Source organism: Trichosurus vulpecula, chromosome 2 (genome assembly GCF_011100635.1).
Source record: "Trichosurus vulpecula isolate mTriVul1 chromosome 2, mTriVul1.pri, whole genome shotgun sequence".
Classification (NCBI taxonomy): domain Eukaryota; kingdom Metazoa; phylum Chordata; class Mammalia; order Diprotodontia; family Phalangeridae; genus Trichosurus; species Trichosurus vulpecula.
The window spans coordinates 44,029,126-44,101,214 of NC_050574.1; the positions used below are offsets into that span (position 1 = coordinate 44,029,126).

At 36.8% G+C, this 72,089-nt stretch overlaps 1 protein-coding gene across 1 annotated transcript; it reads left to right on the forward strand.

The window, feature by feature from the left end:
- Window positions 1-11,531: 11,531 nt before the first annotated feature.
- On the forward strand, window positions 11,532-41,065 carry LOC118836412 (vomeronasal type-2 receptor 26-like). Its single transcript, XM_036743719.1, has 6 exons — window positions 11,532-11,644; window positions 15,830-16,121; window positions 17,413-18,216; window positions 20,264-20,491; window positions 35,243-35,366; window positions 40,089-41,065. The coding sequence occupies exons 1-6, from the start codon at window positions 11,568-11,570 to the stop codon at window positions 41,063-41,065; spliced, it is 2,502 nt and encodes an 833-aa protein (XP_036599614.1). The 5' UTR covers window positions 11,532-11,567.
- Window positions 41,066-72,089: the final 31,024 nt, after the last annotated feature.

Consider the following 72,089-nt stretch of genomic DNA (forward strand, 5'->3'; position numbering starts at 1 on the left):
TTTATCTCTTGTATTTAATAAATAATTGGTGTATTGGAACCAAGGTTTTTCTCTTTTTCTATTTTCACATCTAGAAACCTACCAGTACAGGAAATCTCTCTTAAAGATTTACCCAAGCCAACATCTAACCAAACAGTAAAAGAATTTCCAAGTTTGGGCTAAGGGGTGCATTCCTGCTCATTGTGTTTGCTCAGACAAGTCTGGGAAAATGTTGATTCTCCCTATTGTCAAGATAGGTGATACAGAAGTTAATGTCTCTTTGACCCAGATTTGGGTGACCTAAGTCATATACCCCAAGGACCTCATTTTAATATAGCCCACTTCCCAGTGTGTTAACCAATCAGGAACACCTATTGTTTGAAGGGCATATAAACTCTGAGCCTACCACCATGAGGAGTCTTTGGACTAAGAAAGATAGCCAAATCACCATACTTACATTAATAATGTGTTAGCTTTATTAATAAAAAATTAAATTACCCAGAAACTCCATCTCTCAAAATTATTTTAATTGCCATATACATTTTGATGAAGGTACCATAGACAATAGAGTGATATCAATACCAAATGTATAGGCACCAAATACTATGGCATCTAAATTTTAAAAAGAAAAGTTAAATGAATGGGTGGAGATAGCAGTACTATAATAGAAGTGGACTTTAATCTCCCTCTCTCAGAACTAGAAAAATCTAACAAAAATAAATAAATGAGAAAGAAGTTAATGAAATGAATAGAATTTTAGGTAAACTAGATATGATATATGTCTACACACAATTGAATGGAAATATAAAGGAATACACCATTTCCTCTGCAGTTTGTGGTAGTTTTACAAAGATTGACCATACATTAGTGCTCAAAAAATATTATAATTAAAAGCAGAAAAACAGAAGTATTTAAAGTATCATTTTTATATCATAATGCAATAAAAATTATATTGGATGAGGGACTAAGGATATATATATACACATATATATGTACATATATATGGATATATATATACACACACACACATGTGTATGGGACAGAATTTTTAAAATAATAGGTGACACATCTTTGAGAGAAACAAAGTAAATTTATTCTACAAACCTTGCAAGATTTGGGAACACCTCCATAAGGGATGAGGCAAGGTAAAAGGGAACCTGCCTTAATTTATAGTCTTAATGAAAAGATTCCCACCCACCTCTATCCCTTCTCACCATTGGCTAGGAGGTAGGCTTACAGTCTAGGCACGAAAACTACACAGAGGACCAAGATTGATCCAGTCCATTCAGGTTTTTCCTTATCAGAACTTAACTGCCAGGGTGGCGTCTGAAAGTCTAGGAAAAGAAATGGGGTGGGGGAAGGAGAGACCCTTCCTGGAACACAGAACAAATAGCTCACAGGAAGTTCATTATCTTCTAACATCTGAGAGAGAGACAGGGGGAAGGGCATGCCTTCCAAAATTACAAGGCCAAATCCCAAAACCTCTCCATTAGACATACCCTGTGAAGTCTTCACAATTATCTGTCCCATTCACACACATACATATATAAACCAATTGGAGATTAAATAACCTAATCCTTTTCTTTTGGGAGGGCAGAAGGCAAGGCAAGGCAGTTGGAGTTACATGACTTGCCCAAGGTCACACAGCTAGTATGTTAAATGTCTGAGGCCAGATTTGACCTCAGCTCCTCCTGACTCCAGGGCCAGTGCTCTACTCATTGTACCACCTAGCTGCCCCTAAAACAACCTAATCTTAAAGAATGAGTAGGTTAAAGAACAAATCATAGAAACAATAATTTCATTCAAGAGAATGAAAATATTGAGACAACATATCAAAACAAAAGCATAAACAATGATTAGAGGAAATTTACATCTCTAAATATAAATATCAATAAATATAATAATTGTAATATAATAAATAATTGTAATATCAATAAAATGGAGAAAGAACAGAATAATCAATTGGGTATGCAATTTAAAAAATTAGAACAAATTAAAAATCCCTAATTAAATATTACATCCGAAATCTTAAAAATTAAACTTGTGAATAAAATTGAGAGTAAAAAATTAAATTAATAAATAAATAAAACTTAGAGTGGTTTTCATGAAAGAAAAACTAATAAAAATGTGGTGAATTTGATTTTTTAAAAAGGAGAGAAGAAAACCAAATTGCTAGAATTAAAAATGAAAAGGGTGACTATATCACCAACAAAGATGAAATTAAAGGAATTATGAGGTGTTATTTTGCCCAATTATATACTATTAAATTTAACAATTTTAGTGAAATGGAAGAATATTTACAAAAAAAAATTTTAATTGCTTACATTAACAGATGAGGAAATAGAATATCTAAATATACATTTTTGAAAAAGAAATTAAACAGACCATAGATGAGCTCCCTAAGAGAAAAGCACCAGGACCAGATGGATTTACAAGTGAATTCTATCAAATATTTAAACTAATCCTTATATTAAATAAATTATTTGGAATAATAAGTAAACAAAGGATTCTATCAAACTCTTTTTGTGAAACAAATATTACATTGATATCTAAAATAGGCAGGATAAAAACAGAGAAAAAATTTGAAGACCAATTCCATTAATGAATATGGACACGAAAATCCTAAATAAAAAATTAGCAAAAGATAACAACAATTTATCAAGAAGATTACACATTATGATGAAGTGAGATTTATACCAGGAATGCAGGGATGGTTTTTAAAAAAACTATTAGCACAATAAATTGCATCAATAATAAAAGTAAAATAAATATGATTATACCAATAGATTCAGAAAAAAACTTTTGAAAATTTCAACATTCATTTCTATTTGAAAACACTTGAAAGTATTAGTATAAATGAATTCTTCCTTAAGCAGATTTAAAAAAAGTCTAAAACCATCAGTAAGCATTATTTTTAATTGGGATAAATTGAAGGCTTTGCTGGTAGGATCAAGTGTAAAACAAGGATGCCTGCCATCACCTAAATTATTTAATATTGTATTGATAAACCTAATAATAACAATAAGAAAAAATGAAATAAAGTAAATCAGAACACAGAATGAGGTAATAAAAATATTTCCTTTTGCCTATGATATACCTGGATAATCTCAAATATGTTAAATTTTTTAAAAGTTTTTGTACAAATAAAACAAATGTAGCCAAGATCTGAAGAAAAGCAGAAAACTGGGAGGAAATTTTTTATAAACGGTTTAACAGATAAAGATCTCATATCTAAAATATATAAAGAAGTTTGCCAAATCTATTAGAATACAAGTCATTACCCAATTGATAAATGGTCAAAATATATGAATAGGCAGTTTTCCAACGAATAAATTTATAAAAGTAGTCATACGAAAAAAATATTTCTAAACTACTAACTGATTAGAGGATGCAAATTAAAACAATCTTGAGATATCATTTTATTCCTTCCAGATTGGCTAAAATGGTAGAAGTGGAAAGTGACCAATGTTGGAGGGAATGTGGAAAAACTAGGACTCTAATTCATTGTTGGTGGAATTGTGAATTAATCTAAACATTTTGGAGAGCAATCTGGAATTATGCTCAAAGAGTTATTAAACTACCTAGATCTTTTGACCCAGCAATACCAGTACTTGGTCTGTTTATGAAGATAATGTGGGAAAAGGGGAAAGGACCTGTATGTTCTAAAATGTTTCTAGCAGTTCTCTTTGTGCTGGCAAAGAACTGGAAATTTCAGGGATATCCATCAGTTGGGGAATGGTTGAATAAGTTGTGGTATGTGATTGTGAAGGAGTACTAGTGTACTACAAGAAATTATGAGCTCAATGATTTTAAAAAGAACATGGAAAGGTATTCATGAAATAATGAAGAGTGAAGTGAGCATAACCAAGGGAACATGGCATAGGGTAACAGCAATAGTATTTTAGGAACAATTATGAGTGAAAAAGTTATTTTGTCTAAGTACCCAAGTTAACTATAAAGGACGTATGGAGAAAGTCAGTATTTACGTGCAGAAAAAGAACTGAGAAATAGAAGTATGTATGGAATAATTATATACATACATGTACATATGTTTTATACACGCACATACATATCTATACATATAATATTTCTGCCTTTCTACATATATTTTATACACACAAACATATAGCTATTTGTGTTAATGGTAGCCATCTCTGGGGGAGGAGAAGAAAAAAAGAAATCTAGATCATAATCTGTTGTATGTTTGAAAGGAATAGTAAGTTGTGCATAGTATATTTGTAATTTCATGTGCAATCATCTTTTTCATTGTACTATTTTGTGGAAATGCTAGCTTAATTCCATAAATTTAAAAAAAATACAAGTACTTAATTGGATGCATCCCATAAATTTTGGTGTGTTGTCTTACTGTTGTCATTCTCTTGGACGAAATTATTGATTGTTTCTATGATTTGTTCTTTGAGCCACTCATTCTCCAAGATTAGATTATTTAGTTTCCAATTACTTATCTACCTTTTGGAAGCCCTTTGTTAAATATGATTTTTATGGCATCATGATAAGGAAAGTATACATTTGATATTTCTGCCTTTCTACATTTGGATGTGAGGTTTTTATGCCCTAATACATGGTCAATTTTTGTGTAGGTGCCATACACCACTGGAAAAATGGTATATTCCTTTCTATCCCCATTCAGTTTTCTCCAGAGGTCTATCATATCTAACTTTTTAAAAATTCTATTCATCTACTTAACTTGTTTCTTGTTCTTTTTTGGTTAGATTATCTAGTTCTAAGAGGGAAAAGTTGAGGTTCCCTATGGGAAAAGTTTTGCTTTCTACTTCCTTCTATAACTCGTTTAGCATCTCCTCTAGAAATTTGGATGCTATACCATTTGGTACTATTAGTATCGATGCTACTTTATTGTCTAAGGTACCTTTTAGCAAGATGTAGCTTCCTTCCATATCTCTTTTATTTATGTCTATTTTTGCTTTTGCATTATCTGCAATCCTGATTGCTACCCCTACTTTTTCTTCTATTTCAGCTGAAGCATAACATATTCTGTGCTTCCCTTTTACCCAACTGAGACAGACCTTACCTGCAAATCTTCTAAGTTAGCTTGGGTTGGAAAATTGTTTCACTGTGTCCTTTTGTGGGTTAAGTAGCTATCCAGAAAACATTTTGCTGTTTTTCCACTATCTTGGCACTGCCGACTGTGATAATTATACCAAACCTTATGTTGTTGGTGGTGGTTGTGTTGGCATTACTAATTCATAGTTCAACCAATGATGCATTAAGGTTTTTTTTTACCTTTCTGCAACTCTTCCAACATTGGTTAACCCTATAAATGTTATTTTTTATTTTTATCATCTTTCTGGGTGCTCCATCTAATCTGTGTAATCATTCACGTATTTAATTACTTTTCTATATTTTTTTCTTTAACCCAGGCCTTATTTAGGATATGTTAAGTATTCAGAATCAGGTTTTTATCTTTTTTTTACTTTCTATATTATTTTGATATATCTTATAAAGCATATGTTTACCATATGCATATGTTTATGCTCTTTACATCTATTTAGAATTTCTCCCTATGCTAGCTTGAAATGAAAATAAAATTGTGACACAATTTTTGTTATACATATTTCTTTTCTGTTTCTTAGCAATTCCTCCTTCGTCTAGTACTGGTTCATTTAACATTTGGCTAATTTGTGAAAAAAAAAGTAAACAAATTCTACATCTCAATTTATAGAGGAGAAAATTGGCATGTCACCATTTTCTGATGTGTGTGTGTAACCTTTGGATCAGAGGACCATATTAAAAAAACTCTCCTCATTGCTGGAGACTGATTACTCAATGCACAATATCTTTGTCAAGTGAGGAGTTGAAAGCTAGAGAGAAGAGAGATCCTGGTTTTTTGGCTTCTATCTTGGAGAGAAAAGTCATCTTGTTTCAGACTCTCTTAAAACACTTTAAGGGAGAAAGTGATTGGGAAGAAAGCAACATGGAAGAGAGTTGACACCTCGATAATATTTCTTTGCCCTTTGGAAAGGATCTAAGACTCCCCTTCTCTCTCTCTTTCTCGGTTGAGCTGAGTGATCTTGCTCCCAATGAGACAGATCATTCACTCTTTATCATCTGATATATAATCTCCTGTGTATACATTTTCTGATTTTTGTTTTGCTATTGATTTGGCCAAGTGGATTTATTTGCTGTTAATTATGCATATTCATTGTTGAACTGGAATTTGGTGGGAAGGGAGTCCAGTTTTGGAAAAAAAGAAACTTGGGATAATCCTTTCTTCTTAAAGGATAACAGTTAGAAGAACAACTTGAACCTAAAAATTACTTCCTGTAAACTACTTATCTGTAAGGGAGATCTAATTCTAGCCCTGTGCTCCCTCTGTCTGAGTAGAGATGAGGGGCTAACCTCTAGCCTCAACTTCCTGCTTTTTTCGAAAAAAGGCAAAGTTTTCTTGGAGAAGGATGCAGAAAGGTGACTAGAGATATGTATTCTTGCTCTCCTGAAAACCACATCTAGACAGATTCATGTGGACACAGATAACTCCAATGGTAAAATAACTCAACACACACATATAACATTAAGTAAGAAATAGAACTGTCACAAAAGGCTCAAAATTTCATTATTATTTTGACTCAATTATCATGTTTACCAGAAATGTGGACTTTATCAGAGATTGAAGAAAGTTGTACCTTTATTGAGGTGTGTATAACCTTCCCTACCAAAAATAAAGTCCATTTCTTGCTAATGATCTTTATAGGAAGGGGAAGGGAGGTGATTGTATACTAGGGATTGAATAGAAATAGACATAAAGGCACACAAAAAGCCACCGTTAGCATACTTAGGAGTATTTCCTTCATGCAGGAATTGATATTAGGAGACTGAATTGGGAGGGTAGGAACTTGAATGAAACAGAACACAGATGCAAGGACAAGGATCCCTCAAGACAAGTTCCAAAGCCCAAGCCAGGTCAAGGTTATTTCTGAAAATACCCACAATAAAATGTTAGTTCTTTTTTCTTCTGCCTGTGCCAACCTCATTAACAGCTGCACCTCTGGTCTCTTGGAGCCCAGGAAACTTTCTCTCCTCATTGTGTTTAGTTGATGACTGGGCCATTGTCATAATTCATTAGTAATTGAAGATAAGGAATTCTTAATTAGTAGGAATCTCTGAAGACATTTTTATCTGGGAGCAAAATTCATTCTTTTAGACACATCTCTTTTTCCCTTGGCAGACTAATGTCACTGGTCCTGCCATGAAAATCAGAGCTCTGGAGGCAGATGGGCTCAGGCAATCCAATTCTTATAACTAGGACCTGCCTATGCCTTCACATATGAATGCATACATGCATCCCCATCAAACACACAAACACACACACATACATGTTTGCTGAAGCCTTTTCCTCCATTCCAGAAGTAGAAAATAATTAGATGGGTATCTTCTAATACCTCTATTTTACATCTAGTAACTTAGAAGCAGAAAATCTCTTCCAGAAGACAATCAGAGTGCTGTTCAGGATCTGTCTGCCTAGGGACAGGAAAAGGGTCTTGAAAAAGCTGTGGAACAGATCTTGGGATTTTCCATGGTATCTTAGTGCACCCCTGTCTTTATTGAGATTCTCTCTCCTAGTCCACGACCTCATCAGCTCTCTAGGAAATGGTCCAACATCCCTTAACAGTTGTCCGTGCCTTGAGAGCTCCCGAGGTGTTTGTTAAACACATGTTTTGAAGGGCTTTTCCCCAAACCCCAGCCTCCTCATATCACTCCTCTGGTTCTTTTGACTTTTACAGTCTCTGCTCCTATCTTCTTTGCATTGTGACTATTACAACTGATCGGTGTCTGAGGCTAGATGTTAACTCAGGAAAATGAGTCTTCCTGATTTCAGGTGGGGCTCTCTATCCACCAAGAGACCTATCTGCCCTAGGGAATAAAAAGGAAACAATTAAAAGAGGGAAATTGCCAGAATTAAGAGTTGTTGGAAAAGCCTTCCCATAGAAGACAGGATTTTAAATGGGACTAAAAAGAAACCAGGAAAGTCAGTAAGTAGGGTTGAGGAAGAAAAGGATGCATGGCAAATGTGACATCCAGAAAAAAATTCCTGGAATTAAGAGAAAGAGTGTGGTGTTTTTGAAAGAGCAAGGAGGCCATGGTAACTAAATCAAAGGGTAGGAAGTGAATGTGGGGAGTAAGGAGTATGGAGTAAGGTAGGAGGGGACTAGGTTAGGAAAGGCTTTGCATTTTAGGGAGGACTTTCTGTTTGATAATACGATTTTAAAAGAGAAAGAAAACCAAATCACTAGCATTAAAAAGGTTTGTTTTTATTACACTATGTTATTGAAATGTTTGTTTTATTCAATAGATTAAAAAGAAAAGAAAGCGACTGAAAGTGAGGTAATAAAAATGGTGGACACGTGTCAATAAATGAACTGATGAGTTTCAACTCTAAAGTGTTGGAAAATTTGAAAGTGGATGGCTATGTCCCAGGAAGAAGTACATCATAGTTTTACTGTACATTATTTGTTCAGGCTTCTGGGGAATAGTCATGAGGCAGTAGGAATCAGTGGAAAATAAACCAGGCTACATCAAAACACAGTTTTCCATTTCACTCTGCACCCTTCCCCTCAGTTATGGTCAACCTTAAATATATTCAAAACCCTGAAAAACAAAATGTACTGGGTAATGATGACCTTGTCACAGAACTGTACTGTAAAATGGTATGAGCCTGGGAAAGTAGTTTTCTAATGAATGAGTTTAAAAAGTGCTTTTCTAGAAGGTCTAAGTAGATTCTTTTTACCAATTAAACATTGACCTCACCTGGCTGGACCTAGAGTCAGGAAGATCTGTCTTCTTGAGTTCAAATCTGGCCTCAGATACTTACTAGCTGTGTGACCCTGGGTAAGTCACTTAACCCTGTTTGGATCAATTTCCTCATCTGTTAAATGAGCTGAAGAAGGAACTGCAAACCACTCCAGTACCTTTGCCAAGAAAACCCCAAAACGGGCTCTTGAAAAGTTGGATGTGGCTGAAATGACGGATCAAGTGAAACAGTATACAGGACATCCTCAAGTTTTTGTGTATCGCAGACCCCTGTGGAAGATTGGGAAAGCCTATGGACCCATTCTCATAAAAAAAATATTTTCAAATATATAACATAAAGTACATCCAGTTTCAAAGGAAATTTATTATATCAAAATACAACTATATAAGTATATATCAAAAGAAATTTAACTATGTATGCAAGTGTGTGTCTATATATATATATATATATATATATATATATATATATCTCACAATAAGAAGCCTAAAGCAAAGATAATCAGATCATGGGAAGCAGAATAGTAGAGTAGAAAAAATAATGTTTTAAATTCAACGTACAGTTTAAAAAACTATGTGTAACAGAACTTCACAGTTTTGCACAAAATCTTATTTTTAAACGTTTTATGTTTAATACTTAAGTTCATAATAAAAGAGAAAAATATTTAAAGAGTAAAGATAGTTTATAAAGAAATGTAATAGGTGAATATAGCACTGAAGTAAATGAAATCTAAGTAATTATAAGGACATAAGGACAATTATGTGCCAATAAATTTAACAATTAAAGAGAAATGGAAGAATGTTTGCAAAACTATAAACATCCTAGATTAAAAGAAGAGGAAATAGAATATTTAAATAAACTTATGTCAGAAATAGAAATTGAACAATTTATAAATGAGTTTACTAAGGAAAAAAATCAGGACCAAATTGAATTTACCTGCCCTCCCCCACCAGTGCTTTTTCTGTTATCAATCCTTCCTTTCCTACCTCATTTGTATGAGATAATTACTCCCTTTTATGTCTCCCTACCCAGTTTTATTTTCTAAGAATGACCCCATCATACATAGCTTAGCCCAAGTCTTTCTTTCAAACTACCTAAAGAATGATGACCATCATGAGAGTACTGACAATATTTTCACATATAAGTAAGCAAGTTGAACTTATCGAGACCTTTAGGTGCACTAAATGGAGACTGATGGGCCTGTGAACTCACAGACACACTGTTCTAAGGCATCATATTCAAAAGCAAAGATTCAGCAAGATTTCTCTTTCCCCACCAAAAACCTGGCAGCATTACAAATAAAATATATAAAATATGATGATGTTTTCATTCTAAGAAATATCTCTCTGTGCTTGTTAATTTTTTTCCTGTTATCAGATTCCTTAAAGGACAACATCGTTTCATCTTCAGTCCCTAAATATCAACAAGATTGTTGTTCTTTGGATGTCCTAGTTCTTCAGAGGCTATATTATTTTAGCAAAAGGACTGAAAAGGAATACACTGCGATGAGTGTGGCTAGCTCAGCACCTGACTGAGAGGTTGGTCAATGGAAGGAGATACAACTCTGATTCAATGCATTCAGAGAGAAATCTTTGAGAGATGTCTTCTCATCAACCAGGTATTAAGAGAAAGGCCCATGCAAAGTGTCTGTCAATTTGTATTCTTTTTTTGGAGGGGAGAAGGCAATTGGGGTTAAGTGACTTGCCTAAGATCACACAGCAGTAAGTGTTAAGTGTCTGAAGCCAGATTTGAACTCAGGTCTTCCTGACTCCAGGGTGAGTGCTCTATTTACTGCACTACCTAGTTGTCCCTGCACTCTTTCTAAGACAGGCAACATTTGGAACAGTCTCTATGTGATGCTGGGGTAACTGGGAAAAGGACCTCTGTATAACAACCAGATGAAAAGTGAGAACTTTGGAAGTGAACACCTTGGACCCCAGGAGCATGAGAGCTGCCAGGCTTCCTGCTGGAACCATGTGGGTGGGAATCCTCCACTTTCACCCAGTCCCTGACCCTCTAACTTGATCATCTCACACAGACTTCTGCCTGATACAACTTCTGTCAACTCCAGAGTCATTGTAAGAATCTTGATTGGTGATATGCTGTCACACAGGCTGGGACACAACAACACCTCAAGATAAATCCCTGGGTATCCTTCCATTCTTCGCAGGGTATTCTGCTAAGAATACCTGGAAAGAGAAAGAGGAAAATATGTTTATCACTGAGACATGGGAACTCAGGTGCAGAGCCCCAAAGAGGGATGGTCCCAGAGTACCCATTAGTTTGGCTCATTTTGATGGCATTTGGGGTAGGAGGAGGAGGGTGGTGGGGATCCTATACATTGCTTACAATAAATATGCCTGGAGTAATAACTAAGCAAAATCAAACCCTTATAAATATCCCCTGCTTCTTCCCTCATTACCCTTGTTTTGGGCAAGGGTCTGAATCATTTTCCATTTGTCTTCACAGGTGTCAGGAAGAAAAGTGGAATTCAGATTTTGTAAAGGAAATGAACGCTTGCCTGAAGAAGAGTTTCACCATTAGAGAGTTCTTCATAATCCTAGTTAAGCTGTGATGAGGTCTGATCTACACCATAGCCTCACCTTAGTCTGACTGTGATTTCTCCATGTGTTAGACTTGAAAAGAAGTGTTCCTGATGCTCTTACTTCTTTTTCTATTTCTGGGGCTGGAGCTTCCTCAGCATACGGGTCATGAAGAAGCTCCTCTCTGCTTCTTGAAAAGAGATTTAGGTCCCACCCACTACAGGGATGGGGATCATATTGTGGGGGGATTTTTCCCTTTAATGATACATGAAATGACCTTACTCCAGACTTGGAAATATTTTCGTATTCATCCTGAGAAAATTCTGAACGATTATCAGTAAGTTTAGGTTATTATTTTAAGAAGTATTTTTAAGGGGAAGGTGATTAAAAAGTAAGTTTTAAAACATTTGCATGAACAAAGTATCATTTCCTGTCCTGTTGTCCACCTTTAATGTCTCAGTCTACTTCCTTTTAAAATGCCAATAAAGAAACAAGCCCTCTCCCCTTCCACTCACACAGACCTACACACACCACGGCCCACAGAGTAATCAACCAGGATCTTTATGATTTTTGTTCTGTTTCTGGAAAGGTTCTGACAGAGGAGGACTTGGCAGCTCCCTCCCTTGTGAAGGACAAGCTCCATCTGCCTTGCCTGTCCTTACACTGCTAACCACTGACATTCTTGGAGAAATTAAATGCCAGATAAATGCTCTGAATATATCATTTATTTCCATTTCAGCCCCATATGGAACCTGTGAAAAACGCACTACAAATGTCATTCACTATAGCTACTTCATTAGGCACTGCAGTCTATAACACACACACACACAGAGCTGCATATGTCTGTATATGTGTATGTGTATGATTTTACATGAATATACATACATAAAGTATGTGATTGTGACATCTTATATAGGATTATTATATAACAAATATATATGATAGTTATGAGGCATATTTTTGTATAACTATGTATGAAAATATAACAATTAATTTAATTATATAATTATATGTAACTCGATATTTACATGTCTCTGAGTAAATATGATGCTGACTGGCAGTATAACAATAACTTACTCTGTTAGACTGTTGCCTGATTCACTGGGAGATTAAGTGAATTGCTCATGATTATACAGTTGGTATTTCTCAATCAAAACTTTTAACCCAGGTTTTCCTGATTCTCAGTCCAACCTGGTACCTCTGACTGTCTCTGTCTCTGTCTCTGTCTGTCTCTGTCTTTCTGTCTTTCTGTCTGTGTCTCCGTCTCTCTCTGTTTCTCTGTCTTTCTGTCTCTCCATTACATTATTAAGTTTCAGGACTACAATTGTTTTATTTAAGCAGTGTGGTAGAGTGCATTCATTCTCAATATTTTATACTCTTAATGTTAGTGTTTTTCACATTTAAAAAATAAGAAAGAATTTTCTCATAATCTACCAGGATCAGGATTCTTAATTACTTTTTTTTATTTCAGTTGATCCTCGTAAGTTCTCATGACATAGGTGCTAGTACCACACACATTATACAGATGAGGAAACTGAGGCAGAAACTAGTCGAGAAATTGCCTAATTTCACAAAACAACTGTCTGAGATGATATATCAATTCCTGAGTATAAGTTCAGAACTTTATCCTCTGTGCCACTTAGCTGCTCTTAATATTCAGTTCTGATCCATTTTTAATTTATTCTCATTTCATTATAATTGTACATAGTTCTTTTTAATATTTTATTTGATTATTATCCATCTTTTTAATTCAGTTAAATCAAAGTTTCTAAAGGTGGTCTCTGTCCCTACTGCAGTAAAGCCTCCTCTCAGTTCCTAAAATTATCTTTCTTAATCATACCTATGTCACACACCTATTTTATGATCTTCTATGCCTCCTTCTTAGCTCCAGGATCAAATATACAATATGTCATCTGGATTTTAAAGCCCTTCACGACCCATCAGGTTGCTACCTTCCCAGTCTTCTTCTACCTTACTCCTACCTACATATGCTTAGATCCCAGATGCACCCACACACTCGCTGGTGCTCACACAAGACACTCCATTTTCCTACTGCTTTGTTTTCACTGACTACTTCTCATCCCTGGAAAGTTTTCCTTTCTCACCCTCACATTCTGGATTCATTGGGTTCATTTCCTTCAAGCCTCAGCTAAAATCTAACCTTCTGCAAGAAGTCTTTCCCTAATGTGCTTACTGCTAGTGGTATTTTTAAGAGATTATTTCCAAAGAATATTGCACATTTTTTGAACACAGTATTTTGCACACTATGTTTTCCACTATATTGTGAGCTCCTTTATGTCAGAAACCTTGCTTTGTTAGTTTTTATTTCTTTTGTATCCCTTGAGCTTAGCACAATCCTTAGCCCATAGAAGTATTGAAAAACTTTTTCTTTGAATAAAAGATTGGCTGTCAGTCTTTTTCAAAATATTGAGTTTTTGTCAATTTTTAAATTTTTATACTGTTTTCCAATTTCTATATTTTCTCTATTATTTGAGGGTGTTTCCCATTTGTGCTTTTTTTTTCAGAACTTTTAAATTTTGACCTTGACAAGTCAAGTCCCTTTAACAGGTGTCAGTTTCCCTTTATGTCAAATAAGACGATTTAAGTAAATGAACAGTCAGGTACTTTCTTGCTGTGAATCTACAATCCGACACTTACATATATTAAATGTACTATATTTTGTTAATTTTATTTAGAATAACATGATATTATTATATTTCATATACTGATAACCTATATGGAAATATGGTATTGGTATCAATCTAAACCTATATGGAAATATGGTATTGGTATCAACCTAATCTATACCTGTATGAGGCAGCTAGGTGATACAGTGGGAGGGGGGAGGGGAGAGGGGAGAGAAAGAGAAGAGACACAGAGACAGAGACAGAGACAGAGACGACAGAGAATTTAGAACTTAGTTCTCGTTCTACCACTGATATCTACTAGCTTCACAGCAATAGGCAAATAATTCAGCTTCTCAGCTGTCTAGGTCTGTAGGTTGTATATTTGATTTGGGTGAAGTAATTTCTAAAATGAGTAAGAATTACCCATCCCAAAGAAATCACAGGTCTGAAAATACACACCAAGGTTACGATGTAGTGAGTTTTAGAGATCTGAAGTACAGGGATAACTCAACCTGATTGAATTTTTTTAATTTGCCTCAGGTATGACCTTATTTACCAGACCACACCTTCTGATGTGTCTGGGAGAAAGCCCAGAATATGAGTCATTACCTTATTATATTTCTTAATGGCCTGTATATTAAGATAGATGAAATGGATTTTAAAATGCCTACTTAAAACCAAGGGTACATTGTTTCCAATTTCATGTACTTTATCCATCACTGCATTCAGGTGTTTATAGAATTAGCTGATAACAACAGAAAACACTACAGTCTTCTTATAGTCAGCTCAACTCCTAACTTGCTTACTGCTACATTCTACACAGAAACATAATTCCCTGATCTATGTTTTTTTTCTGTATATATCAAAGTAGGCACCAACATCCTCCCTTTGAAATTCCTGTTTGGCACAGTACCGGGTAGACAAGCAATCAATGAATGTTGATGGACTGAATTCCATACAACTCACTTAACCAACTGTATCACAAAACACTTATGATAAGTAATACTTTCTATATTCAACAAAATCAGGCAATAGAAAGTTTAAGGAAAGAAAAAATCATATAAAAAGAGTCATCTAGTGAAAAGCACCAAAAATCATGTTTACCTTTTGGGATTGATCTTCAAGAAGTTGCCACTATCATCCCTACCATTCCATTCCAACCATCCCATAGTAGGGTTGTTGGCTCATGCAAGGAAAGTAAATCATTGGAGTTAGGTCTATCAGGCACAGGGATAAGTCTTTTTCTATGGTCATGATTTTAGTTGCCTCTCTCCACAGTCCCATTCTTATGCTCTCCTGCTGGTAATTGCTGTTGTAGAAATAGATGCCATCAGAGTGACACTTCTCACCAGTCATTAAAGGCAAAACTAGCCTCTTGCTGTAGCAGTATTTCATCCTTCCCTTCATTATTACGGAACTAAATATCAGAAAACTTTCTCTTTCTTGGTGAGAAAAAGCGACCTCACCTGCCCCTTTAAGCGATAACCATTCTTTGGTTTGTGGAAGAAAAAGCATCATGACATGACTCACAGCATTCATCCTTATCATGTATTTCTCTTGGCACAGATTAGTAGATTTGGCAATATTCAGGGACAGATGATAGATAGATTGATATATAGATAACCACACAAGTAGATGGAATGTTCATGTGTGTGTCTACATATATACAAACATACATACACATGAATACATGAATTTTATGACGGTGAGATTACTAGAAGAGGGTAAAATACTGTTTATATAAGGACTTGAGAGTTAAGGAGGAGAATCACACTAAGTTGTCTGAACTATTGACTCAAAAATTAGAATGATTACTAGGTATTCTATTTGTGAAAGAAGTAACTTCTTGGGGATAGAAGAATTTCCTAAGTCCTAACACTATGGTCTCAACTGAGGTTGCAGGAAAAACACTACAATGAAGTCCTGGCCTTGGTGTTTGCTGTAGAGGAGATCAACAAGGACCCCAATCTGTTACCCAATATCACTCTAGGATTCTACATCTACAACACCTACCCTAGTGATGTCAGAACCCTGGAGAGCTCCTTAATGTGGCTGTCAGGACAAGGACTGGCTGTTCCAAACTACCACTGTGAGAAGCAGGCCAAGTCCTTGGCTGTCATTGGAGGAGCCTATTCTGAATTGTCAGTCCAAATGGCTTCCCTACTTGAACTCTACAAGTTTCCACAGGTAATAATCATCAGGAAAATAGCCCAGATTGTTAGGAGAATATTGATGGTTGGGAGGAGGTAACACCAAGGACTCAAACTGCCTATATGACATGGTAAAAATTGGGAAATCCTGTCTTCTAGAATTATTCTTCAGCTGGAGCTCAGAGCATTGAAGATACAGAGCCGAGATATTTAAATGAGTGATCACCATTGCCCATTCTATTAGGATTTATTCCTGCCAACATTACTAATGTGTACATCTATGAATCTATCTATCTATCTATCTATCTATCTATCTATCTATCTCCTATTCTATTTCATACATTACAATGATTACACTCATGTTAGCATTTATACATTATGTATAAATATAGATGTACAACTGTATATTTTACATGTATTTAAATATATAAATGGGAATCTATATGGCACACTGGATAAAGAACTGGGCGAGGAATCAGGAAGACTCATCTCCATGAGTTCAAATCTGGCCTCAGACACTAGCTGTGTGACTTCAGGTAAGTCATTTGACTCTGTTTTCCTCATTTCCTCAGTAAAATAAGCTGAAGAAAGTAAATGGCAAACCATTCCAGTATCTTTGCCAAAAACATCCCAAATGTGGTCATGAATATTTGGACATGATGGAAACAACTGAAAAGCAACAAAATAAATATATACACCAATATAATTCATTATAGCATAATGTAACTGTAAAGTATATGCATATATGTGTGTATGTATGTATGTGTATGTAAGTGTGTCTACCGATGTAGTTTAGCAAAAATGAATGAGCATTTGTAAAATTCCTTACACGGAATATATGGTGCTCAATTGGGCTCAATAATTCAGCTGGCAGGCAGAGGTGGGAAGGGAAAAGTTTTTTAAAAGAATAATCACCCCTTTTGACTAACTTACATCATGAGAGATACCTTAAGGTATCATAGAATGTCCACTGAAACTGAGATAAATGTGAGCTATAGAGGAAAAAGTTATCTCACAAAAATCTATGGATCAAGGAAAGAAAATTGTGACGGTTGCATTGAGGCAAGTTTCTTAGAAGATGTGGCACCTGATCACAGGTGCCAATATCTATTTTAGAGATGAGATGAGCCTTTAAAAGTGGAGAGGGAGACAATAGCAGGCTGAGAAGATGGAGGGTCAAATTCCAGGAATGCTGATTGGTCTATGCAAACATATGGCAAAAAGAGATGAAATGTTAGGAAAATTGAAAGGTTCAAGGTCTGTTATATGGTATTCTTTAGGCCATACTTCATTCTCAACAGGGATAATGGGTTTTTTTCTATGTTCAGATCGCTTATGGCCCATTTGATTCCATCCTGACTGACAAGGTCCATTTTCCAAGTGTTTATCAAGTGGCACCCAAGGATTCTACCCTTGCCCTGGGAATGGTCCGATTAATGGTGCATTTCAACTGGACATGGGTGGGACTGGTTATAACAGACAATACCAGGGGTGAAACATTCCTCTGGGATATACAAGAAGAGATGACCAGGAAGGGTGTCTGTGTGAACTTTATAGAGAAGATTCCTCCCAGTGAGAAATATACTATTAATTCCCATTATGATATCATGAGAAGAATTGATGGATCTTCTGCAAATGTAATCGTAATTTATGGGGATAACAATTCATTAATGACATTGCAATATTCACAAGTGCCTTACGTAATTTATAAAAAAGTGTGGATTACCACCTCTCACTGGGATTTTACCATAAGACCCCATGACATGGATGTTGAAAGTTTCAATAGAGCTCTGATATTTTCAGGTCAGAAAAAAGAGATTCCAAGTTTCAAACCTTTCCTTAGGACAGTTAAACCTGCCAAATATCCAGAAGATATTTTCCTTAAGAGATTTTGGAACTCAGCTTTTCTGTGTCCATTTGATTATGAAAAAATGGATCAAGAAGACTGTTCACCAAACGCTTCTTTAGAGATGCTGCCTTTGCGGTATTTTGACATGTCTATGCCTAGGCAGAGTTACAATATCTACAATGCTGTGTATGCTGTGGCCTGGGCTCTCCACAAAATACTCTTAACTAGATCAGAAATGGAATACCTGGGAGATGAAGGCAGCCCAGTTCTATATCCCTGGAAGGTAAGTTTCCATTTGCAGCACCAGAGAGTTGACATGTCTAAACTTCTATCTCATTCATAGGGCTGCTATCTCTAGAAAATAGGGAGTTAGTTACTCAGCTAAGTGGCTTGTCAACTATTTTCTTCTAAGACCCAGGCCTGCATTTTTCTGATTTGATGATGCCAGTACTGGCTCTTTCAGAAGTCACTCTCAGTCATGTTTAAGACTTTCTCTCCAAATCAACAGGAGCTTAGGAGTGATGTCAACAATAGGTTACATATTTTGGTTTTTATTTCTAGACTGATCAGAAAGACTGTAAAGTAAGCTACGAGCATCTGAAAAGTGGTACTAAAGCCTGTACATAATGCGTTTTCTGCTCTGTTATCCCAATTTGAAGACAGAGAGAAGTCAGAGGACTCACAACCTAGCTATTTCCCATCCATAGTATGTAGCACATCCACCCTTAGAATGTCCTGTTAGTTTCACCACACTGTCAAAGGAATCTTTGGCAGAAAATAATCTTTGACTCAATAGTTCCTGACAGGTAGATGCAGGGTTTAGCTGATGGGATTCAGGATACATAAATGATGTGAGAAGACCCAGGTTAGACAAGGTTAGCACACTAATGCTCCAGGGGCTAATTTGTCCTTTCACCTGGTTTTTTGTGTAGTCAGGAGACTGAAAAAGGGTACATAGTGCTCAGTTCTGGTAATCATAAGTAAAGATAAACATTGATAAGTTGGATGTTGACAAGAGGAGTGTACTGATAGAAAAAAGGATCTTGAATTCATGACTTATGAGGTTCAGATGAATGGACTTGGCGTTTTTAGCTTTGGGGAGGGTGGTATTACTCAGGAGGAGATGCATGATGTTCAAGTATTTGGATATCCACGTTGTTGTATAGGGTTGAAATTATCTCATTTTATGATGAGGGCTAAACTTGGAGTTACAGTTAGAAGTTGAAAAGAGGACAATTTAGGTTTGATATCAAGAGAAAAACAGCAATAAATCAAAGAGTAAATAAATGAATAACAGCAGGAGCAATTTGTGAAAATTAGATTTGGACAAAAATATAATGAGCTGCCTCATTAGATGATATGGTTTCTTTCCTTGGAGGTTTTCATGCGGAAGCTGGACGATAGTTTGTTGAGTGTTATACTGAGAATTACTATCATATGTGGTATTACTTGATAGCCTATTTTGTCCCTTTTTACTTCCAAGTTTTCTAATTCTGTGGGGAAATGGAAGCCCATGATAGAAATGAAATAGTATCATTACTATCATCATCATTATTATTATCAGTATAATTATCATTATTATTAACCACTTTAAGCCTCAGTTATTTCATTTACAAAACGCGGAAAAGTGTCCTGTGACACATACCTCACAATTTGGGTATGAGAACAATACATTGGGAAACTCAAACTGGAGCAGATAATGGGTTTAGTGGCTGGGCTGTTCTCTGTGATATCTGAAATAATTGAGAATAAGAGAGATGAAATCAGCATTGAAGAAGGGCGGATATTGTTTTTAATTACCAGAATAGAAGGGTAGATTTGGAAAATGATGGACCATTAAGCTTGACCTAAATACCTGCATGGAAATTTAAAATTGGATTATCAAAGATAAACTAGAAAGATCTCCAGCCAAGATGGATTCCTGGAAAAGAAACAAACCATACAGTTCCTACATACAGACTCCAGCAAAATTCTGAGGTTCACACCAGAGTGAAGAAAGATCCAAGAAATCAAATTAGCATCTACAATGATTTCTTCCACTCCAGGCCTTAATCATTTAGAAAAGAAAGTGGGGTGGAGCCAAGGTGATGAAAAAAGGTTTAAGAAGGTGAGGCATGGTGAGAAATGAACCAATAGAAAGTTTTGATCAAATAAAGGAATTGAAAAGGTTTGACTAAGGAAGCAGAATCCTTGGGGGTTTCATAGGGTTGAGAGGCAGATTATGATTTTTCCCTATGTTTGACTGAGGAGAAGGAAAGATATCTTAACAATTCAAAATCTTTTGGGTGTCCCTACGTTGAAGAATCACTTCTAGTTCTTTTCCCATTCAGCTGCACTCCTTTCTTAGAAACATCGAGTTTAACAACAGTGCTGGTGACCAGGTGTTCATGGATGAAAAAAGGATCCCCGTGGCAAACTATGATATTGCAAATTTTGTAGACTTTCATAATGGTACAGAAGTGCTGGTGAAGGTGGGAGAATTTATGTCTCATGTTCCCTTTGGTGAAGATTTTTCCATCCATGAGAATGTCATCATGTGGAATGAATTTTACACAAAGGTTAGTAGTAACTCACAAGGTAGTTTTTCAGAGGGTGTAGATATTATTAATGGGAATTTTGGTTTCCCCTTTTATTTCCTTCTAGGTGATATATATTTTTATTTAATATTTTATGTTTCCCTAATTACACATACAATTTTTAACATTCACTTTTTTTAAAATTTTGATTTATATATTCTCTATTTCTTCCCAAATTTTTATTCCCCCACATTGAGAAGGAAAGCAATTTGATGTAGGTTATACATGTGCAGTTATGCAAATGATATTTCCATGTTAGTCATGTGGTGAAAGAAAACACAGACAAAAAATTCAAGAAAAAAAGAAAAAGCATTCTTCAATCTTCCTTCAGACTCCATCAATTCTTTCTCTGGAAATGGATAACATTTTTCTTCATGAGTCCTTCAGAATTTTCTTGGATCATGAGATTGCTGAGATTGGCTGTCATTCACGGGTGTTAATCAGACAATATTTCTGTTACTATATACAATTTTCTCTTGGTTCTGCTCATTTCACTTTGCATCACTTCATATAAATCTTTACAGAATTTTTTGAGAGCATTCTGCTCATCATTTCTGATAGCATAATAGTATTCCATAGCGATCATATGCAACAATTTGTTCAGTCATTCCCCAACTGATGGATATCCCCTCCATTTCCAGTTCTTTGCCACCAAAAAGAGCTACAATAAATATTTTAGTACATACAGATTATTTCCCCTTTTGTTTCTAATCTCTTTTGGATACAGACCTAGTAGTGGTATTATTTGGTCAAAAGTTGTACATGGTTTTACAATCCTTTAGACATAGCTTCAGATTGCTCTCCAGAATAGTGGAATTAGTATACAACTTCACCAACAGTACTTTGGTGAAATAGAGGACTTTGAAACATCTCTCATGAACAGACCAGAGCTGAATCAAAAATTTGGTTTTCAAATAAAAGATTCAAGAGAAACATAAAAAGGGAAACAGCAAAGAGAAATCATAAGGAATTTGACAAATTTGAAGTGTTTACATTCCTACATGGGAAGATGATACTCGTGACTCATAAGAACTTTTTCATTATTAATGCAATTTGAAGTAGTATACATAGACAGAGGGCAGAGTGTGAGTTGGATGTGATGTAATAATTATAAAAAAAAATAAAATTAAGTGGTGAAAAAGGAGAATATGCTGGGTGAAGAGGAAAGGGAGAGGTAGGATGGGGCAAATTTTCCCACTATCCTCTCCAACATTTTTCATTTTCTTTTTCTATCATATTAGCCAATATGATAGGTGTGGAATGGTAGCTCAGACTTGTTTTAATTTGCATTTCTCAAATCAACAGTGTTTTAAAGCATATTTATATGACTATAAATAGCTTTGATTACTTCATCCAAAACCTGCCTGTTCATATCTTTTGACCATTTAGCAATGTAGGAATGGCTCTTATTTTTTGTAATATCAGTTAATTTGGGACTTTCTTACTGTTTTAAAATGATTAATTAAGTGTCTTTGAGCCTGACTAGGTGCAAAGCCCCAGGCCCAAACCCCTATCTACTAGTTGCTGAAGCCCTCAGGGTCCTAAGGGGAGTTGCTAAGGCCACAGCCAATAGTAGAAGCCTGAGTTCTGGTCACTCAGATGACGTTTGTTGATGGCTAAAGAGTGTATAGAAAGAGAGAAAAGAGCTGTTTTCTTGGGCCTTTCACTCTTGGAGGTGTGTTGATGTGGATACTCTGGGCAGCTGTAGTTAAGAGCCCTCCAGCTTGTAAACCTGGATGTTGGGATTTGTCAAATCCTGGTAACTATGCATTGAGATTTGAATCAGACAAGGTCTGTCTGTTGATGTTTGTAATTTGTATTTGCTCTGAAGTTTGCAGTGCTGGCTTTTCCCCTGAACTAAATGAATGACATTGGTATGTTGGATTGAAATAAGATTTTTAACCCCCTTAACACTGCTTTCCTTAGTAAAGCAGATCAAAAGAACCTGTGCTTGCAGCATTCTTGTTGTTGGTTTTTAACCCCCACAGCAGCTGCTAGCTGGATTGTTGCAACACTTTTTTAAATTGGCCTCACTTCTCTATATATTTGAGAATGAGGTTATTATCAAAAAAAAAAAATACTTGCTGTAAATTTTTTCACAGTAATGACCACTATGTATTTCTTTCCATCTAATTCACCCTACCCACTTATCCTACTTTCTCCTTTTACCCTATCTATTCTCAAAAGTATTTTGTTTCTGGCTTTTATCCCCACCCCCATGTGCTTTCCCTTCTATCAGCCCCTCTTTCTTTTATCTCCTTTCCCTCCTACTTTCTTTTGTGTAAGACAGATTTATGTACTCAACTCTTTGTGGATATCATGCCTTTTTTGAGCCCATCCTGATAAGTAAGATTCATCAGCTTCTCCTCATCACCTTCCCCTTTTTCCCCTCCACTGTAAATGCTCTTTTGCTCCTTTTTTAAGTCAGACAATTTACCCCATTCTACTTCTCATTTTCCCATTCTCCCAATGCATTCCTCTTTCTCACCCCTTAATTTGGTTTTATTTTTTGATGATCATTCCATCACATCCACCTCACACTTTGCCGTCTGTCTATGTATACTACTTCTAATTATACTAATAATGAGAATGTTCTTATGAGTAACAAATGTCATCTTCCCATGTAGAATCGTAAACATTTCAACTTTGTGGAATTCCCTATGATTTCTCTTTCCTGTTTCCCTTTTTATGTTTCTCTTGAATCTTGTATTTGAAAGCCAAATTTTTTATTCAGCTCTGTTCTCATTAGAAATGTTTCAAAGTCCTCTATTTCACTGAATGTCTATTTTTCCCTTAAGGATTATACAGTTTTTTCTGGGTAGGTCATTCTTGGTTGTAATTCTAACTCTTTTGCTCTCTGGAATATCACATCCCAAGCCCTCCAATCCTTTAATGTAGAAACTGATAGATCTTGTATTATCCTCACTGTTGCTCCACATTATTTGAGTTGTTTCTTACTGACTACTTAGAATATTTTCTCATTGGCCTGAGAGCTCTGGAATTCAGCTATCACATTCTTGGGAATTTACATTTTGAGATCACTTTCAGGAGGTTATTGGGCACTTCGTTGAATTTCTAGTTTACCCTCTGATTCTAGAATATCAAGGCAATTTTCCACAATTATGTGAAAAATGATGTCAGGGTTCTGTTTTAGATAATGACTTTCAAGTAGTCCAACAATTCTCAAATTATTTCTGCTGGATCTATTTTCCAAGTCAGTTTGTCCAGAGACATTTCACATTTTCTCATATGTTTCATTTTTTTATTTTTTTAAAAACTGTTTCTTGATGTCTCATGAAGTTATTAGCTTCCATTGGTCCAAATGTAATTTTTGAGGAATTATTTTTTCAGTAACCATTTGTACCTCCTTTTCCATTTGGCCAATTCTACTTTTTAAGGAATTGTTCACCTCAGTGCATTTTAAATATCTTTTTCCATTTGGACAATTCTGCTGTTTTTGTTAATTTTTTTTAATTTATAGAATAAAACAAACATTTCTATTAGTACAATAAAAAAGATTCTTTCACATGAAACTGTGAATCTACTTTGTAAAACCTGCTATTCCATTCAAATATACAACCAAATTATAGTTTAAATTATTGTCACTTTTTTTCCTTCTCTCCACCCCCTACCCTAGCGATGGTTAGTATTAGAAACAAACAGGTATTATATACATATATATATATATACTTCTATTTATCAGTTCTTTATCTGGATGCAGATAGCATCTTCTCTTCATATGTCCTTTACCATTAATTTGGGTATTTATAATAGACAAAATAACTTATTCTCTCAAGGTCACTCTTAAAGCAGTGTTGTTATTACTGTATACAATGTTCTCTTGGTTCTGCTCATTTCACTCTTCATTACTTCATGAAAGTCTTCCCATCTTTTTCTAAAATCATTGCGCTCATCGTTTCTTTTAGAATAGTAGTATCCCATCACATATATTAGAGTCATTACCCAATTCATGGGAATCTCTGCAATATCTAGTTCTTTACCACCCCAAACTGAGCTGCAATAAATGTTTTAGAATATATATGTTGTTTTCCTTTTTCCCTAACATCTTTGGAAATGGACTGAGTAGCTGTATTGCTGGGTCAAGAGCATAGGTAATTTAGTTACACTTTGAGTGTAATTTCAGATTGCTCTCCAAAATGATTGGATCATTTTACAATTCCTAAAAGAAATGAATTAGTGTCAGAATTTTTTCACATTCTCTCCAGTATTTGTCACTTTCCCCTTCTATCAGTATAGGCAATCTGGTAGTTGTAAAATGGTATCTCAAGGTTGTTTTAATCTCCATTTCTCTAATTAATAATGATTTAGAGCATTTTTATATGACCATAAATTATTTTGATTGCTTCAATGGAAAACTGCTTGTTCATATGCTTTGACCATTTATGAATTAGGAAATGACTCATTTTTTATAGATTTGACAAAGATTTAATTACTATTTGTGAATTTCCCTTCATTCTATTTTTACTCACTGTTCTCAGTCTCTCTTTCAACCCTATCCCTGTCACATTATATTTTACCCTGACCCTGGTATTCCTTATTTTACCCTCCCCTCTAGAACTCTTACTTATCTTCTCCTGCAGCCTTCTAATCTTATTCTGTACACCCTCTTGAAAGTCACTCTCCCAGCTGGTCCCCCAGTTTTCTCAGCTCTCTAGAAGTTCTAAAGACTTCTAAACCCTTTCAGATCTAATTATTTTTCCTTTTCAAGTAAGGTTCCATCATTACTAGCCTTCAACCCCCACCACCTGTTTCCTCTGTATTCATTCTACCTTTCACGTTCCATTTTCATTAGACAATTGGTCTTTTTTACCTTTTCATACTGAATTTTGTTTTGTAGAATCATCCCATAATTTACAACTCAGCAACAAACTTTCTTTCAAACTACTTTAGTAATGATAAGTTTTAAGAATACTGATTTTTTCATATATCATAAATAAATAGTTTAGCAGTTCTTATGTCATAAGTAAACAGTTTATTAGTGCCTTATAATTAGTCTTTAATAACTTCTTTCTGCTTCTTCTGGATGTTTTCTTTGAATTTTTTTTAATTTTAGACAAATACTAAAACTTAAATGCACAATAAAAAGAAAAATAAACATTATAAACTTAAATATAATATAAAAACATGTCATATGCACAGCAGAACATGAGAGAATTCAAAATATATAGCAATAACTTAATGCCGTCCATCTTTTCTTTGCTTCCTTGTAGGTTTTATTTTATTCTCTGCTCTATGCTTTGCTTTGTTCTTTTTTCCCCATTCTCCTCCCCCTACCACAGGGCTACCACCCTGAGCATGGATATATGCATATATAGGTATTGATATATACATACATGTATACGTATATACATATATATGCAAATATACATACTTACATATATAAACATATACTTTCCTTAAGAGATTCTACTCTTAATCTTGTTTTTTTGTTTGTGCATATCTTTTTCTGATCTTCCCTAACTCCTCTACTTTACTTCTACCTGCTACCTTGCCCTCCTATTACTTAACCTACCCACACTCCAGCAATCTCTCCCTTATCCTCCCATTCCCCTAAATCTAAAGACTCTCCTATATCCCCCATTTAATGTATTCCCTCATCCTCCCCTGTACAGATCCCTCTTTTATCCTCTCCCCACTCCCTATCCCCTCAGAGTTTTATTTCTTTATAAGTTTAGAAGACTTTTATACTTTTCTAGATATATATGTATTTCACCCTCTTAAAATCATTGTTGAGGAAAGTAGATTTCCAGAATTAACAGTCCCCATCCTTCATCTAATTCCTCTGTATTGATTCTTCCTCTTGCACCTCATTTGTATAAGATAATTACTCTTTCAGTTGTTCTTAAATGGTTTTATTTTTGAAGTTATATGATTACTCAGGTCTACCCTAATCTTTTTATAACCTACCTAACTACTAGTAACAATTTTAGACATAGGTTTTACATTTTCTATACATAAAAGGCAAACCTTCTATCTTTATTTAGTCCTTTGTAATTGGTCATTGGTATGTACCTTTTATTTCTCTTAGCTCTTGTATTTCTAATCTTCTATTGAGTTAAGTATTTGTTTGTTTTTTAACAGAGTACTGAAAGTCTGACAGTTAATCAAGTGTCCTTTCTTTCATTCAGAATTTTGCCTAGTTTTGCTGGGTATGGTATTTTCAGCCAGATTTCCAGTTCTTTTACTCTTCAATATATAGTGTTCCTAGACCTCCAATCTTTTAGTGTCACCAGTGCTAGGTCTTGTGTGATTCTAATTGTGAAACTGTCATATATAAATTGGTTTTTTTTTTCTTGCTGCTTATAATGTTCTATTGATCTTGGGTTTTCAGAATTTAGCTATAATATTTCTGTGAGTTTTCCTCATAGGATTTCTTTCAGGTGGTGATTGGTAGATTTTTTTTCTATTTCCATTTTCCCCCTCTTGTTCTAGTGCTTTAGGACAATTTTCTTTAATTATTTCTTATATTATTATATCAAGATCCTTTTTTATCAGAATTTTCAGGTAGTCCAACTATTCTTAAGTTTTCTCTTCTTGATCTGTTCTCTAGATTCATTGTTTTTCTTATGAGATGTTTCACATTCTCTTCTATTTTTTTCATTCTCCACATATTTAAAAATGTCGTTGTCTATTATAACTTCACTGGCTTCCTCTTGCCCAATTGTGATTTTTTTCAAAATTAGAACTGTTTTTGTTACTAAGTTTCAACACCACAATGAGAAATTTCCATACATATAAACATGCAAAAATAATAGAACTACATATAAACCTATGAATTCTGCCTCATATCACTTGCTTTAAATATATGATTCTATACTTTTTTTCATTTCAAAACAATTCTGCTTATCACCTTAGTAGCTGAATTTCCCTTGTGTGAATTTACACAAAATATTACAATGGCTCTTTAAGACATCATTTTTACTATTATCATATTAGTACTAACTCTCACCACCGTTCACTAACTTCCCTTTCTTCCTCCCAATTAACAACACAAAAAGGAGACGTGAGGAAGGGTGGAACAGGGTAGAAAGTTGTAACAATTAAATCCACAAAGTGGCCATGTCTAAAAAATGTATGTTTTTTCCTTGTCTGAAGGAGGGTAACATCCCTAGAGTATTTTCAGGTTTTTCTGGAGACTCAGTTGTTCAAAAGTTGTTTCTCTTTGCACTACTGTTATACCACTTTAAATGCTTCTGACTCTGCTTATTTCACTTTGCATAGGGTTCTACTAGCCAGGATTCCATGAAATCACCTCTCATTTCCTTTCTAGATTTCTCTGAACTCGAGTTTGTATTCCAAACCTCCTGCTCAGTTCAGGTCTTTTCATCAAAAATTCTTCAAAATCTTCTATTGTGTTAAATGTCAATTTTTTCCTATATGGGACTATACCAAGTTTTGCAGGGTAGTTTATCCTTGGTTGTAAGCCTGTCCCTTTTGCCTTTCTAAATACTGAATTCCAAGATTTCCTCCCATGTAAGGTTGAAGCTGCCAGATCTTATGTGATCCTGACTGTAATTCCTTGGTACTTGAACTACTTCATTCTGAATTCTTGTAATATTTTCTCTTTGACATGGGTGTTCCGAATTTTGACTATGACATTCCTGGGAGTTTTTACTTGGGGATTTATTAGAGGAGGTGACCTATGGATTCTTTCTTATATTTGTTCTGTGTCTTGATTCTAAGAAACCTGGGCAATTCCCTTTTATGATTTCTTCATATACACTATCCAAGCTTTTTATTATATCAATGTATTCAGGGAGCCCAGTAATTTTTATATTATCTCTTCTTGATCAGATTTCCAAGTTATTTGTTTTGTCACCAGATATTTTACATTTTCTTCTTCAAGTTTTTCTATCTTTTCATTTTGTTCTAATATTTCTTGCTTATAGAATCATTGATTTTTGTTTGATCTATGTCTGTATTCAAGGACTCCACTTCTTGCATATGGCCTACTATTTTCTCTTCTAAGTTATGTATTCCACCTCCATTTCTTGCCTCCAGGTCTTTTATTTCATTTTTATCCCTTCCTTCATTTCTTCTAGGAATTCACATAGTCCTTGTGGAAAATCCATTTTGTCCTTTGAATCTATGTTTAGAGTGGTTGTGGAATTGCTTTCTTCTTTTGGAGGATCTCTAGTTTTGATACTGGTTGACGTTTTTATCTTTAATGTATTTACCTCTCCAGGTTCAGTTTCTGAATTGAGGCTTTGTGCTAGGCCCAGGGTATTGCCCCTGGTAAGGTTCTGGGTGGCATGACTAACCAGGCCAGCTCTTCTTCTCAATTCCCTGGGTTCTTGCCCTGACTTCCACATCCTGAGATTAGTCCTCTTTGGATTTTTGAGGTTTAGAGCTGAAACCTCAGCATTATAGCTCTCCATCCCAGGGATTTTGAAAAGGAAAAAGCGCTTTTGCAGACTACAGTCTACATGAACCCATTGGTTAGACTGGGAGTTGTAGACCCTAGTTTTGTTTTCAAGCCACCTGTTTTCTATCATCCGTATTTTCTTCTCTCTCTCTCTCTCTCTCTCTCTCTCTGTCTCTCTCTCTCTCTCTCTCTCTCTCTCTGTCTCTCTCTCTTTTTCTCTCTCTCTCTCTCCCTTCCTCCCTCCCTCTTTTGCAGTTCTCAGGTAGAAGAAATCGCTGACTTTTAGTTTTTCACTAGATCTCAGCTTAGAGGGGACTTCATGAATTGTTGGAGTAGATGTCCAGGAAGTAGGTGGTCTGCCTTGAGTATCAAAGCCCTGACAGCTGATCCTAGATGCTAACTTGTTGGAAATGTTGGAGGAGTTCTTGTCCAGAAATGAGCTGGCTTAGATGACCTCTTTGAACTATGAGACTCTGATACTGATTAGCAGTTATGTGGCAAATCATTCACATGTCCTCAGTCTCATCTTTACTGAAAAGGAGTGACCTCATAAAAGTTCCCCTTCTCTCTGATGTCAGAGGAAGAATTTCTATTACCAAAAGCCACTAGCATAACTATAAGCTTCATTCCCAACTGAATTTGTGTTTCTTCTTTTACATGGTAAGCTACAAAGTTCATTTCGGGCTTTATTTCACAAGCCCCAATTGTGATTTTCAAGGAGCCATTTTCTTGCTTAAGATTCCAGATCTCCTTTTCTAATTGCTTGACTTTCTTGTCTTAGTCTTCTTGTTTTTCTTGTATTATTTGTATTTTTCTTTTTAGTTTTTGCTCAATCTCTCTCATTTGATTTTTAAAGTTTTTACATTCCTCAATGCTTTTGGGTAGGTGACCATTTGACATTACTCTTTGGAGTAGAAGAGGGTTTCTTGCTTCACTATCCTCCTCTGAGGATGAACTCCAGTCTTCTCTATTCTCATAGTAGCTCTCTATGATTGGATTCTTTCTTCTCTGGCTGTTCATTTTTTGTAATAATTTAGTTTTTATAATCACCTCAAGTCCTGGGGAATGGGGGTTGGTGTCTCTGGCCTCTGATTCTCTTCAGTTTTCCCCTCTCACCTTGAACTCAAAACCAAGACCTCTAGCCTTCTGTAAGTGCCAACATCCATGCCCTACTGTTTCTGCTCTCACAAGGCATGTGCTGGTTCTTTCTCACTCCCAAAGCTCTCTGAGCAGCACAGCTGGGTCTGGCATTCCTTGTCAGCAGAGGTTCCCTAGATCTTCCCCAACTCAGATACCCAACTCCCCTCACTGTCCTGGGGGTAAAAGTACCTGTGGCTGGGGCAAGACAGCCTCCTAACCCAGTTAACCCCAGGGCTCGCCTCTTGTTGTTTAAGCAGCTGGCCTCTGTTAAAAGGGACCCTTGCCTGGAGGTGTTTACACCTCACAGGGAGGAAATGTAGTCCTAGGATTTTTCTTCAGGTCTTCTCAGATTGTCCCAAGAGGATGTTTGTTCTGCCCCTACTCTTACTGACTTTCAAGGATCTATGTTCACCCAGGGGCACTATTTTATCTCTTTTGTCGAAGAAAATCTTCAAAGCTTGAAATTTTCTGATCTACTCCACCATCTTCCCAGAATCCTCTCCTCTTCTGGATCTCTCATATCAAATTCTCCATTGATTTCTAGTCTTCTTGTTACAAATACCTGAAAGTCTTTCATGTCATCAAATATCTTTTTTTTCTATTAAAGATTATACTGAAACTTGCTGGATAAGTTATTCTTGAATGGAGCTTCAGCTCCTTTGCTCTTCAAAATACAGTGTTCCAAGATTTAAATTCTTTTAGTGTAGAAACTGTCAGGTCTTATGAAATCCTGATTGGTTTTCCACTGTATTGAAATTGTTTTCTTTTTTCCTATTGCTTGCAAAATTTTGGCTTTAACCTGGGAATTTTGAAACTTGGCTATGATATTCTTGTAAGTTTTCTTCCTAGGATCTCTTTCAGGTGGTGATTGCTGGATTCTTTCGATTTCTACTTTACCTTTTGATTTTAGAACTTCGGGGTAATTCTCCTTAATAAATTCTTGTAATATTGTATCCAGATTTTTTATGATCATAACTTTCAGGTAGTCCAACAATTCTTGTACTGTCTCTCCTTGATCTGTTCTCCAGATCAGTTATTGTTCTAAAGAGATGTATCAGATTTTCTTCCATTTTTTCTAGTTTTATTATGTCTTGGTATCTTATAACATCATTCAATTCCACTATCCCATTTCTAGTTTTCAAGGAGTTATTTTATTCCTTAAGATTTTATATCTCTTTTTCTTTTTTATGAAAACTAATTTAATCTTGGATCGCATTAACAGATAAGTGGTGTCCACAACAATAGATTTATGCAGTTTTATGTTTGTAATATCACATCTAGAATATAATGTCTGGTGCCACATTTTCAAAGGAACACAGGCAGAGTAGGATAACCCCAAGATGGCTAGAGGAATCAACTCTATTACGTAGTTTCCCTTTTTCTTTTTTTAAGATTTATTTATTTTTAGTTTTCAACATTCATTTCCACAAGATTTTGAGTTACAAATTTTTTCCCCATCTCTCCCATATCCCCCTCTCCAAGATGGCATGTATTTGATTTCCCCTTTCCCCAGTCTGGCCTCCCTTCTATCACCCCACTCCCACACCCCTTTATCCCCTGTCCCCTTACTTTATTGTAAGACAAGATAGATTTCTATACCCATTGCCTGTATATCTTATTTCTCAGTTGCATGTAAAAAGTTTTTAACACTTGATTTAGAACTTTGAATTCCAAATTTTCTCCCTTCTTCCCTCCCCCTCCACTTCCTTGAGAAGGCAAGCAATTCAATATAGGTTATACTTGTATTGTTATGAAAAACACTTCCATGATAGTCATTCTGTGAAAGACTAACTATATTTCCCTCCATCCTATCCTGTCCCCCTTTATTCAGTTTTATCCTTTGATTCTGTCCCTTTTCAAAAGTGTTTGCTTCTGACTATGACCTCACCTAATCTGTCCTCCCTTCTATCATTTCCCCCTCATCCCCTTCTCCCCTGCTTTCCTGTAGGGTAAGGTACCCCAAGTGAGTGTGTATGTTATTCCTTCCTTAAGCCAAATCCACTGAAAGAAAGGCTTACTCATTCCCTTTCACCTACCCCTTCTTCCCTTCCATTATAACCACTTTTTCTTGCCTGTTTTGAGTGAGATAATTTACCCCATTCTATCTCTCCCTTTCTCCTTCTCCCAATATATTCCTCTCTTGCCACTTAAATTTTTTTAGATATCATCACCTTATATTTAACTCACTCTGTGCCCTCTGTCTATATATGGATAGAGATAGATACATATATATGTATATAAATATATATATATATATGTATATGTATGTATATTCCCTTCAACTACCCTCATACTAAGAAAGGTCTCATAAGTTACAAACATCATCTTTCTATGTAGGAATGTAACAGTTCAACTTTAATAAGTCCCTCATGGTTTCTCCTACCTGTTTACCTTTTCATGCTTCCCTTGATTCTTGTATTTGAAAGTCAAATTTTCTATTCAGCTCTGGTCCTTTCATCAAGAATGCTGGAAATTCCTGTATTTTATTAAAAATCCATATTTTGGCTTGGAGCATTATACTCAGTTTTGCTGGGTAGGTGATTCTTGGTTTTAATCCTTGCTCCTTTGACCTCTAGAATATCATATTCCAAGCCCTTCAGTCCCTTAATATAGAAGCTGCTAGATCTTGTGTTATCCTGATTGTGCTTCCCCAAACTCGAATTGTTTCTTTTTAGCTGCTTGCAATATTTTCTCCTTGACCTGGGGACTCTGGAATTTGACTATAATATTCCTAGGAGTTTTCCTTTTGGGATCTTTTTCAAGAGCCAATTAGTGGATTCTTTCAATTTCTAGTTTATGATCAGGTTCTAGAATATCAGGGTAATTTTCCTTGATGATTTTTCAAAGATGATGTTCAGTCTCTTTTTTTGATCAAGGCTTCCAGGTAGTCCAATAATTTTTTAAATTCCCTCTCCTGGATCTATTATCCAGGTTAGTAGTTTTTCCAATGATATATTTCACATTGTCTTCTATTTTTTTCATTCTTTTGATTCTATTTTATATTTTTTTATTTTTCATAAAGCCATTAGCTTCCATTTGCTCCATTCTAACATTTAATGAATCATTTTCCTCAGTGAGCTTTTGGACCTCCTTTTCCATTTGGGCAGTTCTGCTTTCTAAGGCATACTTCTCCTCAATGGCTTTTTGGACCTCTTTTGCCATTTGAATTAGTCTATTTTTAAGATGTGATTTTCTTCTGTATTTTTGGGTGTTCTTTAGCAAGCTGCTTAATTTTTTCATTATTTTCTAGCATTCTTCTCATTTCTTTTCCCAATTTTTCCTCTCCTTCTTTACCTTGATTTTCAAAATCCTTTTTGAGCTCTTCCAAAGCATGAGACCAATTCATATATTTCTTGGAGGCTTTTGATGTAGGATCTTTGACTTTCTTATCTTCTCCCGGTTATATGCTTTGATCTTCTCTGGCACAAAAATAAGATTCTATAGTCTGAATTTTTTACACAGCCTGCTCATTTTCCCAGCCAATTACTTGACCTTTGAGCTCTTTGTCAAGGTATGACTCTGCTTCCAGAGTGGAGAGTGCTCTGTCCTAAGCTTCAGGGGTTTTTTGCTGCTGTTTTCCAAGCTACTTGTAGGCACCTGTAAATGAAAGCAATTCAAAAAGAAATTTGAATTTCAGACTGGTTTTTGAAGATACAGAATAACTACAGGGCAAATTGCCAACATTCACTGGATTATAGAGAAAGTTACAGAGTTCCAGGGAAAAAAAAAGACATCTACTTATATTTCATTGACTACACTAAAACCTTTGATTGTGTGGATCACAAAAAAATTATGTGACAAGTCCTCAAAAATATGGGAGTGCTAGATCATCTTCCTTGTTTCCTAGAGAACCTGTATGTGGGTAAAGAAGCAACAGTAAGACTGAACATGGAACAACTACTTGGTTTAAGTTTTGAAGAGAAGTACAATAAGGCTGCATAGCATCGCATCATTTATTTAACTTATATGTAGAGCACATCATGCAAAATGCCAGGCTGGATAAATTAAAAGCCAGAATTAAGGTTTCTGGAAGCAATATCAACAATCTCAGATATGCACATGATACTATTCTGATGGCAAAAAATGAAGAATAATTAAAAAACCTCTTGATGAGGGTGAAAGAGAAGAGTGTAAAAGCTGGCTTGAAACTAAATCAGTAATAAAAACCCACTATGATTATGGCAAGTAGTTCCATCCCTTCCTGGCAAATAGGGAAGAAGAAATGGAAGCAGTGACAGATTTTATATTCTTGAGCTCAAAGATCACTTGGCAGTCTCTGCATCTTAAACTTGGCCAGTTCCATCATTTGTAAAATGAGAATAATAATAGCATCTACCTCTCAAGCTTGTTGTGAGTGTCAAAATGAGTTAATATCTCAAAAGCACCATGCAAACTTTAAAATAGTCTATTAAAACTTGATAAAATTAGGGTTGTTTAAAAGGAATCTATTTGGACTTTGTCTATTTGTTTCTTGACAAAAGATGTCACTTACTTGTTAGTACTTATATATGGCTACTTTCAAAGGAGACACCTTTCACAAATCCTCTGTTCTGTTGTCCCTGGCAGGAACCATTTCAGGGTAATTCTTTAGACAAAACGAAAAAAAAATCCTGTACTAACATACTTAGATGTACATATATGTGTATAAGTATATAGAGAGAAATATGACATGTATAACATGTGCATATGCAGTTTAAATATAAATTATTTGGAAATTACTGATTGCTTCTCAATTTACTTCCTGAGTCTTTTTTAAAAAAGATGGAATCGTATTTTATTCATTTAATGTTTTCCAGAATTTAGTACTGTATCTTTTATGTATTAGTTTATGAAGAAATGTTTGTTGGTTGATTAATTGATTGATTGAATCCCTTGAAACAAGAACCAGTTGGCTTCTCCTGATCTTGAAAATTAGAAAAAAAAATGAGGTGGCTACATGGTGAAATGGATAGAGCACCAGCCCTGGAGTTAAAAGAACCTTAATTTCCATCTATTCTGTCATGCTTACCACCTTTGTGACCCTTGGCAAGTGACTTAACCTTGATTGTCTTTAAAAAAATAAATAAATCTCTTAATGGTCCTTCTTAAAAACAAATATAAATTCTACAACATTTGTGGCCTCCCAACATCACTTATTCCCAAACTTCTAAACACCTTCTCGACTACTTGAATGAAAAGCCCCTTCAAAGAAATTTCTCCTTTTCCAGACTCCCTGCTCTGTGTGCAGTGAGAACTGTGGCCCTGGATATCAGAAATCTGTCCGTGAGGGAGAGTCCATCTGCTGCTTTGACTGTATCCCCTGCCCAGAGGGGGAGATTTCCAACCAGACTGGTAAGTATGTGCAGAGGTGTGCACTCTTCCCTTACTTTACAAGAAAGAGCTATGCATATGGGGGGCAGAATTGGCATAGACTCTAAAGGTCACATATAATTCTGTGGAGGCCACTCAGTTGGAGCATATGTAGGAAAACTAGTGGAGAAATGCCAGAGATGGAGACAACCTGCTGACTAAAACATCAGGTATTTGAAAACATCTTGAAATACTGAAAAAAATCTTGAAAACCCCATTGAGATAATAGATGGAATGGCTTTACTGGGAAAAGCCTGCAGCTAGTGACTCAAAAACCTAATGACAAAGTGCTTATGAGTGATAGACCTGCCCCTCAGCCAATCAAAATATTTCCCCCACTTTTGATGTTAACCAATCATGAAATGATACTACCTCATTCTATTTAGTTCTCTCCCAAGTTTATCAAAGTAGCTAGCACCTTAGGGGAGAGGTCCATGATTGGAGGAAGATTTGGGACCCAATTAATTAGCATTTTCTAATAAATGTTTACAATAAATTTCTAATAAATTCAAAATGCTTAGACCAGTCTCATTCTTCTTCTGTTACACATTGGTGTAACATAACATAATATGATATAACATGGTATGATAATGGCATATAATGTCATATGTTATGAGATGATACACAGTGATGTGACATGATATACAGGTATGCAATATGATATAATTTAGTGTGATATAATGTAATGGAAAGTTATATGATAGGATGTAACAAGATATTAATATGATATAGCAATTTAATATAATACAGTATAATGTTGTATAAAGTAATATAACAACTTATTATTTAATCCTTAAAGTTGTGAGAATTCATGTTTATATTTTGATCCATTTGTATCTAATATTGTTTTCTTTTATGAATTGTTGTGTTGTTGTTGTAGTTTGTTTGTTGTTCTTGTTGTTGTTTGGTCGATTAGTTGTCTCCAAGTCTTCATAACCCCAACTGGGGTTTTACTGGAAAAAATACTGAAGTAGTTTGATATTTCCTTCACTAGCTCATTTTATAGATGAGAAAACTGAGGCAGGGTTAAGTGACTTGTCCGGAGTCATACAGCTAATAAGTAAGTATCCATAGCTAGATTTGAACTCAGGTCCTCCTGACTGCAGGGCCAACACTCTCCCAAGAATTAGAATTTCTTTCTCTTCGCTTTGTCTCTTTAAAAATAGTAATCTGGTCTTTGTTATTTTTGCTTAAACAAGTTGAGGTAATATTTTTCCATAGTATTCCTTTTGTCCCCTTTCAAACATCCATTTTGTCACCCTTTACAATAATTTGAGGTTTTGTTCCTTAATACATTTTTTTCTTCTCCCATTTATTTAGTTATCCAAATTTTCCCTTTTTGTTTATCTGAATTAAATAAAATCCGCCTAATTCCTTTTTTCTTTAACTCATCATTTGTTATTGTTTAGACTTATTTGTGGAAAAAAAAGATATTCCCCTTATTTTCTTATTGAATTCCCTTCTGTTTCCCTCTACTCTAAATTTTCATTTACTGAGATTCATGGTATTTTTGATTATTTATCCCTTTTCTAGTCTACATATTCTTTAGGGAACTAAAACTACTGCTGTGTTATTTCCTTGTAGATCCTTGCCCTCTGCTTTTTCTTTTTAAATGAATCACTCTTAAAGTTTTCAATCCTTTCAGGAGATATATGATAGAAGGATCAGTGCATGATAGAAAATTTATGGAATCTTAACATTACTCCTTGTCATTTTCATGATCATTTTCTTTCCTATTTGCCATGATGATGACTATGATAATGAAGAAGAGGAGGAGGAGGAGGAGAAAGAAGAAGAGAATGGTGATGGTGGTGATGCTGCTGAAAAATAGTTGTAATATAATAATAATAATGAAAATATATTCTTTTCAGGAAGAGACATTTCTATAGCCCCTTTCCTTTCTTGTTGATTCTAGAAATCCCTGATTTTCATGAGAATTTTAAAATTTAACCACTATTTATCTTGAGTTTACAGCACTGAATGTGTTTCTGCTTTTTTGTTTTGTTTTGTTTTCCTTTGACAAGTTCTATGGACGCTTTTGATTTCCAATTTATTTTCTGGGGGATGACATACTGTTTTTGGTCTGTCATGTTCTTCTTGGAGACCTATTATCAAAAGTTGCATCTCCGGAGTGGAGCTAAGATGGCACCTGGAAAGCAGGGACTTGCTTATGCTCTCCCCCAAATCCCTCCAAACACCTGTAAAAATGGCTCTGAACAAATTCTAGAGCTGCAGAAGCAACAAAATAGCAGAGGGAAACCAGGAGAGCCTGAATGGTGTAATATCAATTGAGTTGGGACTTTCTTACTGTTTTAAAATGATTAGTTAAGTGTCTTTGAGTCTTACTAGGTGCTAAGCCCCAGGCCCAAATCCCAATTAGGTGCTAAACCTATGTGGAATTGGTAACCAAGGTGGGGCGGAGGTGGAGCTAACTAAGGGAGGGCCTAGTTTACACATGAGTTTGAGTGACAGGTTTGGGACATCAGAGGCTCTTAGACCACGTGGGTTTAAGTCACCTCTTTGTGACAATTTTAGGTCACAAGGGTGAGTCACATGTGTGACTCACCCTTGACCCTGAAAAAGATATAAAACCAGGGGCTGGCTTTCTCTTCCCTTGAGGTCTTACCCACAACAGCGGTAGCACTTGTGACTCTGGGCCAGCCCTTCATTACGAGCTCCAGGGCTGAACCTAGATGTTGGTAACTATGAATCTGCATTTGGTCTGTCTGTCAATGTTTGTAATTTGTTTAGGGCTCTCACTCTTGGTGGCCTGTGGAGACTCTGGGCAGCTGTAGCTTAAAAGCCCTCCAGCTCGTAAACCCGGGTGCTGAGACTTTGTTAAACTATGGTAACTATGTATTGGGATTTGAAGCAGACAAGGTCTGTCTGTCCATGTTTGTACTTTGTTTGTATTTGCTCTGAAGTGCAGGGTGCTGGCTTTTTTCCCTGAACTAGGTGAATGGTATTTGTATGCTGAATTAAAGTAAACTTGTCAACCCCTTAACATTGCTTTCCTTACTAAAGCAGATCAAAAGAACCTGTGCTTTTGCAGTGTGTTGGCAGCTTTCTGGGTGCTGGTTGTTGGTGGATCTTACACCCCCACAGAAGCTGCTAGACCTCGTTTCTGTTCCAGAGTCAACAGGACCACTAGGGGGAGAGAGGGAAAGAATTTGGAAGGATGATTTTTTAAAGGAAAGGAAAGAACATTAAGAATAAATAAACTATACTAAATAAACTATCAACATAATTATTAAATATTACTTTATCATTTTATTAAAAAACATTAATGCTTTTTCATTGAATTTTAATATTAAATTTAACAAATTACAGACAGTAATATTTTTGAAAATATGGAGTGAGGTCAGAGATAGGAGTGGGGTTAGCTATCAGAGACTTGAAGCACCTGACTAACTGCTGAATGGTTCCCAAAGCAAAAATCTCTGTGTCCCATTTTGTATCCCTAACTTAATGTGGGGTTAAGTCAGGGAGGAGTTGCTAAGCAAACATTTTAGGCATAATGCATTGTTTCTCTTTATTTTTCAATCATCAGATGATTATTTTGTTAAGGTGTGTGGTGTCTTAGACCAGCGGTTTTCATGGAAATGGAAACAGATCCTTTTGGGGCTGAATATTGACTAAGAAAATCATAAATTAATGTTATCTATGTTATCTTGTATTTTTATTTATCTTGTTAAACATTTACCAGTTACATATTAATATGGTTCATGCTTCATTCAGGAGATTTTCAGGTCTCTCAAGCCCTCTGTCTTATACCAATAAGAGAGAGTAAATGACTTTATCTCTTGTATATAATTATTATTTTTGAGAAGTTTAAAGAACTACATAACATGTCTAGTTCTCCCTCTTGATTCTAATATGACCCAGATGTCTTGCATAGTCTCAATATTATGTTTAAAACACAAGTGTAATTAATAGGGTGATTATCTCCAGAATGGCATTGGAAACAACCTTGCTATACAGACTACTTGTAGCAAATTCTCAAATAACAATTTATCTATATTTCCTACATTTCTTCTAAATAATCTTCTAACACTGAAATTTTCCCCTGCCTGTTTTTTGCCTTGCTAGCCACTGGCACAGATATGTGAATTTCTTCCAGGTCCTTCATTTGTGTCCAAACCATCCATGCTTCCTTACCCTCTCAGTTTCACTTCTGACTCCATAGGATTTGACACCACACCCCCAAGAAGGGTACCTTCTTCCTTTTGTTTTGCCCCTCCACCAACCTCTACTTTTCAGATGCCTTTTCTGTGTTCTCTTTCCCCATTAGAATGTAATGCCTTGAAGGAACTGTCATTCATTTGGTAGTCTATGTGTGCTTAGGGCTTAACACAGTGCCTGACAGGTAAGTGCTTAATAAATGCGTAATGACTGCCTGACATCATAACATGCTTATTTGAAGAGACATCATTGTTATCGCAGCCATGAAATAATTTATCTGTGAAAACATTTTAAAAACTGAGCTCTTTAAGAGCTGGAAGGACAAAAGTGTCTAAAATAACAGTGATAATATATTGGATATACTCCATGGGTGAAAGTGTGGTGTGATTTCTTAGAACTGGAGAGGATGAAGGGGAGCCCTTTGCAGTCAAGAAGGCCAGATCGAGGGATTCTATTACCCTGTGCCAGGGATAACGAAGGTTGGCTGAACTTGAAATATTGGAATGTTTTTATTCTTTTTAGATACGGACAAGTGCATCATGTGTCCTGAAGATGAATATTCAAATAAGGAGAGAAATCACTGCCTCCACAAGGTAGTGACCTTTCTGGCCTATGAAGAACCCCTGGGTATCACTCTGGCCTTTACAACTCTGGTCTTCTCTCTCCTTACAGTTATGATAATTAGGGTCTTTGTGAAACATCAGAACACCCCGATAGTGAAAGCCAATAATAGAACTCTCAGCTACATCTTGCTCTTCTCTCTAAGTCAATGCTTTCTGTCTTCGTTGCTATTCATTGGTAAGCCTACCTCAGCCACATGTCTCCTTCAACAGACAATATTTGGAATCACTTTCACAATGGCCATCTCCTCCATTTTAGCTAAGACAATCACTGTAGTTCTAGCTTTCAAAGCCACAAGACCAGGGAGCAGGAGCAGAAAATGGGTAGGCTCCAGAGCACCCATTTCTGTCATTCTCATCTGCTCCCTGATCCAAGTGATTCTCTGTGGTATCTGGCTGTTGGTTTCTCCCCCATTTCCAGATGCAGACCCACGCTCAGAACCTGAGCACATCATACTTTGGTGCAATGAGGGCTCTCTCATTGCCTTCTACTTTGTCCTTGGCTACATGGGATTGTTGGCTTTCGGGAGCTTTGTTGTGGCCTTTTTGGCAAGAAATTTGCCTGACACCTTCAATGAAACCAAGTTTATCACCTTCAGCATGCTGGTATTCTGTAGTGTCTGGGTCTCCTTCCTCCCCACATACCAGAGCACCAAGGGGAAAACTATGGTAGCTGTGGAAGTCTTCTCCATCTTGAGCTCTAGTGCTGCCTTACTGGGCTGCATCTTTATTCCCAAGTGCTATGTGATCCTTCTGAGGCCACAATGGAACACGCTGGAATGGGTCAACCATAAATCTTATGGTAAGGGAAGGCATAGTTCTAAAGCATTCCCTCATGCCTCTAAGCAACGTTATGGGACGCCTCAAAAAATTACCTAAATCATACTTGATGTTAAATATCTGTTCACACATGAAGGTCTATTATCTCCTCACCTGAACAAGCTCTTTGTTACTCTTCTACAACAATCATCATTTTATTCAGTATGAATAATGGTTATATACGACCTTCCAATAACCTGGACTCAAATTTAGGCTGTATTCTTAAATCCTCACTTACTCTCATCCCATTATCAAATCTCCTACTAATTCCTTTCATATATGCATTGAATTATTTCTCCTATCCATGCCCTCCTCTCATCTGACTCTTCCCTTACCTTGGTTTTTGGCCTTAAAACCCCACATTGAGACTATTGCAGTAGCCTGTGGGTTAGTATCCGTATCTCAAGACTCTCTGTATCTCTACACATTTTCCTATCAGCCCTTGAAATGATCATACTAAATTACTGGTCTGAACATGCCACCCACCCACACACGTACATACACCCACACACTAAATTCTACAAAATCCTGTGTCTCCACATCACCCACAGAAGCAAATAAATTGTGTTTTGACTTTTATCATTGTTTTTTTCCTTCAATGTCTTCCCATAGGAAAATAAACAGTTTAACCTTATTATGTCCCTTATGATTTCCCTTTTCTGTTTAACTTTTTATGCTGCTCTTGAAAGTATTTGAAAGTCAAATATTCTGTTCAGCTCTGGATTTTTCAGTAATAATGCTTGAAAATCCTTTATTTCATTGAATGTTCATTTTCCCCTGGATGAATATAGTCAGTTTTGTAGGGTACTTGATTCTTGGTTGTAATCCTAGCTCGTTTGCCCTCTGGAATATTATATTCCAAACCTTCCAATCCTTTAATGTAGAAGCTGCTAAATCTTAGGTTATCCTGACTGTGACTCCAATATACTTGAATTGTTTCTTTCTGGCTCCTTGCAATATTTTCTCCTTCACATGGGATGTCTGGAATGTGGCTATGATATTCCTGGGAGTTTTCATTTTGGGATGTTTTTCAAGAAGTGATTGGTGGATTTTTTTCAATATCTATTTTACTCACCAATTATAAAATATCAGGGCAGTTTTCCTTGATAATTTCTTGAAAGACCATGTCTAGATTCTTTTTTTTTCTGATCATCACTTTCACATAGTCTAATTATTTTACAATTATCTCTCCTCGATCTATATTCCAGGTCAATTGCTTTTCCCACAAGATATTACAGATTGTCTTTTATTTTTTCATTCTTTTGGTTTTGTTTTATTTATTGTGCCTTAATTTCTCATGAAGTCATTAGCTTCCATTTGCTCCATACTAATTTTTAAGGGAAATATATTCTTCAGTTAATTTTTGCAGCTCATTTTCCCATTTGGTCAATTCTACTTTTTAAGGAGTTTTATTCTTCAGTGAATTTCTGTGCTACTTTTTTTCCATTTGGCCAAATCTGATTTTTAAGGTACTTTTTTCCCCATTGGCTTTTTGTACCTCTTTTACCATTTGGCCTAGTCTGCTTTTTAAGATGTTATTTTCCTCAGTAATTTTTTGTGTCTCCTTAACAAAGCTGTTGACTGGTTTTTCATGATTTTCTTGCATCACTTTCTTTCCTCTTCCCGATTTTTCTTCTACCTTTCTTACTTGATTTATAAAATCTTTTCTGAGCTCTTCTTTGGCCTGAGACCAATTCATATTTTTCTTGGTGACTTTGGATATAGGAGCTTTGACTTTCTCTTCTTCTGATCTTTCTTTCTGTTTTGAGCTTCCTTGTTACTATAGTAACTTTTCATGAAAGAATGTTTTCTGTGGTTTGTTCATTTTCCAGTCTATTATTTGATTTTTAACTCTTTGTTAAAGTAGGCATCTGCTTCTAGGATGGAGGGTACATTTTCCCAAGTTTCAGGTGTTTTGTGCAGCTGTTTTCAAAAATACTTCTAGGGACCTGTAAATTTTCAGTTCTTCCAAGGTGGTAAGATCTAAGGAGAGGAGTTCACTCCTCTCTTGGCCTGTGCTCTGGTCTGTGAGTCTGTGAGTGACCATAGATACTCTTTTCTGACCTGGAAGTGCATGTTCCCTGATCCACTGTGGCCTCAATCTCTGGTGTAGTAGTGCTTCTTCTTGACCTGGGAATGACAGGGATAGGATTTGAATTCTTAAAAGGAAAAGACCATGTCTTTGAAAACAACCCAGTCCCTTAATTTTCTCATACATTTCAGTAGACCAGAATCCTGGAGCCTGCACCCCAGCCACCCACCCCAGCCCAACTTGATTACTTAATTAGCTTACTTGGCACTCCTTAATCCCATCTAGACCCTCCACTGTTGCCTCCAGAGCACCTCAGGCTTCATCCCTTCCAGATCTTCCCACAGTCTTTTTCTATATAAAAATATCAGTACCATCCTCATCAGGACTGCCAACCAGGATTGGGACCACATCAGAGTATGAGTAAAGCAACAAGTCCTGCCTCAGTGCTAGGAAAGACACCTCTCTAATCTCCCTCTTATCAGTTGTTCAACCCCTGTGGGCTGAGAGCTCTGAAAGCAGCTGCTGCCACTGCTGATTTAGTGGCCCCCTCCCCAGGCCTGATCCTGGTTTGCTGGGGCAGGGGTTGTTCTGATACAGTCTGTACTGGACTGTGCTCCATTCTCACCCAAGTGAGACAGATCTTTCCTGCTGAACTTCTAATTTGTATTTGGCATCTGTAGACTGAAAGGTCTGAAACTGCCGTTGATGCCACTGATTCCATTGCCCTAAGGCCTGTTCCTGGTTTGCTAGGGCCTGGACTACACTGGTGCATCTTGCTTTCCACTGTGCTCCTCTCTCACCCTTTTGAAACATAGATTTCCAGCTGATTTTCTAAGTTGTCTTGGACTGGAAAATTGTTTCACTCTGTCTTTTCGTGGGTTCTACCACACTAGAATTTGTTTAGAGTCAGTATTTAAAGCGGTTTGGGGAAGAGCTCATGTGAATCCCTGCCTTTACTTTGACGTCTTGGCTCTACCCTGAAAATTCTTCCCAAAGCCTTAGGGGCACCTAGGTGGTGCCATAGTGGACAGAACACCATCCCATGGTAGGACCTGAGTTTAAATTGGGCTTCAGACACTTAACAATTACTAGCTGTGTATATCTAGGCAACACCCTTAACTCCAACTGCCTCATCAAAAGAAAAAACCTTAGTACTAGCCTCTGTACCAGTCATCATCATTTTAAATATTTGTATGGCTAAGGATTTCTTTTTCAATGTATGGGAATAAAACTGCTTGTCCCACACCTGACCAATATTTGTATAATTAATACATTTTGATTTCCTTCTCTCCTTTCCATTCTGGATATGAAACCTTAGATTAAAGCCATTTTTTAAATTTGGAATTTAATTCCAAATTTGAATGTAAAGCACCAAGAACCTCATTCCTCTAGTAAAGAGTCAGGGACTCCAAAGCAATGAGCCTCAGGCCACCTGAAAGGGCAGGTAAAGGAGAGGGACTTACAAATGGTGCCAGCTGCTACATCATTAGCCTGCTGGAGTCTGGCTAACTTCTAACTTCTGAGATGCATCATTATTACAAAAAGTGGAGATATATTAATCTGTCATGCCACAAGAATGTCCTAGATTTATAGCACAAAGAAAGAGAGCACACATCATTTTTGTTTAATTGTGCTGGCCATTTTGTGGTCCCAATCAATCAATCAATATACATGTATTAAATATGTGGTACATGCCACACACTATCGTAAGTGCTAGAGACACAAAGTAAGGCAAAAAACAACCAAACAAAAAGCCCAAAAACAAAAACAAACATTGCTTTCAAGGAACTCACAATATAATGAGGAAGACAACAAAATATTATATATATATATATATATATATATATATATATATATATATATGTATACACATATATATATATAAAGAGAGAGAGTACAAACTTATTTATCTAAGCAAATAATAAATAGAAATTGAAGAGGCGATACAGATTAGAATATACAAGAAAACATGCAAGAATAAATCAATTCTTCATATTGGACTGAGATAAGATCTCTGTTCAACAAAGGGAGAGGTCCCAAACTCAAGGGGAAATTCTCTCTAGGAAGCTCCTAGAGAGGTGTAACGTAGTTGGGATATAAAGACCTATACTGCCCGTTAATAGGCCTTACGTGAAGCCCATTAAGGGAAGTTTGCTTAGGGTAGGCTTGCTTGTAGGATGGAGCTTTCACACCTTTTGGTACTAAGTTGATTAGGCACTGAGTCACAAGGGTTGTGATGCCTTCTGGCTCTGAGAAGCATGTATATACTCTGAGTTAGTATTTTGCTTTCCTGGTTGAGGTTCACTTTCCTGGTTGAGACTCTAAGTAGCCTTATGTTCAGAGCTCCCCAACTACTCAGATGTCATGGCTCTCTCGATCCAGTGATGTATGTAAAGTGTACAGCAATATTGCTTCAATTCAGCCAGTTAGAGCCCTGTCTGTTGGTCTTTGTGCTAAGTATTCTGCTAATATTTTCTCTGACGTTCAGGGTACTGACCTTCCCCTGAATTCGTGAATATAATTAAAAATAGGATTGTTAGGAGTCCTACCAAATTATTTTGATGATACAAATATGGTACTGATAACCAAAACAGGAAGAATTAAAACAGAGTAAGAAAATTATAGACCAATTTCCCTAATGAATATTGATGCAAAAATTTTAAATAAAATATTAACAAAAAGATTACATCAACTTATCATAAGAATAATACACTATGACCAGGTAGGATTTATTCCAGGAATGCAGGACTGTTTCAATATTAGAAAAACTATCGACATAATTGATTATATCAACAACAAAACTAGAAGAAATCATATGATTATCTCAATAGATGCAGAAAAAGCTTTTGACAAAATTCAACGCCCACTCCCATTAAAAACACTACAAAACATAGAAATAAATGGAGTCTTCCTTAAAATCATAAGTTGCACCTACCTAAAACCAGCAGGAAGCATTATATGTAACGGGGATAAGCTAGATGCACTTCAGTAAAATTGGGGGTGAAACAAAGATATCCATTATCACCCCTATTATTCAATTTGGTATTAGAAATGTTAGCTTTAGCAATAAAGGAAGAAAAAGAAATTGAAGGAATTAGAATAGGCAAAGAAGAAACTAAGTTATCACTCTTTGCAGATGATATAATGATTTACTTAGAGATTCCTAGAGAATCAAGTAAAAAACTACTTGAAATAATAAATAACTTTAGCAAAGTTGCAGGATATAAAATAAACCCACATAAATCCTCAGCATTCCTATATATTACTAACAAAGTCCAACAGCAAGAGATAGAAAGAGAAATTACATTTAAAGTTACTGTAGACAGTAATGGGAGTCTACCTGCCAAGACAAACCCAGGACCTATATGAACACAATTACAAAACACTTTGCACACAAATAAAGTTAGGCCTAAATAAATTGAAAAATATCAGTTGCTCATGGTTAGGCTGAACTAATATAATAAAAATGACAATTTTACCTAAATTAATTTACTTATTCAGTGCCATACCAATTAAACTACAAAAATTATTTTACAGAGCTGGATAAAATAATAACAAAATTATATATTATATTTATTTCAGTAACACAAAATTATTTTCCACATTTAGTAGGTATCAACAATAGCAATATTTTAAATCCTCTGAGAAAAAGTCTCTTCCTTTGCACAAAACACTTTTTCTACTCTTCATCATTAACTGTTCCATTTGAAAAGGACTTAAAGTTAGGTTTTGTATAAAGAGGGTGTACCTTACATATGGTTTTAGGAGTATGGATTAAGAGAATCTTGACCCTGGAATGCACATGTCCTCTGAAGACCCCAGACTAGGAGTCTAAGTTGTGGGATTAGTCCAGAGGAGCACTACACTTATATGATACAAGAAATACTTTTGATATCGCAGACATGGTTTTCAAAAAAGTTTTATTTTGCTTACTAAAGGCATTTAAATTTCTCTTTATGTAGCTGGACTAGCTAGTCTCACCTAAGTCTGGGGTGTTTTGCCAGTTGCTGTGTATATAGAAGGTGTGACTTTGGATGTGATGCTGCAGACCCTTGTGAGGGGCAAAGTTGATACTAGAACTCCTTCAGGGAGAGATACCTATGGTTCAATACATTCTCCAGAGAGGAAAAAAAAGACTTTGGAAACTGCAGACACGCAGGGGCAGTTAGCTCCTCAATATATCCTTGATTTCCAGCTTTCCTTCTGTAACAGCAAGCATCCTAGCATACCCAGGATGGCCTGCTAGCAGAGGTTCATTGACATACATACATATGAAGAAATCATTTTCATATGGGATTTTAAAGAATTTTGGAGAGAAGATGATCTGAAGTATTGATTTTAGGACTTGGTTGTGACTAAATAAAGTAAAAGTGTGAAAATGAGAAATTACATAAAGAATTGCAAAATATTATCTTCAGCCAAGTTATATACAGGAGAAACCAGAAATTAAAAGAAGATGGATGACAAAAATCTTCCTGCAGAACATGGGATTTTAGTTGATACTTAAAGGAAGCCATAGAAGACAGTAGGTAGAGTGAAGAAGGGAGAGTATCCAAGGCATGGTGGGCAGGGTGGGGAAGGATCAGAAAAGAATGCCCAGAGCCAAAAGATGGAATGCCTTTCCTTGTGGAACAGCAAGGAGGCCAGTTTCACTGTATGGAAGAGTGTCTGGTAGGCAGTAAGGTTTAAGAAGACTGGAAAGGCTTGAAGATGCTAGCAGATTCATTATTTGATCCTTGGAGGAGAACAGGACTTTATTGAGTATGATGTAATCTGAACTGTACTTTAGGAAAATCACTTCAGTATCTGATTAGAAAATAGACTGAAGAGACACTTGGGGCATTCAGACCCATCAGTAGGCCACTTAAATAGTCCAAGTGTAAGAGGAAGGGGCCTTCCCAGAGTGGTGGCAGTATCAGAGGAGAGAAGGGGATGCACCTGAGAGATGTTGAGACATGAGAAGGTTTGTCTTGCGCCCTTACAAATTCTCAACCTATATCTTGAATCCCATAGTTCCCCAGAAGATCCATAGATCTTCAAATTCACTTTTGTAGGTAGCATGCTGTCAGAGAATGCCGCACACTCAAGATAGGCCCAAATCCCCTTGTTCTCTGGTCACTTCACCATTTCTCAAAATACATTACTTTTGGTCTCATTTTTTTCCTGATCTATAAAAATGATGAGGTTAGACTCGATTTTCCCTGAATTATCTTCCAAGAATAAATATGAGATCTTAAGATTGTGCTGGAATGGAAGTAATCTTACATCTAGCAGTCTTCTGTTCAATTCTCATCTATAACACTTATTAGCCATGTATGACCCCAAGAAAAGTATTTGAGAAATAGAGCCTGTCCTTGGGCATGATTCAGGTAGACTTCCATCAGCTTGATTTAAGCTCCCAAGATTCATACCAGCAACCAGGACTATTATGGTCAAAGAAGTAAGGGACCAAACTTTGGCCAGTGAGAGGTAACTTTTTGTCAAGGTAGATACAATTTTGACCTCTAGACAAAGTTAAAGTTATCTCCTATATCCTATAACGTTTATATCCTATATATTTGGAGGTTATTTTGTTATATGGGGTACACTGTGAGTTTAAACCAAATTTCTGCCAAATCACTTTACCTGCCTCTCTATAGTTCTTAGCAAATATGTTGTTTTCCATCCTCATACTTAGTAATTTCAAATCTTTGGTATATCAAGAATGAGTAGCTATATTCAGCTATTTGGGGGTCTTGGTAAAATAGTCTCTTCCATGAATCTACATTTTTAACCAATACCAAAAAGTTTTTGACAAGTACTGTTCTATAATACAACTAGAGATCTGACAAGACTAGGTTCTTGTTCTAGAATTACTGTTCTGTGTTTTTTGTTATTTCTCTATAAGTTTTTATTTATTTATTCATTAGTTTACAACATTCAGTTCCACAAGCTTTTGAGTGCTAAATTTTCCCCCCCTCCCTCCATCACCCCTCCCCAAGAGGACATGCAATCTAATACAGGCTCTCCATATCCATTCATATTAAACATATTTTCACATTAGTCATGTTGTAAAGAAGAATTACAATCAATGGAATGAACCTGAGAAATAAAAAACTAGATAAAACAAAAGAGAGAGAGAGCAAATAATATGCTTCAATCAGCATTCAGACTCTGAAATTTTTTCTAGATGTGGATAGCATTTTCCATCATGAGCCTTTTCAAGTTGTCTTAGAATCCCGCATTGCTGAGAAGAGCCAAGTCTATCAGTTAGTCATCACACAATGTGGCTGTAACCGTGTACAATGTTTTCCTGGTTCTGCTCCCTCACTAAACATCAGTTCACATAAGTCTTTCCGGATTTTTTCTGAAGTCTGCCTGCTCATCAGCTCTTATAACACAATAATATTCCATTACATTCATATACTACCACTTGTTCAGCCACTCATCAATTGATGGGCATCCCCTCAATTTCCATTTCTTGGCCATCACAAAAAGAGCTGCCATAAATATTTTTGTACATGTGGGTCCTCTTCCCGTTTGCATGCTGTCTTTGGGATACAGGCCTAGAAGTGGTTTTGCAAGGTCAAAGGGTATGCACATTTTTATAGCCTTTCGGGCATATGTCTGTAAGTTTTAAAAGCATTTTGTTCCTGAACGTTAATTTTAAATTATTTTTCTAAATATTAACCTTTTGACTGTATTTTTATGTAGCACTAAATACGCGAATTAATTTAGGTTATATTACCATACTTTACGACATGGGCACAGACACAGTCATGGAAAACCAACATGCTACTTCTGGATTCCATGGGGAAAGCTCATAGAAGATGATAGAAGGACTTTCCCCAAATAAACAAATGATGGAAATTATTTAGAATATTTATAGGAGCTGAGATTGTTGAAGTAGCTGAGCAATTGAAATTGAAAGATAATTTTGGAGATAAAGAAAACTGAGAAAATTTTACAGTCTCCAAATCCAGATACTGGCCCAGATTAAACATCTCAGTTAAATAAGTAGCAATACCAATGAAGAGTAAAGAGGATGAAAAAGGATTGAGTAAGATTGAGAAGAATTCAGGAGCAGGGCCAGAAGAGGAAGGGGGAAAAGATTGGAGATGGCCTGACATGACAATAAGAGAGAACAGGGAAGTGAAACAATTCCAAGATAAATCAATCTGATAGAATAGTTTTATGAGTGAGGCAATATTGCAAAATCAGTAAGTTGATCGATCAACTAATATTAAGTACTTCCTACAGGTCAGACACTGAAATAAATGTTAAGGATACAAAGAAAGAGAAAATCAACATCCCCATGCTCTCAAAAAGATCACAGTTTAATGAGGTGGGCTGTATGCAAAGAACTATGCACAAAGAAGATATGTGTGTGCACGCCAGTGTGTGGATATGCATGTGTGTGTGTGTGTGTGTGTACGTAGACATACACAGAGGATGAAATAAAGATAAATAACAAAGGAAAAGCACTGGCATTTAGAGAGATCCTTGGAGAGAAGCTGGCATGCTACTTTGGGGATATGGTATAGTGCAGGGCTTCTTAAAGTTTTTCCACTCATGACCCCTTTTTGCCCAAGATATTTTTACATGACCCCAGGTAAATAGGTATATAAAATAGATATATGAATCAAACATCTACTGATAATAAATCATAATGAAATTTATTTTAAAATAATTCTTTGGTATGCATATACTTTTAACATTTATTAGAGATGCAAGGAAATTTTCATACTAATGCGATGGACGTGCTTGTTTATTTTTACATAAAGAATTAAATCGCAGTGGAATATTTGATACTGAAGGATGCAGAGCATGCTGTTTTTCAAAGTTAATTGATAATTTGATTTTATGATTGTTAATATAGAGAATACATCTTTGCATAAATACAGAGTACAAAATGGCAGAAGTATTTTTAGGGCCATTTCAAAAATTGTTATAAATTCTGTCCTAATACCAAGCCAAAATTTATCTAATGATTTTGTATGCATGGTAAAAACACTGCAATTCATAACATTCAACAATCTCAAACATGAGCCGCAGTACTTCTGGCAGTGTTCGTTGTTGTTGCATGCTGTGATGACACACACAGGGCAAAGTGTTCATGTCATGTGTTCAGAACTAAGGCTGTGGTGAAGTTGTGTGATACAACATGAGCAAACACTGCCAGAAACAACTCAGATTTATTGTTTGATTTTGCACTAATTTTTGGTCATTGCACATTCAGAAACCCTTTACTGTTGCCAAATTTTTTGTGACTGCCACATTCAGTTACATGACCCTACACAGGTCATGACCCACCATTTAAAAAGTGCTGGTTTAAGTGACAGCTTCATTTGACACTCTAGCTATGAAGAGTTAATATATTTTATAAGCCTATAGATCATAAAAGTTCCATTTTCCTTACACATCAGCAGTAAGAATGAGATCCCAGGAACAAAATAACATTCTGACTACCCTACAACAAAGATCATTTTAACCCATCTTCTTGGGGAGCCTATTGTCACGGACAGGGCCAATCTGAACCTCCATTGATACCCAATGCTAGATAACAGAACCCATGGGAAGGTGTTAGTTTTAGTTCACCCTCTCTCTAATTCAAATTCAGAATCCCAATCTTCATTCTTTTTTAATTTACTTATTTTTAGTTTACAATATTCAGTTCCACAAGCTTTTGAATGTTAAATATTCTCCACTTCCCTCCCCGTCACCCTCCCCAAGGTAGCATGCAATCTGATATAGACTCTACATATGCATTCCCAATAAACATATTTTCACATTAGTCATGTTGCAAAGAAGAATTTTAACCATTAGAAAGCACAAGAAATAAGAAACAAAACAAAAAAGAAAGAGAGTGCAAATAGTCTGCTTCGATCTGCATTCAGACTCTGTAATTCTTTCTCTGGATATGTATAGCATTTACCATCAGGAGCCTTTTGGAGTTGTCTTAGAACCTGGCATTGCTGAGAAGAGCTAAGTCTATCAAAGGCAGTCATCACACAATGTGGCTTTTATTGTATACAATGTTTTCCTGGTTCTGCTCCCTTCCCTCAGCATCAATTCATATAAGTCTTTCCAGGTTTTTTTTGAAGTCTGCCTGTTCATCATTTCTTATAGCACAATAGTATTCCATTACACTCATATATCACAACTTTTTCAGCCGTTCGCCAATTGATGAGCATCCCCTCAATGTCCAATTCCTTGCCACCACAAAAAGAGATGCTATAAATATTTTTGTACATATGGGTTCTTGTCCCATTTGTATTATCCCTTTGGCATATAGCCCTAGAAATGGTATCGCTGAGTCAAAGGGTATGGACATTTTTATAGCCCTTTGGGCATACTTCCAAATTGATCTCCAAAATGGTTGGATCAGTTCACAACTCCACTAGCAATGCATTAGTGTTCCAATTTTCCCAAATCTTCTCCAGCATTTATAATTTTCCTCTTTTCTTATGTTAGCCAATCTGACAGGAGAGATGTGGTACCTAAGAATTGTTTTGATTTTCATTTTTCTAATCAATAGTGATTTAGAGCATTTTTATATGACTATAGATATTTTAATTTCTTCCTCTGAAAACTCTTTCCCCATCATCTGCTACCAGGTGCAATTTTCTGCATTCCCAGGAGTTAGCATCTCACTGTGGGGGCCTTCAGTGGTCAAAGAGCTGAATTTATGGATGCTGTAAAAGAGATCATGTGAAGTTGACAGGTCTGAGTAAGAGGATTTCCTACTGGCACAATTCCAACGGTATCATTCCATTCCCTCCACTGATTTCTAATTAAGGCATTCAGTAGAGGTGGAGTCAAGATGGTGAAGTAAAAGCAGGGACTTGCTTGAGCTCTCCCAAAACCCCTCCAAATACCTGTAAAAAAAACGACTCTAAGCAATATCTAGAGCAACAGCACCCACAAAATGACAGTGAAACAAATTTCCAGCCCAAGACAACCTGGAAGGTCAACAGGAAAGGTCTGCTGCAGCAGTCTGAGAGAGGAGCATAGACCAGCATGGGCCACACCACCACAGACTAGGCTCCTCAGCAAACCTGAAGCAGGCCTCAGGGCACTAAGTTACTGGAAGTTATGGCATTTTCCAGACTTCTCAACCCATAAATGCCAATGACAATTTAGAAGGTCAGTAAGAAAGGTCTGTCAGACCTGGGTGAGGGAGGAACATGGGTCTAGTCCCAGCCCCAGGGCGATGGCATGGATGGCACCAGCAGTGGCAGTGGCCACTTCCATAGCTCTCACCTTACAGATGATGGGACAATCTAGCAGCTGTTCAGAGAGGGACTGTAGGGATCTCTTTGCTGCCACTGAGGCAGGATTCTCTTGCTTTGTCTTTGCTTGGATCTGCATGGCAGTCCTCAGGTGAGGAGGAGTGATGGCATGGCAGAGCTTGTGGTGGTGGTGGGAGAAGGAACCCTCCTCACAATTCCAAGGCAGTAAAGAGTGGTTGTGGTCACTCACAGACCAGAGCACAGATGCGGAGAGGAGTAAACACCTCTCCTTTCATCATACAACCTTAGAAGAACTAAAAACTTACAGGTCCCTCGAAGTATTTCTGAAAACAGCTGCACAGAACCCCTGGGGCTTGGGAGAGTACACCCTCTACACTGGAAGTAGAGTATTGCCTTAACAAAGAGCTAAAAAGTCAAGTAGTTGGCTGGGAAAATAAGAAAACAGAGGAAAAAGTCAGATTATAGAATACTTTGTGACAAGGAAGATCAAAACATAGAACCAGAAGACAACAAAATCAAAGATTCTATATCCAAAGCCTCCAAGAAAAACATGAATTGGTCTCAGGGCATAGAAGAGCTCAAAAAAGATTTTGAAAATCAAGTAATAGAAGTAGAGGAAAAATTGGGAAGAGAAATGAGAGTGATACAAGAAAGTTGTGAAAAATGAGTTAGCAGCTTGCTAAAAGGAGACCCCAAAAAAATGCTGAAGAAAATAACACCTTAAAAGATAGACTAACCCAAATGGCAAAAGAGGCCCAAAAGCCAATGAAAAGAAGAAGGCCTTAAAAAGCAGAACAGGCCAAACTTAAAAGGAGGTCCAAAAGGTCACTGAAGAAAACAATTCCTTAAAAATTAGAATGCAGGGGGCAGCTAGGTGTGCAGTGAGTAGAGCACCGGCCCTGGAGTCAGGAGGACCTGAATTCAAATCCAGCCTCAGACACTTGACACACTTACTAGCTGTGTGACATTGGGCAAGTCACTTAACCCCAATTGCCTTGCCTTCCCCCTCAAAAAAAAAGATTAAAACAATAGAATGGAGCAAATGGAAGCTAATGAATTCATGAGAAATCAAAAAAATTATAAAACAAAACCAAAAGAATGAAAAAATAGAAGACAATGTGAAATATCTCATTAGAAAAACAAATGACATAGAATAATAGATCCAGCAGAGATAATGTAAAAATTATTAGACTACCTGAAAGGCATCATCAAAAAACGGGCCTAGACATCATCTTTCAAAACATATCAAGGAAAACTGCCTTGACATTCTAGAACCAGAAGGGAAAATAAAAAATGAAAGAATCCACTGATCACCTCCTAAAAGAGATCCCAAAAGGACAGCTCCTAGGAATATTATATCTGAATTTCAGAGTTCCCAGGACAAGGACAAAATATTGCAAGCAGCCAGAAAGGAACAATTGAAGTATTGTGGAAATACAATCAGGATAACACAACATTTAGCAGCTTCTACCTTAAGGGACCAGAGGGCTTGGAATATGATATTCCAGAGGTCAAAGGAGCTAGGATCAAAACCAAGAATTACCTACCCAACAAAACTGAGTATAATAAATATTTCAGGAGAAAAAAATGACATTCAGTGAAATAGAGGACTTTCAATGATGAAAAGAAGAGAGCTGAATTTGACTTTCAAATACAAGAATCAAGAGAAACATGAAAAGGTAAACAGGAGCGAGAAATCATAAGGGACTTATTAAAGTTGAGCTGATAGTAAATGGAGAAAAGTTATGGAGAATCATGAGTAAACTTATAGTAATAGATTCTTTCTGAGTCTGTAGAGCCCAGATCTGAAAGAAATCAGATGTGTTTCTCAATAGAATGATTGGGGGTTAGTGAATGAGGACTAGAATGAACAAAGTTAACTTGAAGACATAGGTCAGCCAAAGAAATTTCATTCGGTCTGGGTCCTGGTGCAACAAAAGAAATGTGTTTGCATATTTGTATTCTGATTCTTTCTTTTATACCAGTTAACATAGCTGTTAATTGATGACCAACTTATATTGAGGATGTTCAAACATCTCAGGGGAAGTTTTCAAAGTGATCCAACTGATATAGTAAACTTTCAAAAGATAAATTGGATGATCCATTGAGTGAACAGAATAGTGAGAAAGTGGAAAAAGAATTCCACTTTCATGTGGCCTGTGGAGAAGTCCACGTGCCTTCAGTCATACTTGGATAAAAATAGCTAGTAAGTTTCTTCAAATAGCCAGAGAATTTGAAGGGGCCTGAATCTAGTGGTGTCCTCATCCAGGAATGTTGTACAAGGTTCAAAGTGGAATTTTCCTTTATCACCTATTTTATCTAATGCTACTAAGTGTCATTTCTTCCACACAAGGAAGTGTTGTAAATCTGCAATGGATGAAAGAAGGCTGAAAGTGTTTTGTTTTGTTTCCCGTGCTCAGAGGTTTAGTGAGGCAGAACTCATCACAACCTATGCAAGAGTAATTTTAGTTTTGTTGAGGGCATAAGGTGAAGGACTAGCATATAGCAGTGACTACTACAGGCATTCAATTGCTGTAATGGTAAGAGGTATAAAAGCAGGCCTCATATACATTTAGTCAAATCAAGGATGCCTGTAATTGCAAAGGAAGAGATTTGAGAAATGAGAACATGGAGGTCAGTTTCTGTTTTACAGGGAAGCCAATCAAAATTTAGAAGGAGGTGGAGACATTTCTTTTTCATAAATCCAAATGTTTCAGCAAAGAACCAAGGCCCAAGGCAGAGCGACAGAGATGAGAAACCAATAAAGTTAGAGAAAACAGACGAATTGTTTGGGGTCATGGGGATGTTGGAGGCAGAATCAAGGCAGGCGAATATATGTGAGTAGAGAACAAAGAGCACAGAGCTATGAGATTTGTGACCTACAAGGGACCTTTTAAGTCAGATAGCATAATTCCCTCTTCTCATACATAAGGAAACTGCGGCATTATAATCAGAAGAGCATCTGAGACTGAAATAACATTATAGATGCTAATGTACTTTAACAGCTATGTAGAGGCCTAGTGATAGAAGATAAAATATCTTCTTATTGCTAATCCATTATAGCTAAGCCCTAGTATTGATGTTTGATGAAGGTTAAACTAAGGTAAAAAAATATATTTTTCATTGTCTCCACATTTATAAAGTTTCTCTCCATTATGAATAGTTTGTTGCTTAATAAGGGAGGAGTTTTGAGTAAAGGCTTTCCCACAGTTGTGACACTCATAGGGTTTTTCACCAGTATAAAATCTTTGATGCTGGGTAAGAGATGAGCCAGCACTGAAAGCTTTCCCACATTCACAACATTGATAGGGTTTCTCTCCAGTATGAATTCTTTGATGTTGAGTAAGAGATGAGCCAACACTGAAAGCTTTCCCACATTCACAACATTGATAGGGTTTCTCTCCAGTATGAATTCTTTGATGTTGAGTAAGAGATGAGCCAACACTGAAAGCTTTCCCACATTCACAACATTGATAGGGTTTCTCTCCAGTATGAATTCTTTGATGTTGTATAAAGAATGAGCTATGGCTAAAGACTTTTCATGGCTTTTATCAACTATGAATTCTCTGATGTTTACTAAGGGATGAAGTAGCCCTAATGACTTTCCCACATTTATTGCATTCATACAGTTTATCTCCAATATGAGATTTCTGGTTTCCAGTAAGTTATGCTCTAGACCTGAAGGCTTTATCATACTCACTGCATTTATAATAAGAAAATATAGGAATTAAACAAATCAATGCTAATTTAGTAGAAGAATATGAAGGAAAAATGAGAAAGGTATGGTTTTTTTCTCAGCCCATGGAAGAGATGTATATAAAAGAACTGAATGTTTAAGGATGTTGATAGATTTTGGCTTTGTTAAAATGAGAAAAATGTGAGAAATTTTATTTTCTTACTTTATGGAAACTGCAGTAATAACATTTACACCTTGATTTGACAGTAAATGGAGAGACGTTATGGAGAACTATGAGTAAACTGATAGCAATAAATTCTTTCTGAGTCTGTAGAGTCCAGATCTGAACTAAATGAGATCAGTGTTTTTCAACAGATGATTGGGGTAGATTAAAACCTTATATCAGACTGCCACTTTTAATTCTTTGGCAGAGAAATCTCTGGAAATAGTGGAACCCATAATACAAAATCTTTGGAATAAATAACAATATTACAATACAGAACTAAAAGAATAATTTTAAATTTAAATTAAGTAATATTTGGGAAGTAGATGCAGGTGTGATCATTTTAATTCCAGTCTCCTTTTCATTGAAATTGTGCCTCTTCTAATAGGATGCTTATGAGAAGTTAGAATTTATTGTACCATTTGACATTAACATGAGGTATTGGGAAAATACATGGATTTGAAAATTTGTTAACTGTGATTTTAAAACAAGTTATCTCAGTTTTCCAATCTTCAATGTGGATAAAGCTTATAACCAGCATAAATATGATAATTCATTGTATTAGAAATATTGGTAAAGTGGAAGATTCTTTTTAAATCTTGATTCTTGGGAGTTATAGATGAAATTGTTCTTAGATTCAAAATGTCTAAAAAATGTGAATTTTCTCAAACCATTTATTTGGAAATGCAGTAGATAATGATAATGTTTTTACTGGAGATTAAATATAGCAGAAATCTCTTTAAGATGTCCTCATCTGTGTAATGAAGAGTTCTTAAATATTACCAGCCCTGCAAGTTAAGTGAAGTATTTTACCCACAATGGCTTGTGATATTTATCACAGCATAACCTAACACTGAATTGAAACCAGAAACATGTTATTTGTCTTATGTGAATTCATTTGGTCTATGTATATGCTACTAATTGGGTCTTTAATGAAATATGAAATTTATTTTGTACTAATGCCTTTTCCAACCTATGGAAATTATAACTTTAAAAGACACATGATTTTCAATATAATGATAATTTTACTAAAATAATATTACCTATTTAGAGTGGTGGTCTTTTTAATGCTTTGAATCCAGGAATTTCTGAATATTATTGTCCTCTTTCTAATTTTCTTGCATTATAAATTCTGGGAAACCATATAAGAAATGTTGAGGGTATGGTAATTTTATGTCTTTGGAGATTTTGATTCTTTTTTGATTTGGATACTGTGAAATTTTATTTTGGTAATTATAGACTATTATCATGATGTCCAAACATATGAAATCTTTAACTGGGCATATTTTAAAGTGGAAAATCATAATTGCCTACTTTTTTGAAAGGAAAGAGGGAGTGGGAGCAAGATCTTGTATAAATTTCCTTAATTGCAAATGTGTCAAATTTAGCAAGTTCATGAATCCTCATCAAACTCTAAAAAAATGTGTATGTTAGTTTATTTTGAAAAGAACAACTTTCCTCCATTATAAACACTCCTTAAATTAGGGGAAACAATTTGTGGAAAATTTTTTTAATTGCATGTTTATAGTATCAAAATTATTTGTGGTTTTTTGTGTTTATGATAATTATTGAGTTATACTTGGGATAGTCTGTGCTAAAGTTACATCTTCAACCAACCTTGTCTTAACAGACTCCAGTCTTAGAAATATATTTTTGCTTTAAAGGGAGTAGTAAGTTATACATTTGCTATCTATGTGAAATTAAATTATACAATTACTTTGTTAAATTATAATGACTGCCTTTTACATCAGGATTATTTTAAGCTATACTTTAGAAAAGGAGATAATAAAAGAATGGAATGCGAAATAAAGTATTTTGTGTAATTTTCAGAAGCACTAATAAATGTTTATTTCCTACCTAATTTATTGCAATGACATGAGAGTCTTGATAATAACCACATCCAGTCCTATATATGATTACTGAAACTTTCTATGTGAGATAAAATCTCCTGGAAGTGTGATCTGATATTATTCTGATGTTTGATTCAATATTTGTTGTGTCCTTGAGCCAATGTTTCACCACTTCAAGGAAAATGCCCTGAACTTGAAGTAAGGCCAGTGGATTTCTGTTTGTGGGGAAATGGTTGGGATGACAATCTTGGGAAGACTAAGGGAAGACCCTTTTACTCCACTTCCCATGCAAGAAATCTTTTCACCTGGTTAATACCAAGCTTGGCTGTGGCATACTTTCATATACCTGCTGCTTATTCTATTCTTCCCTGAAAACAAATGGATGTAAGGATGCTTTATTCTGTTATAAATATCCTAAGTCGGGGGCGGAGCCAAGATGGCGGCTGGTAAGCACGGACTAGAGTGAGCTCCGTACCCGAGTCCCTCCAAAAACCTATAAAAATGGCTCTGAACCAATTCTAGAACGGCAGAACCCACAGAACAGCAGAGGGAAGCAGGGCTCCAGCCCAGGACAGCCCGGATGGTCTCTGGGTGAGCTCTATTCCACACGGAGCTGGGAGCTGGGAGCTGGGAGCTGGGAACGGAGTGGAGCAAAGCCCAGCCTGAGCGGCGTGGACGATCCAGACCAGAAGCCTGGCGGAGGGGGCCCTAGCGCCCTGAATATGTGAGCTGCGGCAGTTACCAGACCCCTCGACCCACAAACACCAAAGACTGCGGAGAAGGTTAGTGGGAAAAGCTGCGGGAGTGGAAGGAGTTCGCGGTTCGGCTTCCAGCCCTGGGGGCGGCGGAGGTGGGGCAGCTACAGCTGTTGTTACTTCCGGCTCCAGGCCCACCTGGTGGGGGGAATTAAGTGGCGGATCACAGCAGGGGTGCACAGCCTGCCGAAGATCTGAGCCCAGTCTGGACTGGGGGTCCTTGGGGAAGGAGGAGTGCGGCTCTGACAGAGCTGGCACCTCCCCCCCAAACGTAGAACATAGAACTCTGTAATCTACAAGCAGTCATACCCCACTGAAAAACTCAAGGGTCAAGTTAGTTGGTTGGGAATATGGCCAGGACGCGAAAACGCGCCCAGATTCAGTCTCAGACTTTGGATTCTTTCTTTGGTGACAAAGAAGACCAAAACATACAGCCTAAAGAAGACAGCAAAGTCATAGAGCCTACAACCAAAGCCTCCAAGAAAAACATGAACTGGCCCCAGACCATAGAAGAACTCAAAAAGGATTTGGAAAAGCAAGTTAGAGAAGTAGAGGAAAAATTGGGAAGAGAAATAAGAAGGATGCGAGAAAACCATGAAAAACAAGTCAATGACTTGCTAAAGGAGACCCAAAAAAATACTGAAAAATACACTGAAGAAAACAACACCTTACAAAATAGACTAACTCAAATGGCAAAAGAGCTCCAAAAAGCCAATGAGGAGAAGAATGCCTTGAAAGGCAGAATTAGCCAAATGGAAAAGGAGGTCCAAAAGACCACTGAAGAAAATACTACTTTAAAAATTAGATTGGAGCAAGTGGAAGCTAGTGACTTTATGAGAAATCAGGATATTATAAAACAGAACCAGAGGAATGAAAAAATGGAAGACAATGTGAAATATCTCCTTGGAAAAACCACTGACCTGGAAAATAGATCCAGGAGAGATAATTTAAAATTATTGGACTACCTGAAAGCCATGATCAAAAAAAGAGCCTAGATACCATCTTTCAGGAAATTATCAAGGAGAACTGCCCTGATATTCTAGAGCCACAGGGCAAAATAGAAATTGAAAGAATCCATCGATCGCCTCCGCAAATAGATCCCAAAAAGAAATCTCCTAGGAATATTGTTGCCAAATTCCAGAGCTCCCAGATCAAGGAGAAAATACTGCAAGCAGCCAGAAAGAAACAATTTGAATATTGTGGAAACCCAATCAGAATAACCCAAGATCTGGCAGCTTCTACATTAAGAGATCGAAGGGCTTGGACTGCGATATTCCGGAGGTCAATGGAGCTAGGATTAAAACCTAGAATCACCTACCCAGCAAAACTGAGTATCATGTTCCAAGGTAAAATATGGACTTTCAATAAAATGGAGGACTTTCAAGCTTTCTCAGTGAAAAGACCAGAACTGAATAGAAAATTTGACTTTCAAACACAAGAATCAAGAGAAGCATGAAAAGGTAATCAAGAAACAAAAATTGCAAGGGACTTACTAAAGTTGAACTGTTTTGTTTACATTCCTACATGGAAAGATGATGAGTATGATTCATGAGACCTCAGTATTAGGGTAATTGAAGGGAATATGCATATATATATATGCATATATATATGTTTATGTATATATATAAGTGAATGTGTATGTATGCATGTATCTATGTATATATGTATGTATGTGTATGTATGTGTATATATATATATATGTAAAAGAAAGAGAGCAGACACAGGGTGAGTTGAGGATGAAGGGAAGATAGCTAAAAGAAATAAAATGAAATTAAGGGATGAGAGAGTAACTTACTGAGAGAGGGAGATAGGGAGAGATAGAATGGGGTGGATTATCTCCCACAAAGGTGGCAAGAGGAAGCAGTTCTAGGAGAGGAGGGGAGTGGGCAGGTGAGGGGGGAATGAGTGAACCTTGCTCTCATCAGATTTGGCCTGAGGGGGAATACCATACATACTCAGTTGGGTATCTTACCCCACAGGAAAGAAGAGGGAGGAAGGTAAAAAAAAAAATAATAAAAGGCAGGGGGATGATGGAGTGGAGGGCAGATGGGGGTGGAGGTAATCAAAACAAACACTTTGGAAAGGGGACAGGGTCAAGGAAGAAAATTCAATAAAGCGGGATGGGTTGGGAAGGAGCAAAATGTAGTTAGCCTTTCACAACATGAATACTGTGGAAGGGTTATACATAATAATACATGTGTGGCCTAGGTTGAATTGCTCAACTTCTTAGGGAGGGTGGGTGGGAAGGGAAGAGGGAAGGGAATTTGGAACTCAAAGTTTTAAAATCAGATGTTCAAAAACAAAAAAACTTTTTGTATACAACTAAAAAATAAGATACACAGGCAATGGGGCGTAGAAATTTATCTTGCCCTACAAGAAAGGAAGGGAAAAGGGGATGAGAGGGGAGGGGGGTGATAGAGGGGAGGGCTGACTGGGGAACAGGGCAACCAGAATATAAGCCATCTTGGAGTGGGGGGAGGGTAGAAATGGGGAGAAAATTTTTAATTCAAAATGTTGTGAAAATCAATGCTGAAAACCAAATATGTTAAATAAATAAATTGCATTTAAAAAAAAAAATATCCTAAGTCATTTGGGATAACTGGGTATATCCTAAGTCCTAAAGGATATCCTAAATATCCTAAGTCATTTGGGGTAACTGGGTATAAGTGCATTTAGGATCATATGGCTTGTGATTCTTTGTAATGGCCTCATTAAGCAAATTCTTACTGATGATGGTAGCAGTACCCGAACTGGTGGGAAGGGGCTTGGTTGCCATTGTATTCATTGGTTTCATAGGATGAGGTCTGGGTTTGACAGCTTTGAGTCCTAAGTCCTAAGTCCTAAGTCCTGAGTCCTAATATCCTAAGTCATTTGGGGCCCTTGGTCTCAGGCTTGGAGCACCAGTTATGGTCCCATGATGCTGTTGTAATCAAGTCCCTGTTTCTTCCTTTCATAAAAAATCTCTCTAACCATGTCAAGTTGAGCTATGATATAATGTCTTGTTGCTCTGCATTGATTTAGGATGTAGGCATATATTAAAATTTTCATTATGACATTATAGTCATTTCCACATCCTAAACAAGTACATAGATGAATGCTTGGCTTTGTCATCTGCCTGTTCATAGTTATATGTTCATGCATAAGATATGGTCCTTTAAATATTTGAAAATGGTATGGGAATAGTTAAGCAGTGATGCAAAAGTTTGTGGGACCAAAATAGAAATCTATTAATAATTAATCAAACTTGAATATCTGGAGAGGATAAAGTTTGTTAAACTGTTGATGATTTGGGAGGTAACCTTCTTCATTGTCTAAATGAAGCTCAATACACAGGAACTTCCCAAGACATAGGAAGATCCCTCAATGGCTGAATGTGGAATAGCTTCTATCTACCACAGTTTGGAACAGATCATTCCTCATGCCTGCTGTTCCTCTGTTTGTAGCACAAAGGCAAAGCAGAGTTCTGGGTGAGAGACAAGGGAGAATGACCTTTCTTAATTCAGGACATGGATTTCATCTACCCAGTCAATTGTTCAAGAGTTTTATTTTTGCTCTTAAATTTGAGGCATGCAGGTGAGCCATTCCATAAGTATATTTCAAGGGGAAGAATTTTTATGAGGCCAAGCCACTAAAAAAAAATTTGAACTACAGATATAAACCTAAGAGAAGGGTATATTAAATTGGTTATCTTATGCTAAGAATATTTTTCAATTTTGCTGTTTTTTTATTTACAAGAACTGCATGGTGGCAACACTACTAGAGATTACTTCTGACCTTGATTTTTAAAATTTTCTGTTATAATTTACTATCAGTCCATCGAAAACATGTACTATTAATTGACTTGTGCTAAATTCTGGGGAAACAAAGAAAGGCAAAAGTCAATTCCTGCTCTCAAGGAGCTCACAGTCTATTGAGAGAGACAATATGAAAACAGATATTTAGAAAAAAAGATTAATTGTATATATTAGGGAAAGTTGTATTTAATAAACAGAGGCACAGGTATTAAGGCATTTAGGAAATATTTATTGAAGGTGTGGATTTAACTGAGACTTAAAGAAATCCAGGGAAGTCAGGAGGCAGAGATGAGGAGGGAGAGTTCACTCAGACTGCCAGGGGAAAATCCCATAATCCAGAGATGGAGTGGCTATTCCAAGGGGCAGCCAGCAGAATATGTCAATGACTCAGAGTATGTGGAGAAAAGTACAATATGTAAAAATACTACTGGACACCAAAAATGATTTAGTGTTTTATCCTGCTAGGGAACCACTGGAATTTATTAGGTAGGAGAGAGATGGTCAGAACTGGGCTTCTTTGACATCAGTTTGACAGCTGCGTGGAAGATGGACTGGAGTGAGGAGAGACTTGTGGCAAGAGGACCAGCCAACCAGCTACTACAGTAGTTCATATGTGAGGTGATGAGACCTGCCAGAGCAAGAGGGCAATGGCACATGATAGAAGAAGGTCCATGGGAAACAGGTTATGAAGGTAAAATAGACATGCCATTGCATCAGATTGGAAACAAGGAGTGAGAACTTGTGAGGAGTTGAGGATGATATCTGAGTTGTGAACCTGGGTAAGTGAGAAGATGGGAGTACATTCAACAGTAATAGACAAATTTAGAAGAAGGACATTGGGGCAAAAGTAATGAATTCTGTTACATACATCTTGAGTTGAACATGCCTATGGGACATCCAGTTAGTGATATCTGACAGGCAGTGTCTTTCCTACAGCAGAGTGGGAGAAATTGACACTCCACCCAGGACATTTCCAGTCCCAATGCGAAGATGATACAGAGAATGAATCCTCTTCATCCTTCAACAGCACATCTAACAGAACAGCAAGTGCAGACATCAAGCTGCTAAGTCAGATGAACTTTACCCTTCTTAAGAAGGATTGCTCTTTTATTGGTGGCCTTCAGTCCAAGAATAACCAGTTCTCCTGATATAATGTGTATCAATGGAAATCACATGTATCTAGAGTATCCAGAACCCAAAATGAGTGTGACAAAGTACAGTACTCCATCTTCTTCCCTATCTCCTCAAGACTTTAGGAAGTATTTATTTTCATCTACAGAAAATCTCTTTCAGATCTTCTAAGGAATCATGGGAGAAAAGGAGAATGTCTCCAGACGGGCAACTTTCTGGGCCTCTTCCAAAAGATTCGTTGAAATCTCTGACTCCGTCATCCTATATATGAGTTTTTAGTGGAGATGTGAATGTGTCCCCTGTGAATACAGAAACTGAGAAATTAAGAATCAGAAGTCCTGTTTGCTCTCTTTGGTTCTGGGAGGGGGTGGGAATAGATGTTCTAAAGAAACTGAAAGCAGCATTCCTAGTATCTTGATGAAGGCGAAGGAAATTATCCCTTTGGAAGCCATGGCAAAGGAAAAACAGCCAGGGCTTGTTGAAATTCCAGTGAAAAATCTAGCGAGAATCCTGAGGAAGACTTGTTGCCTTCATCTCCAACAGAGCAAATTCCTGAGCCCCACTGAGGAGATGCCGAGGATGCAACTTGAGCAGAGCCTGAGCCCAAACCTAAGCCCAGGCCACATGCTCTTTCTGTAAAGGGGCTCCAACCCAAAGCTGTCAAACCCAGACCTCATCCTATGAAACCAATGAATACAATGGCAACCAAGCCCCTTCCCACCAGTTTGGGTACTGCTATCATCATCAGTAAGAATTTGCTTAATGAGGCCATTACAAAGAATCACAAGCCATATGATCCTAAATGCACTTATACCCAGTTACCCCACAGTGAGCTGATGTGGCTGGTCCTGAAACATAAGGAAACACTAAACAAGGAGTTTCAGATTCATCAATTGGAAGACTACATAGACAACTTACTCATCAGAGTCATGAAGGAAACTCCCAACATCTTCTGTTCTCCAGTGCAATTAAAGATAAAAGCAGAGAGGATGTGAGTCTTGGCAATAAAGGAAAGAAAAGATTTTTTGGTGAGGTATTTTTTATACCTCCCTTTGAGGTCATGGACTTTCCGTATGACAACCAGCAAATAGGAATTGAATCTGAATCACCAACTAACTCCCTTGCAAGTACTCTAGCAAGAGAGTCTATTCTACTGACTGACAACAGGTTTATTATGACAGTGACTCTCTTAGTTAACATTCCCAGAAATGTATTCACTCTTCCTTTAAGTGAATTACTAAGTGGGGAACATGGCTGTGGGGATCACAAGACTCCCTAGGCAGGGTCAAGCCCTTTGGAGGACCCGTGTGATAGCCCTTTCTGTTGAATTGTCTTATTTGATCTGTTGATATTTCCTGTTTCTAATTTCTATTTGTATTTGCTCTGAAGTTCAGGGTGCTGGCTTTTCCCCCTGAAATGTTTGATTAAAGTGAGATTGTCAACCCCTTCAGGTTGCTTTCCTTAGAAAAGCAGATCAGAGAACCTGTGCTGGCAGCTCTTGTTGCTGTTCTTGTTGGGGCTTACACCCCTACATCAACTGCAAGCATCATTGTTGCTGTACCAACCTCTAGCATAACACAACAGCGCTTCCAAACCTCTGGTTAAACTACTTCCCAGCTTAGATTGGGGTTTGATGAGGATAAAGAGACTCAAAGGTAATCTCATTATCAGTAAAGTCCTTCTGAAAAAGAAGTTGAACTTAGGAAAAGGGGGCTGAGGGAAGCTCTGAGTCTTCAAGATAATGATTATTAAGAAAAATCATTTTTCACAATATGTATTAGTTTGTTATATTGTTTCTTACTTTCTATAAAATTTATTTTTACTGTGATCATCCAAGTGTGCTGGAAGCCTTGGGAGGCAAGTTTCTCTCTCTCTCTCTCTCTCTCTCTCTCTCTCTCTCTCTCTCTCTCTCTCTCTCTCTCTCTCTCTCTGATATGGACACATTCAGTACTCACCATAGATGACTGGTTTGATAATCTTGATAATCTTCCTTGCTAGGACCTCAGGTATGTAATGACAATTAGTATTTGAGTGGGACAACTTCTTATGAAGGGAATGGGCCCAAATACTACTTGGGGATTGAGAAGGGGTCCCTTGTGACCTTTCAAACATCTGTGGGTTGATATCATGTTTTTCCTCTTGATCTCTTCTTCTGACTAAGCATCTATTGAATATGGTTTGTATTCGTGTGTATGTGTGTGTGTGTGTGTGTGTGTGTGTGTGTGTTTGTATGTACAAGTTGTTTCCTGCCTCTGGAATGTAAGCTCCTTTAGGAGGAGGATTCTTTTATCTTTCTATCTTCAAAACCTAGCACAATTCCAGGTATGCTATACGTGCTTAATGAATGCTTATCGAGTTGAGTTGCATTTCCCTATGGCTATAACCATCTATTTCTATGTATATCTAGGCAAGGATAATAATATGCTCGGAATTGCAAAAAGCCATGCTAAATTTCAAGTACCTTCCGTATCTTTGTGAGAAAATTCAATATCTGTATAGACAGTGTACATTTTTTCCAAATATGGGGCCAGTGACCATATCTCCAAACCATGATGTATACATTTCTATTCCCTCAGAGGTTGGAGGGACTTTAGGCTCTGGTTCTTGATACCCACTCCCCTTAATCTCTCTCTGCTGGAAGGGGAGATTCTATCATTGTCTCTATGTTCCAGACTAAATTTTTAAAAGCCTCAAGGTCTATTCACAAGATATAGACTACACAGGGCACCATTAGGTTATCTAGCCCAACTCTGTTTTGTAGATGAGGAGTGAAATGTTAAATAACTTTTTAAAGATCAATAATCACATGACAATGCTTAAATTCCAATCCAAGCCTTTTGATTCTAAATTATGGACTTTCCATATGACTCACTCAATTCCTGTCAACTATTCCTTCCACCTTAATGTCAGCTGCTACTTTGATAAATTTACCATCTACACATTTACTCAAGCTAATATTAAATAGCAATTAACATTAATTTCAATATAAATATTAAAATATTACACAGCATGGGACCTTCCAAAAAAGAAAAGCTTTCCTGACTTCCTCTTTTTATATTTCATCATCAGATATCCATCCATATTAGACTGAGAAACTACCTAACAAGAATGTCCAATCTGTGGTCATAGGGGGATTTTGTCTTATCCCATGCTGGACCAGAATGACTGGACCAGAATGTTTTCATGAGCACCAGACGCTGCATTCACAAAGAATTCACAGAAGACTATGCCAGGTATGATTAAGGCAAAGTTGGGATAGGTAATGGATGAAGTCTTCCATGGTCTTTCTGGAACCCCAACACCAATCCATGTCCCTTTGGGTCCTGTTGTTAGCACTGTTACATACACTAGTTATGGCCCTAAGACAAGAGGAAGTTCTAAGGAACTGTTAGAACTTTATTCAACAGTCAGTATGTGGTCCAAATGAAAAGTTCACTTTGTGGGTAAGGGAAAAATGATGCAATTAGGTGTCTCCCACAAATGTGTGCACACCACTCCATCCTTTCATGCTTAGGGCCTTTTCTATGCACGTTATGATCAACCACTAACCGGGGGACCCACCTTTGGGGACAGGAAGTTTCACTTAATGGGAAGTCCTAAAACTTCCATCCCCTTTACTGCATTTTTGTTGCCTTCTCATCTTTAGTCTATTTGGAAGCTCTTAGTAAGCAGGCCCATTTCCCTACAAAGGAATTCTTTAGCTAAAAACTCTACTTTCACAAATAAATGTTACTTCTTTTTTGGAGAGATTTAAGCACTTTCTTACCATTTGTATTTATCCGGATAATGTATAATCATTCATCTCTTGTCTTCTGTTTTTCCCCACTGCAAAGTTTATTCTGCTCCCACATTTTTCATGGCTCCTGAACATAATCTGTCTCAAAGTTACCTCCCCCTCACCATACTTGTGCATAAGAAGTTATCCAGTCTTAACAACCCCTCACATTTTATTCTGTCTGTTAAGAGACTCACTAATTATGTTGACAGAAAGCTTTGAGGAAAGCTTTGGCTTTATTCAAATAAAAATATGTGAAAAAATCTTTGTGTATTTACTTTATGGAAACTGTAGTAATAATAGTTGTGCCTTGATTAGAAAGTAAGTAGAGAAAAATTATACAGAGCTATGCATAAACTGATAGAAATGGGTTCTTTCTGAGATTGTAGGACCCAGTTTTGACTAAATGAAAACATGTTTTTCAATGGGATGGTTGGAGTACTTTAAAAGGCAATATCAAACATTTTTAACTCTTTGGCAGTGAATTATCTGAAAATAGTTGACCCCATAATATGAAATGCTTGGAATAAATGACTAGTAAAAACATAATACTAAATAACAGCCATTATTGAAATACCTGTGAGCCAGGAAAATGGACCACAACATAGCCAATGCAAATTTAGGGACGTTTATTAGCCAGCTGGCGACTAAATCCAAGGTACGCAACCTGAGGAGATCAGCCCCTAACTCAGGGGTCCGGAGTCTTTTATATGAGAGCCTAGAGCAGGTGCAAGCAAGCCGTTACAGAAGCAGGATATTGCGGTTACATTTGTTGAAGCACAGAGGGGCCCAGAACATCCTGTTAACCGAGAACAGTGCTTCCAGGTAGACAGGGCAGTCTCAGGAGCAAGCCTGAGCTTATGTGGGCAGATGTCTTGATTTCATGGTCACTACATTATAATGTGAGGTTCTGTGTGATACCATTTGGGAAATAGATCTAGGTGAGATATTTTTATTCTGGTCTATTTACAAGTGAAATGCATCTTTCCTAATAGGATTCTTATGATAAGGGAGAACTTATTAAAAGCATTTTGCATTAAGATGAAGTGTTGGAAAATGCATAGGGGTGAAAATTTGTTAACTGTGTAATCTTAAAACAAGTTAATTAAGTTTACCAATCCATAATGTGGATAATGCTCATATCTAACATGACTTTGATAGTTCATTGTATTTGAAATATTGGTAAAGTGGCAAATTCTTTTTTAAATCTAGATTCATTTGGTCATAGATTAAATTGTTCTAGATTAAACTGTTAAAAGAATGAAGTGAATCATCCAAATCTGTTCATTTAGAAATGCAATAGATAATAATTATATTTTACTATGAATTTGGTAAAATCAGAATTCTCTATAAGATGCCCTCATCTGTTTAATGAAGAGTTCTGAGATCTTACCAGCCCTGCAAATAGAGTGAGCTAATTTAACAACGGCTTATGATATTTAGGCCAGCATTTTTGAAGTTTTTTGTACTAATACCTTGTCTAAACTTTGGGGATTGTGATTTTTTTTTTTGGTGTAAATGGAACTTTTATTCTCAACTTCTCACTTCCTTTCCCTGGGGAAAATGACCTTGTATTTCCAGTCTAAGGAATCTAATAGTGTCAAGAAGTTGATAAAACCGGTGGTAGCACACGAGGGAGGGGGAGAGGGAGAGAGAGAAAGAGCTGAGAATTTCTTTGACCAAACACAGAGAGCCTCAGAGCAGCCATCAACATGTCTGCTCCTGAGTCCCATGTTCATTCCCACCTGTTACCTGAGAGAGAACAGCAGTGTGACAGACATTGGAGCCACTGGACCAAAAAGAAAACCAGCAATGAGGACTTCAATAGTGTCCTGCCCTTCCTGGGTAGCACCTCAGAATCTGCGCTCAACCCCTTTCCACTCTTGGGGTCAGGGCCTCCTGGGGGTCTCTCCTCAGGCCCCACTTCCACCTCCCTGCCAAAGCCCTCAGCCCAGGGGCCCTGCTGAGGAGTATGTGGTGGGGGGGGGGGGGGGTCGGGGTCAAGGTTGTGGCAGACCAGGAGGAGCACTTGGGGGCTGGTAGCCACCCTCATTAGGGTCTAAGGAGTCCTGGCTGAACAGAAGCCACACAGCTGGCGTATGTCAGGCATACAGTGAGTCCAGACCAGCCTCGGACCCCACAGGGACCCTGGCATCCTCTGTCTGCTGGAAGTGTAGTTTGGTGAGCTGATGCAAGCCAGGCAAGCCATGCTTCAGGATCTCTGCACAGGCCACAGCTTTGCCCATGGACAGCCAGCACCAGTGAATACTGTTTGCTGGGTGGATTCACTTTCCTGTCATCCCAATGCAAAGCCCAGGGGGTTATGGATCTTGCTGCCATCCCAGACGTTCATTTCCAAGGTATCTAGAGGCAGAGCTGGCACTGAGGGGACCAGTGGTCCCTCTTCAGAGCCCACCTTCTGATAGCTCTCCATGGTTGGTCCAGGACCTTCACTGTCCCTCTGCCTCCTCCCGCCACCAGGGACCTCTAACCTGGGGAATCAAGACAGCTGAGCTAAGGGTGGGGGATTGTGATTTTAAAAAATGCTTGTAGGGTGGGTGATTTTCTATATCGTGGTAATTTGACTAACAATATCATCTGATTAGTGTAGAGTTTTGTCTTAATTTTTAAGTTCCAGAAGTTCTTAATATTGTGTCTCTAAATTTTCTTTGATTGCTAATTCTGGGAAATAATTGTATAAGAAATGTTGAGGGAATGGTAATTTTATATCATTGAAGAGTTTGATTCTTTTTTGATTTAGATACTGTAAAAGTATTATTCAGGTTATTAGAGAGTATTGTTATGGTGTCCATACCTGTGGAACATGTTATTGGGTATATTTTAAAAGAAAAAAATTATTATTATTTACTTTTTGGAAAGGAAAAAGGGGTGTGGGAAAAAGATGTCTTAAAAATCTCCTTATTTGTAAACCTGTCAACTTTACTAAGTTCATGAATCAACAGTCCTGTGAAAGAATGTGTGTTGGTTTAATATGGGGGGGTTGGTTTATTTTTTTAATAGAATGTTTTTTCCAGTTACATGTAACTGGATTTTATGTGTTACATGTACTTAGATTTTGAGTTCCAAATTTTTCTCCCTCCCTCCCTTCTCCCCTGGTTGGGGAACCCTGTACTTTCCCAAAATCCAATATCCCTGTGCACTGGGATATTTTCAGCTTCCTCAATCAAAGGAGATGTTTTAATTCTGAAGAAAAAAGGCCAGTGGATCCAGTTTGATAATAATAAGTGTTAGTTTAATAAAATCATTTACATATATGGAATTTTTATGGAGTGGTTCCCAGAAGAAAACAGTGTCAATGATGGATCAATCCCCCTCTTCTCTAAGACCCCAGAAAAGGCCAGTGATTATTATAGAAAACAAAGGAAGAAGGAGTTAGTAAGTGAATAACTACTGATTGGTGAATATTTTTGATTTTCTGCTTAGTAATGAGCTTGGGATCTAAGCCAATGTTGTGCACAAGCATAAGTTTTGGATTTTTTTTTAAATGGTCATGCCCTGGCCATACATAGGTCAGATATTCTTGTTATGGCTTTCATAGGTCAAGTATCTTAAGTTTTGATTCAGTGACTAAAATATATTTTTGTATCTAAGCCAT

Coding starts and splice junctions, on each gene's coding strand:
- LOC118836412 (XM_036743719.1), top strand. CDS start 11,568: ATGATACATGAAATGACCTTACTCCAGACTTGGAAATATTTTCGTATT. Junction 20,492..35,242: donor GGAATGAATTTTACACAAAG/GTTAGTAGTAAC, acceptor CTCCTTTTCCAG/ACTCCCTGCTCTGTGTGCAG. Junction 35,367..40,088: donor GGAGATTTCCAACCAGACTG/GTAAGTATGTGC, acceptor TATTCTTTTTAG/ATACGGACAAGTGCATCATG.